At 38.7% G+C, this 72,089-nt stretch overlaps 3 protein-coding genes across 9 annotated transcripts; all 3 read right to left on the reverse strand.

Annotated features, from left to right (window-relative positions):
• Nucleotides 1–860: 860 nt before the first annotated feature.
• Nucleotides 861–29,044, reverse strand: CDK7 (cyclin dependent kinase 7). Of its 6 annotated transcripts, XM_006058937.4 has the most exons (12): nucleotides 28,843–29,040; nucleotides 28,429–28,488; nucleotides 18,742–18,775; nucleotides 17,563–17,630; nucleotides 16,639–16,707; nucleotides 14,847–14,957; nucleotides 13,529–13,647; nucleotides 11,853–11,952; nucleotides 11,315–11,401; nucleotides 3,995–4,144; nucleotides 1,612–1,759; nucleotides 861–1,164 (listed from the first exon to the last, which is right to left on the reverse strand). In XM_006058937.4, the coding sequence occupies exons 1-12, from the start codon at nucleotides 28,906–28,908 to the stop codon at nucleotides 1,136–1,138; spliced, it is 1,041 nt and encodes a 346-aa protein (XP_006058999.1). In that variant the 5' UTR covers nucleotides 28,909–29,040; the 3' UTR covers nucleotides 861–1,135. The 6 variants fall into 6 exon arrangements, with proteins under 6 accessions (XP_006058999.1, XP_025126668.1, XP_006059000.1 ...); XM_025270883.3 differs by lacking the exon at nucleotides 3,995–4,144 and having other exon boundaries at nucleotides 28,843–29,044; XM_006058938.4 differs by lacking the exon at nucleotides 16,639–16,707 and having other exon boundaries at nucleotides 28,843–29,041.
• A 6,053-nt stretch (nucleotides 29,045–35,097) lies between these two features.
• Nucleotides 35,098–43,606, reverse strand: MRPS36 (mitochondrial ribosomal protein S36). Of its 2 annotated transcripts, XM_025270886.3 has the most exons (5): nucleotides 43,476–43,490; nucleotides 42,212–42,327; nucleotides 37,786–37,849; nucleotides 36,656–36,843; nucleotides 35,098–35,944 (listed from the first exon to the last, which is right to left on the reverse strand). In XM_025270886.3, exons 2-5 carry the CDS (start codon nucleotides 42,260–42,262, stop codon nucleotides 35,927–35,929), a joined length of 321 nt encoding a protein of 106 aa, XP_025126671.1. In that variant the 5' UTR covers nucleotides 42,263–42,327; nucleotides 43,476–43,490; the 3' UTR covers nucleotides 35,098–35,926. The 2 variants fall into 2 exon arrangements, with proteins under 2 accessions (XP_025126671.1, XP_006059002.1); XM_006058940.4 differs by lacking the exon at nucleotides 42,212–42,327 and having other exon boundaries at nucleotides 43,476–43,606.
• Nucleotides 43,607–50,730: 7,124 nt separating this feature from the next.
• On the reverse strand, nucleotides 50,731–68,815 carry CENPH (centromere protein H). Its single transcript, XM_006058939.4, has 9 exons — nucleotides 68,563–68,815; nucleotides 66,456–66,511; nucleotides 60,226–60,274; nucleotides 59,754–59,828; nucleotides 57,425–57,481; nucleotides 55,480–55,543; nucleotides 55,111–55,162; nucleotides 52,615–52,778; nucleotides 50,731–51,950 (listed from the first exon to the last, which is right to left on the reverse strand). Exons 1-9 carry the CDS (start codon nucleotides 68,685–68,687, stop codon nucleotides 51,858–51,860), a joined length of 735 nt encoding a protein of 244 aa, XP_006059001.1. The 5' UTR covers nucleotides 68,688–68,815; the 3' UTR covers nucleotides 50,731–51,857.
• Between the last annotated feature and the right edge of the window lie 3,274 nt (nucleotides 68,816–72,089).

Genomic DNA, 72,089 nt, shown 5'->3' on the forward strand with positions numbered 1-72,089 from the left:
CAATTCTAAATATGTACAACTCCTGCATGTGCATATAAACATTTTTTTTTTACAACTGTGAAAAAATTTAAATAACCTAAACGTCCATGTGACAGAATTCTAAAGATGGCCCTCTCAAGTTTCCTGTCCTGATTATTCAAGCATTCAATCTAGGAACTGCTATGAAGGGAATTTTAAGACTTATAATTAAGCCTTTGGTGAGCTGACATTAGTTTATCAGGTGAGTCCTTAAAAAAAAAGGAAGAATTTTCTCTACTGGCAGCAGATTAGGAAGCCATAGATTTGACACTGTTGCTGGTTTGCAGATGGAGAGTGACATGCAACAAGGCAAGTGAACTGCCTTCAACTAGCAAGGATAAGAGGCATGTGCATTAAAACGACACGAACTGTATTAATTAGGAAGGAGATTCTACCTTAGAGCCTCAAATAAGAGCACAAAGTCCAACTGACATCCTGATATTGGCTTATGCAAAAGAAACAAAAAAAATATCACAGTTGATCGATGAGAGGTATCTGACCTACAGGGCTGGGAGCCAATAAATTTGTGTTATTTTAAACTGCTGCATTTATGGTAACTTTTATGTAGCAAAAGAAAAATAACATGGTCTGTAAATAGAGCATGTGTAAGATATGATATCAAAGATGTGATATATGCTATAAATTATATGGTAGCTAAAACAGAAACTAGATTTACAGGTATTAACATAGAAGAAACTTAAAAGTTCTAAGTAAAAATAAAAATGCTCTATGAGAGTTACAGTCTACTTACCACTCATAAAATTTTGAGACCAAAACCAATTTTCTATTTTTAAGTACTACCCCCTTTATTATAAATTTGTAATGCTATATAGGCCAGATCATTAAAATAATTGATAATTATCTTTATTAAGGATTCCTTAATGCATTTTCAATTCTAAATTTCAGAGAAGCAGACTTATTTTATTACTACTGCACTCTCATCAGAAAATCAGAACTGTTTGTTTTAAAATACATTTAATAAAAATAACCAAGTTTTACATATTTTACATGTGCAGAATATTTACAAATATCTTGTAAAGCATTTACTTTATGTTTACTATTGTGCCTTTTTCACTGTTTCCTTCAGTAGTAGAATATTGTCCAGTTTTCTCTGTAACTAAAAAATTAGCTTCTTGGGTAATCCTCCTGGGGGGAAAAATGAGGTTATTTAATTTTATAGTAATTCTATAAAATTACATTTAATTTTAAAGTACTTCTAACCAATCATTCATTCCAACTATATTTACACTTGCTTTGATTTTCCAATAACACTTGCTAAACATTAAGCATAGAGTGTATTGCTAGGAATTTATGAAAAAAATAGGGTACATTTTAGAACATGGATAGTTCTCAGAACTCTGAGGTGTACTCAAAAGTGCTCATGTCCTAAAAAAAAGCATGATTTTAAGTACGCATGATGTTACATATTCTCAAAGGAAGCAAATATAGGTAAAATATAACATTCTACTTTATAAAATTTAAATTGATAATAAGTAAACAGCTCACAGTCTGCATTTCTTGGCTGCCCAGTCACTAGCTGTACATTAGGTATCTGGAGTTTTCGGAAATCATGTAAGAAAATGAGAGTTTTACCTTGTTCCAAGGCCTCTGTTCTCTTCCGTTTTGTTGCCATGGCTGGATTGGACTGCTCCTTTAGAGCCTCCGCTGGACAGTTTGGTCTTGGCAGCTGACATCCAGGTGTTGGCCCTGGCCGATTACTGAAATACTTAGTTTTCAACGCCTTTCCAAAGAAAAGAGACCAGAGATAGTGAGCTTTTATGTGACTATCTGAACTGTGTTGTAAGGAGCATTAAATATACTAAGCAAATACACCCTCTCTCAAACAAACTTAATTTTGAGTATTTGGATATCTACATTATTACAAATATCTAGCAGCCTAAGATTGACTGCTAATTCCATTACTGTATTACTACAAGAATGGAATTTTTCCATGACAGCCTATACAAAATATGAAAAATCCTTAATAAGATATTGTAAAATTCATCTCTCTACACATTATAGGCTCTATAGCTGAAAACAGAGAAACTTGCTTAAAAACAACTTCCAAGTTTATTTGTCACAACATTTGTGTGTGTTCAAATTCCAAATCATATGAATTCTTAAAAATAAAGCTTTCAAAAAGATGCGATGGGTTGGAAATGACAGATTAAAGTCCAACAATCCACTAGAAATTAATTGAATTCTTACTTGGAAGGACTTGTCCAAGTTTATTTCTATTTACAACTAGTCCAACGTTCTATAATATTATATTTTTACCTAGGTCCAAAATTCCAATAAAAATAGTTTATTTGAGGTGACAAAGTTGTCAAGTTCATACTTTATTTGCATCATAGTACTGTTCAACAGCCAAAATAATTTAATAAGGTATTTCCTTCTGGATAATTCTCTTAGGAACAAAAGAAGTTGTATAAACTTTTCAAGCAACTCTCCCCTACTCGCCAACATATTATTTGCAGTAATAATTTAGATAGAGAATTCTTACTTCGGAAGAGTTGAACTTATAAAATATTACTTCCAAATCACAGCAGTTCCATAAGTAAATTAAGCTAATTTTGAGCTACACAGAGATCTAAGAAGGGTATCTCATTAAACTTTTATGTTTTTAAAATGTTTATCTGGCTGTGCCAGGTCTTTGTTGCAAGATGTGGGGTCTTTAGTTGTGGCATGAAAACTCTTAGTTGTGCCATGTGGGATCTAGATCCCTCACCAGGGATTGAACTCGGGCTCCCTGCATTGGGAACACAGGGTCTCAGCCACCAGACCATCAAGGAAGTCCCTCATTCCAACTTCTAAATATCCATAGGCCAAAACCCATTAAAAAATTAATTCTAAAAAAAAAACCCCATTCTATCAAAATACAACCCAAATAAGTTATCACAACTAATATGTTTCTATAAATTTTGAGCTTTACTATTAATAAAAACAACCTTCTTGACGATCTGACCTGGTCTCAAGGTTCTTATGATAGAGATAAGATGTATACATACATAGATAAAAGGTAAAAATGAGTTAACTGTTTGAAATTAGAAGAGTGATTCCAATGGTAAAATATCTGTTATATGTGTATTAATGTGGCATCTACCGCTATGAAGTAAAGGTTGATACATTAAACAAAGGTCTGGTAGTCTATAATAAGCCTATGTGAAAAAAAATCCACTTTTTACCCCTGGTATTTTGTGCATCGATGTTTCGTCAGATATGAAGATGCGCGACAGTTCCGTCTCTTCCTTTATGAAGCCCAATCACTGTAACGTGTTGCATTTTGGCACTGCATCCCTGCCCCAACTGTAAGCGCTCGTGACCACCCATCTATCTATATGTGCTTGTTTTTAAAATAAAGAAAAAAAAGACTTTCAAGTCTAAAGATCTTTTATTTTTATGTTGGATAACATTTCTCTCTTCTATAAGAACAGATATTCTTGGTATTCCACATTTTTCTTGAGTTTGATTCTTATTTCCCTTAAGTAACTGTCAGTTTCAGTGCTTTTCTATTTAGAGTATCTTTCAATCTCTTGTAAATAATACAGTTGTATCAGGCTATACCATTTTCTACTCATTATCTCTTTCTGACTGTGACAGTGACCAGAATGCATTATCTGCACTGCATTTCATGGGCGAAAACACAAAACAAAACACTTTTGGCATTGGTTTTGGCACAAGATTTAAGTTACTTAAGAGTTTAACTGGAAAAAAAAAAAAAAAAAAGAGTTTAACTGAAATATTCCAGTGTCTTAACAAACACAAAACATTTTTTTCTTCCTTCTCTAATTTACTTTCAAGTAGATGACCTAATTAGGAAACAGAATCTTTATACTCTTCTGCACTTGTATGAGCATATAGTGCTTATAGCTCAGGGAAAAAAAATAACATTTGTTATTTCTTAAAACAAAAGCATCTTTTCAGTATTTAAAGAATGTTAGGAAATCTTAAGAAATCGAAAAATATACTAACATACCTGTGTGGCTGTAATTCGAGTACATGGATTAAATAAGAATAAGCCTTGTATAAGATCTAGCAAGTCATCTCCTGCTGCAATGAAGATATGTTGTAATGGGATTCCAGGAAAACTCTTAAATGTCACAAAATCTGGAAGACTACACATGTCCTGTAAAAATATTTTTATAATTCAAACTTAAGTAAAGGATTGAATGGCAGATAGATCTCAAATGAGTAAATAAAACTGTCATACTGATGATATGATGATCTATCCTAGCACTACTGAGTAGACAAGGTTACAGGAAGATAAACACAAGTCAACTTTAGTTCTCCATATTAGCAAAGAACACGTGGACACTGAAATGAAAAACAACGCCCTTTAGAAACTCTCAAAAACAACGATGAAAAGCTTTGGTGAAACTCTAACAAAACGTGCGCAGGACTCGTATACTGAAAGCTATACCACACTGATGAAATAAATCAAAGCTCTAAATCAACGGTGAGCCCTACCATGTTTGTGGATTGGAAGATTCAGCACTGTAAGGATGTCTGACAATTCTCCTCAAGTTGGTAAACAGGTTTAATGCAATTCTTACCAAAATTCTGGCAAGATTATTAGATAGATAGGCTATTCTAAAATTTATATGGAAAGGCTAAGGAACTAAAATAGTATAAACAACTTGGAAAAAGACTTAATATGTAATTTATTAAGACTATGGTACTGGTAGAGGGAGAGGTATCATAAACAACAACCCCCACTCCTGCCATAAAGACACTTTTAGACTCACATCTCATGTAAAAATTAACTCAAAAAGGATCACAGACTTAAACTATAAAATTTTTAAGAAAAAGAAAATCATCAGGAATATCTTTGTGTTAGGCGAAGAGTTCTTTGACTTGCTGTCAAAAGCATTATTCATAAAAAGAAAAACTGATAAGACAGACTTAATCAAAATTAAAAACTTTTATGCTGGGAAGACTCTGAAGAGGATGAAAAGACAAACTACGGAGTAACAGAAAACTTGCAAACCACATATACAATCAGAGGATGAGTACTTTATATAAGTGCTCAATACTCAGCCAAAGTACAAACAATCCAATTAAAAAACAAGGCAAGAGACATTCCATTAAAGCTATATAGATGCCAAATAAGTACATGAAAAGAAATGTAACACCGTAAGTCATCAGGGAAGAGAAACTTAAAGCCACAATGAGCTATCACTACACATCTCTCATGATGGTTAAAATAAAAAAGTGACACCACCAAATGCCAGTGAGGATGCAGAGAAAACAGATTACTTCTACATTGCTGGTGACAATATAAAATAGTACAGGCCCCTCTGGAAAGCAGTTCAGCAGTTTCTGGGCTTCCCTGAGGAGCCGTGGCTGTGTGGGCGCAGGAGGGCCTAGAGGAGCTATCCCACATTGAAGGTCAGGAAGGGCGGTGGTGAGGAGATACCCCTCATCCAAGGTAAGGAGCACTGGCTGCACTTTGCTGGAGCAGCCATGAAGAGATACCCCACGCCCAAGGTAAGAGAAACCCAAGTAAGACGGTAGGTGTGGCAAGAGGGCATCAGAGGGCAAACACACTGAAACCATACTCACAGAAAACTAGTCAATCTAATCACAATAGGACCACAGCCTTGTCTAACTCAATAAAACTAAGCCATGCCCGTGGGGCAACCCAAGACGGGCGGGTCATGGTGGAGAGATTTGACAGAATGTGGTCCACTGGAGAAGGGAATGGCAAACCACTTCAGTATTCTTGCCTTGAGAACCCCATGAACAGTATGAAAAGGCAAAATGATAGGATACTGAAAGACAAACTCCCCAGGTCAGTAGGTGCCCAATATGCTACTGGAGATCAATGGAGAAATAACTCCAGAAAGAATGAAGGGATGGAGCCAAAGCAAAAACAATACCCAGCTGTGGATGTGACTGGTGATAGAAGCAAGGGCTGATGCTGTAAAGAGCAATATTGCATAGGAACCTGGAATGTCAGGTCCATGAATCAAGGCAAATTGGAAGTGGTCAAACAAGAGATGGCAAGAGTGAATGTTGACATTCTAGGAATCAGCGAACTGAAATGGACTGGAATGGGTGAATTTAACTCAGATGACCATTATATCTACTACTGTGGGCAGGAATCCCTCAGAAGAAATGGAGTAGCCATCATGGTCAACAAAAGAGTTCGAAATGCAGTACTTGTATGCAATCTCAAAAACAACAGAATGATCTCTGTTCGTTTCCAAGGCAAACCATTCAATATCACAGTAATCTAAGTCTATGCCCCAACCAGTAATGTTGAAGAAGCTGAAGTTGAACGGTTCTATGAAGACCTACAAGACCTTTTAGAACTAACACCCAAAAAAGATGTCCTTTTCATTACAGGGGACTGGAATGCAAAAGTAGGAAGTCAAGAAACACCTGGAATAACAGGCAAATTTGGCCTTGGAATACAGAATGAAGCAGGGCAAAGACTAATAGAGTTTTGCCAAGAAAATGCACTGGTCATAACAAACACCCTCTTCCAACAACACAAGAGAAGACTCTATACATGGACATCACCAGATGGTCAACACCGAAATCAGCTTGATTATATTCTTTGCAGCCAAAGATGGAGAACCTCTACACAGTCAGCAAAAACAAGACCAGGAGCTGACTGTGGCTCAGACCATGAACTCCTTATTGCCAAATTCAGACTTAAAGTGAAGAAAGTAGGGAAAATCACTAGACCATTCAGGTATGACCTAAATCAAATCCCTAATGATTATACAGTGGAAGTGAGAAATAGATTTAAGGGCCTAGATCTGATAGAGTGCCTGATGAGCTATGAAATGAGGTTCGTGACATTGTACAGGAGACAGGAATGAAGATGATCCCCACAGAAAAGAAATGCAAAAAAGCAAAATGGCTGTCTGAGGAGGCCTTACAAATAGCTGTGAAAAGAAGAGAAGTGAAAAGCAAAGGAGAAAAGGAAAGATATAAACATCTGAATGCAGAGTTCCAAAGAATAGCAAGAAGAGATAAGAAAGCCTTCTTCAGCCATCAATGCAAAGAAATAGAAGAAAACAACAGAATGGGAAAGACCAGAGATCTCTTCAAGAAAATCAGAGATACCAAAGGAACATTTCATGCAAAGATGGGCTCGATAAAGGACAGAAATGGTATGGACCTAACAGAAGCAGAAGATATTAAGAAGAGATGGCAAGAATACACAGAAGAACTGTACAAAAAAGATCTTCACGACCCAGATAATCACGATGGTGTGATCACTGACCTAGAGCCAGACATCCTGGAATGTGAAGTCAAGTGGGCCTTAGAAAGCATCACTACGAACAAAGCTAGTGGAGGTGATGGAATTCCAGTTGTGCTATTCCAAATCCTGAACGATGATGCTGTGAAAGTGCTGCACTCAATATGTCAGCAAATTTGGAAAACTCAGCAGTGGCCACAGGACTGGAAAACGTCAGTTTTCATTCCAATCCCAAAGAAAGGCAATGCCAAAGAATGCTCAAACTACCGCACAGTTGCACTCATCTCACAAGCTAGTAAAGTAATGCTCAAAATTTTCCAAGCCAGGCTTCAGCAATATGTGAACCGTGAACTTCCAGATGTTCAAGCTGGTTTTAGAAAAGGCAGAGGAGCCAGAGATCAAATTGCCAACATCTGCTGGATCATGGAAAAAGCAAGAGAGTTCCAGAAAAACATCTATTTCTGCTTTATTGACTATGCCAAAGCCTTTGACTGTGTGGATCACAATAAACTCTGGAAAATTCTGAAGGAGATGGGAATACCAGACCACCTAATCTGCCTCTTGAGAAATCTGTATGCAGGTCAGGAAGCAACAGTTAGAACTGGACATGGAACAACAGACTGGTTCCAAATGGGAAAAGGAGTACGTCAAGGCTGTATATTGTCACCCTGTTTATTTAACTTCTATGCAGAGTACATCATGAGAAATGCTGGACTGGAAGAAACACAAGCTGGAATCAAGATTGCTGGGAGAAATATCAATAACCTCAGATATGCAGATGACACCACCCTTATAGCAGAAAGTGAAGAGGAACTAAAGAGCCTCTTGATGAAAGTGAAAGTGGAGAGTGAAAAAGTTGGCTTAAAGCTCAACATTCAGAAAACGAAGATCATGGCATCGGTCCCATCATTTCATGGGAAATAGATGGGGAAACAGTGTCAGACTTTATTTTTCTGGGCTCCAAAGTCACTATAGATGGTGACTACAGCCATGAAATTAAAAGACGCTTACTCCTTGGAAGGAAAGTTATGACCAACCTAGATAGCATATTCAAAAGCAGAGACATTACTTTGCCAACAAAGGTTCGTCTAGTCAAGGCTATGGTTTTTCCTGTGGTCATGTATGGATGTGAGAGTTGGACTGTGAAGAAGGCTGAGCGCCGAAGAATTGATGCTTCTGAACTGTGGTGTTGGAGAAGACTCTTGAGAGTCCCTTGCACTGCAAGGAGATCCAACCAGTCCATTCTGAAGGAGATCAGCCCTGGGATTTCTTTGGAAGGAATGATGCCAAATATGAAACTCCAGTACTTTGGCCACCTCATGTGAAGAGTTGACTCATTGGAAAAGACTCTGATGCTGGGAGGGACTGGGGGCAAGAGGAGAAGGGGACGACAGAGGATGAGATGGCTGGATGGCATCACTGACTCGATGGACGTGAGTCTCAGTGAACTCTGGGGGTTGGTGATGGACAGGGAGGCCTGGCGTGCTGTGATTCATGGGGTCGCAAAGAGTTGGACACGACTGAGCGACTGATCTGGGGGCTCAAATGGTAAAGAATCTGCCTTCAATACAGGAGACCTGTGTTTGATCCCTGGGTTGGGAAGATCCCCTAGAGAGGGAAATGGCAGCCCACTCCAGTATTCTTGCCTGGAGAATTCCATGGACAGAGGAGCCTGGCAGGCTACAGTCCACAGGATTGCAAAGAGACAAGACTAAGCGAATTTCACTTTCTTTTTGGCAGTTTCTGGCTAAATATGCAACTATCATGACTTAACAACTGCACTCCTGGTCATCTGTCCCAGAGAAATAAAGATGTATGCTTACCTAAAAGCCTGTACATGATTTTTTTTTTCCCTTTGCCCACGTAGCTTGTGGGATCTAAGTTCCCTAAGGATGGAAACTGGGCCGTTGGCAAGAGGAATAGAGTTCTAACCACCAGACCGCCTTTGAACATGAAAGTGAAAGTTGCTCAGTTGTGTCTGACTCTTTGCAACTCCAAGGACTACACAGTCCATGGAATTCTCCAGGCCAGAATACTGGAGTCGGTAGCCATTCCCTTTTCCAAGGGATCTTCCCAACCCAAGCATCCCGCATTGCAGGCAGATTCTTTACCAGCTAAACCACATGGGACGGGAAGCCCGAGAATACCGGAGCGGATAGCGGATAGTGGATATCTCTTCTCTAGCGGATCTTCCATACCCAGGAATTGAACAGGGGTCTCCAGCATTGCAGGCAGATTCTTTACCAACTGAGCTATGAGGGAGCCATGATGCACTGTTATTACAAATACCAGTGTTATTTGTAATAGCCCCAAGCTGGAAACAATGCAGATGTCCTTCAATGAGTCAACAGTCAGATACACTGTGGCACATTCATACCACTCAGCAATACAGGGAAAGGAATGAATTACTGACAACTTGGATGAATCTCCAGAGAATTATATTGAAAAAGCTTACAAATCATATTCCAAAAGCTTACATTTTATATGATTCCAATTATAACATTCTTGAAATAACAAAGTTATAAAAACGGAAATCAAATTAGTGATTGCCAGGGGTTAAGGAATGGGTGAGAGTGGAAGGAAAGTGGGTGTGATGGTAAAAGGGCTCTTTGTGGTGATGTCCTTTATCAATGTGATGTACTTTGTGGTGATACTAACTGTATCAATGTCAGCATGCTGGGTGTGATATTATCCTAATTTTGCAAGATGTTACCCTTGTGAGAAGCTAAGTAAAGGAAGTAAGGGATATATCTGTATTATTTCCTTCTGCATGTAAATCAAAATAAGAATTTTTAAAAATCCAAGGAAACCATCATAAGCAACTACTATTTAGAAAATCATGTCAAATGAAAAGTACTGGATAAATGCTATGAATATGGCTCTGGAGTCAGACAGACTCAAATTGGAGTCCTAGGAAATGGCAACCCACTTCAGTGTTCTTGCCTGGAGAATCCCAGGGACAGGGGAGCCTGGTGGGCTGCCATCTATGGAGCTGCACAGAGTCCGACACGACTGAAGCGACTTAGCAGCAGCAGCAGCTGACACTAGGTAGCTTCGGGTAAGCTACTTAACCTCACGCCACAGCTGTCTCATCTATAAAGTGTGAATAACAGCACCTACCTTAACAGGATTGTTGGGAGAATTAAATACAATTTATGAAACCCTATCATTGATGGCAGAGAGTAAGTTCAATAAATGAATGCTGTTAGAACATGTTTTACAATTAGAACATATAGCTAACCTTCAGTTAGAAAGTTGAGGAAGTAATAAAAGAAACTCCTTAATTTGTTTCAGATAATTTCATTACAGTTTTAACCAGAAGGTAAAGAGGCTGATTAAAATCTCTTGTTTAGGATTTATTTTTTCCCCAGGACATGAGGCTATAACAGAAAGGAAAATCAAAAGGTCTACAATTATAATGAACAAGTGAGAATTTCACTGAACTGTAATATATAAAATTAGCAACTTAAACTGTAATAAATTTTATCACAGATTTAGTTATTTTTTTGAGATAATTTAATAGGTTAAAAATAAATAATGAGTTCCCTGGTGGCCTGGGATTCCAGGCTTTCCTGGAGGACCAACTTCAACCTCTGGTTGGGGAATAATGAACAACAAAACCAAAAATAAACCTTCACTGTGTTAGTGAAAATGCAATAAATAAATCCATCAAGATGTTGATAAACATGAAACAGCCACAAAATGAAATATATAACTTAAAAAGGAAAATGTGAACAATATTAAGAGCAAGTTGGCTGCAAACATTTACATGGTGTGATCACATTTTTAAAGAATGAAAGAAAAAGCAAGTCATATGTATTTATGTGGGCGTGTGTCCTCACAGCAAGGCTTTACAGCAAAATAATGATTAACGCTGGGGTAGAAACTACTGGGATGGGTGAGGGCTATATGTATATAGGAGTCTGGATGGTATATCACAATTTTAACTTTTACTTTGTATAAATTTTGCAAAGAGTAATTATTACTAGTAAATTAAGACAACTAATACATTTCTTTAAGTAATATTCATGTTATAGCACTATACATTATGCTAAATTTCAAAGATCATGTATGAAAGCTTACAGGCCACTGCTCTTCAGTTGGTGTGCCCAAAGTTTCAAATATTCTTGTTAGTTGATCAAGGTCTGAATCTCCTGGCAAAAAAGGAACCTAAAAGAAAGTAAGAAGCAGATATTTCAAGATGATCTGTGATGGCTGTTACACAAATGATACGATAAATTTAATAAGAAACATTAAACAATAACAAAAATAAAAACTTAGTCTAAGGGTGGGACTTCCCCAGTGATCCCAGAAATACAGACGTTTATCCTAACCCTTTTAGTTACTTTAGAGATAGTACCATATTACAATCCAATAATTTTATGACGGTCGAATTTCAGAACACAGAATGAGCAATAATAAACCTTTAGTGTCCTAAATGGTGTTAATAAACAGGCTGTACTTGGTGGAGGTTTTTTTAATTAGCCTTATTTGTTGGTTTCTTATTTCAAGGATGGTAATTACCTCTGGGAAATTACCTCTGAGAAGATAATGTTTACACAAATTATAAGAACAAATACCTATAACAATACTGAAGAGTGTACATCAACTCAAGACTTACCCTTAGAAGCAACTCTGCTAATATACAGCCCACAGCCCACATGTCCACACCTACACCATACATTCTAGCTCCGAACAGTAGCTCAGGGGCCCGATACCACCTGGAGAACAAAAATAAACATTGTCATTTTAGAGTGGAATTAGTAAAGTACTTCTTAGAGAAAACTCCTCAGAAAAACATTATGCACTGATGAAATGCACTTTCATGAATATATTAACTCAGAAAAATTGGCTATAAAATCAAAAGTTCCTTACTGCTGCAGGAAATTCACCCTCAGTCCATTCATCCTCTCACTTTTAGACGATGAACATGTGCTTTCTCCGAAAACCCTAAACACCATCCTACTTCTTAGCTGATTTCCTAATTCCTACTTCACTAAAATAATGCAAGTAATGAAAAAAAATTTCTACAGACTCACCAACAGTCATCTGCACACTCACAACCCACATTCCCATCCATAACTACATAACTAGCCTTTAGTGTTTTTAAAGTCAGTTCCTCAACTTGGGCACTGGATACAACACCCTTGCCTGTTTCCAAGGATATTGCTCCTGCAATTCTCTTTTTCCTACAACAGTCAGCTTTTTGTTCTTTACTAGATTTATTACTATCAATGTTAAACATACCATTGTTTTCATAGCCTTAAAAAAATAAACTAAAAAACAAAGAAACAAACAATAAAAACTTCTCTGGACCCTGCTTCCCCTAATACCCCTCATTCTCTGGCTATATGTTCTTACTGTCTCCATTTACTCTTCTCTTAAGTCCATCAGTCAGGTTTTCATCCCACACCACTCCACCAAAATTGCTCTTGTCTAGGTTATCAAGATATCCCTATCACTAATCTAAATTGTTAATTCTCAGTCCTCATTTTAATTTGACCTATTAGTAGTGTCTGATTTCAAAGTAGAGAAAGTCAGAAACTGGTAGATGAAAAGCAGTGAAAATGCAACGCTCATATATGTGGGTCCTTGTTTTCCTGAGTTCCCAGAGTTCCTGAAAGATGGGCTTAATTTTTCCAGAAATTACCTGAACAACTACTTATATCCCTTACTTTATACTCAAGGATCAGGTGATTGACACTCAATGAGATCTATTTGGAAGAAGGTGACAAAGTAATTTAAAAGGACAGAAAATCTGAAGATCGTCTCAGATTCTTAAGAGTCAGGGAAATTAACAAATGCCATCTGGACAAGAATTATAAAATCTACTGTCCCTATCTATATAATGTGATTTTTAGTTTTTATTTTCTGTTTATACTTTTTATGTATAAACAGAAAATATTAGCAATGAAAAATCCAAATAAAAGCACTGCTTTGTTTAGGGAATTTTCATTAACACTCAATGATATAAAATATGGAATCAGGACTGACCAATAAAATAAACACAGACCCCCCAAATCAGGTGGTTATGTAAAAGAACAGCCACTCTAGTTCCAACCTACCTAACTAAACTGTGTAAGAAGTATAAATTAGTCCCCCCAAATGACTAGGTAAATCTCTGGGGACTGAATTAATTCAACTCCGTTAGAAAGAAGGGCTGAATATTTTTTCACTGTTTAATAAGATACCAACAATAACTCCTGAACTCAGCCAAAATTCAAAGAAGCCACATGAGGCTCATTTGTGATTAATATCCTACACAATACAAGCTTTAGTTAGTTAAGGAATCCTTACCTGGTTACAACCTGATGTGTATAAGCTCTACTGGGGCTCCCAAATGATTTGGCCAGGCCAAAATCAGCCAGTTTTAGAACTCCATTTTCATCTAGCAACAAGTTGTTTGGTTTTAGGTCCTATATAATGGAGATTTTAAACCAACAAATAAGCGGGGTGAAGGAGAGCATCATAGTAATACATTTAGTTATATTTAAATCTAGCAGAAACAGGTAACACTCCAAATTTAACCACCACCAAAATTTTTTTCATTGATGTAAAATCCTAAAAATAAAAATAAGATTAGCTATATTTCTTAGTGAGGCCTTGGGTCAAGGTACTTCCTTTCAATGAACTTCAATTTACATACTTCACAGGTTTGCTGTGAGGATTAAATTTAATATTTCCTATGAAAAGCCTAGTGTAATGATTGGTTCCTAGTAAGCATTCAAAAAACAGCTGCTGCTATTAATTCAATAACAATATATACAGGGAACTCCCTGGTGGTCCAGCAGTTAGGACTCTGCGTGTCACTGTTGAGGGCCCCGGTTTGATCCCTGCTTGGGGAACTAAGATCCCATAAGCTGTGAGGCCCAAAACAATAAACACCACAATATATGAACTTTAGTAAATAAAAACATTATGTGTTTATAAAGGATGAAGAATATAGTCTTCACAATCAATGCTAAAAAGATATTAGCCTTAACCTAAAAGGAATTCCAAGCTTAAGTATGATGATTACTATTATATATATTTTAGCTACTTTATCTACTAATAAATAGGATGCCTACGAACATCTACCTATCTAAATCATCAGCCTTGTTCTAGTAGCTGAATGTTCCTAACAATGACTCAGCCATTTCAGAAATTTTACTTCATTACTTCCCAGAGTTTCAGAGCTACCAGAAATATTTTTCCAGAAGTATTTTTGCATTGTATAATTTAATCCAGACTCCCACTGTTGTTGTTTTCTATTATAACAGTATAGCACAAAGAACATTGAACTTCAAGCCAAAATATCTAGGTTCTAATACTCTTGTCAGTCACTATAGCTGCTGACCTCAAAAAAAAAAAATGTAACTTTTGGGTCAGCAACTTAACTCTTCAAGTATGAAAAAAATGAAGGAATAGGCCTCTTGCATTTCTAAATTCCACCTAGTAACACAGAGTTCTCACAGCGCCACCTGGTTTAACTGAAGGAGCGCAGAGAGGAAGAAGGATGGATACAGTCCAGTTCTACTTTTATAACTTACATACTCAGGCCTTTTGTGTAATAAACTGGCTACAGAAAGTCTGACTACAACATAAAGACGCAATCATACTTGTTTAAAAACCTTACCCTATGCAGAATCCAATGTTGATGTAAATATTCTAATCCTTGAAGAGTCATCAACATATAGGCTTTGATGTGTGAAGGTGTTAGCACAAGACTGTTATCCTTTATTATAACCTGTAAATTAGGCAGACAGTATACAGGTATGCTTTTATCATTCCAAATAAACTCTACTATATCGAATCATTTATAGACAAAAGATGGATTTATTCATAAAGGAGATTCTTTATGAAAGAAAGGAGATTCTTGCCTAACTCTCCTTAGGAAGCACTGTCAGAACTCCCAGTTATGTGGTTAGGCAAAGTCTCTTGAGAAGGAAAGCAGTACTGTCTCCTACTGCTTTGTTTTTAGGCATCCATGTAGCAATCATCTGCCGTTTTCCCTTGCCCCAGGATATACAGCCCCTCCTGATAACAGCATTCAACATTCCTTTCGGAAACCACGGGTTCCCAGCTTAGTCCACGTGGTTATACGTTGTGCACCACCTGTGGCCTCCAAAGGTAGCAGACACATGATCCAGGCATGCTCCGTCACCACTCTACAGCCTGCTTTCCAGACTAGCTCAGGGATGGAAATGTGAGCCAAGCCAAGCCAAGAATCAAAGGCAACAAAATACTTTCTCTCCTCAGGCATTATTAAGCTCTAAGGATAGAAGCCTACAAGCACCTGAGCCACTATATTGAGAAATTTTACCCCTGAACGAGGCAACAGAGAACAAGGGAAAAATTGTGTTCTGCTAGCATTATTTGTGAACTATGATTCAAGTCAGTTTATTCCCAGACTTTTAGTTATATGAGCTAAAAATGCAATTTTTTTTCAAATAGGTGAAAGACACTTTTAATCTCAGTTTTTAACACATCAGTTGTGTAACCACTACCACAACCAAAAACAGTTTTACAATTCCCCCTAAACTCCCCCATGCCTCTCTCTACTCAATCCTCCCCTCGATTCCTAACCCCAGCAACCAAAGATCTGATTTGTTCCTTTAGTTTTTCCTTTTCCAAAAAAAACCATACATGAATCATACAGCATCAGCAGCTTTGAGCCTGGCTTCTTTCCTTTAGTATAACGTATCTGAGAGTCACCTATACTATTGCATATGTTAATAGTTTGTTTCTTTTTATTCTCAAGTAGTATTCCACTTTATAAGTGTACCAGTTTGTTTATACATTCACTTGATGAAAGACATTTGGGTTGTTTTCAGTTTGGGTAATTATGAAGAAAGCTAAACATCTGTGTGGACATGTTTTTGTTTCTCTTGGATAAATAAATACATAGACGGATTTCTAGATCATATCCTAAGGGTGTATTTAGTGTAAGAAACTGCCAAACTGTTTTTTCCAAAGTGGCTGTATCTTTGCATTCTCATCAGCAGTGTATAAGAATTCCACTTGTTCCACATCTCCAGACTGTCCATTATTGAGATTCAATTAGTATTAATGAAAAGCCTAAAATCTTATTCTTCTCAAATAGAAACTTGGTTTTCAAAAGGACAGTCTGTGATAATATCACAAGGAAGTTCCAAACCCTCCAAAGCCAAACACTTATTTTTCTAAAAAGTAATGTTAATAAGGTATCGGGAACTTGGCAGACAACAAATGCTATTGAAATCCAAATCTTGTATGTAACACTGGGAATATGGGTAAATGATTCAGAAGATCTTTGACTTAAGACCACATCTAGATTTCAACAAAATTTAAGCATTCTTTTGACTACCTTCTTCAAAGGTAGAAAATAAACATTTAGATTCTCTTTTGATAAACAGGAAAATAAATTTCTCCAGAAATCTTAGTCTTACCTCTAGATCAGTTTCCATAAAATCAAAGACAAGACTAATGTTAGATTTATGTCCAAAAGCATCAAGGAGCTACAAAGCAAAATTAAAAAAAAAAAATCCAACATGTGATACTCTTAATAAATACTTGACAGTATTATACCTAAGTTTTTAATCTTTAAAAACTTAAGCATTTGGACTGTAAAGTTTAAATAATTTTATTAAATTTAATATTTATCCATTTTTGGCTAGGAATTAGTACTTTGAAGCACAAGATATTAAGCCTTACTATTAAAAAAAAAAAATCACCAATACTTAACCTCTCCCTCCAAACTTTAGGAATTATAATTAAGTAATGAATTAATGAGAACCTCACTGAAGTCCCTATAATCTAGAAAAACTCCCAACCTTGGTACTTAAGAAAACCCAACAACAGCAGCAGTAGCTATTATTCACTGAATGAGTGTGTTCCCTATGCCAGACATTATCCCAGGTAAGTAGGTGTTAGTTGCTCAGTCATATCGGGCTCTTTGCGACCCCATGGCCTGTAGCCCACCAGGCTCCTCTGTCCATGGGACTCTCCAGGCAAGAATACCGGAGTGAGTAACCATTACTAGATGTGTATTCAGTGAGCCAGTCTCATAACAATCCTATGAGGTAGAGACTATGAGGCAGAGTTCAAGGGAACCTGCTCAAGGTCTTACACATGCTAGAGCTCTCTAGACTTCAAAATTTCTGATAAAGTCAGCCTGTATGCCCATATTTAATTTATTTCATCAGCTGTATAGTTTTTAAAACACTGCCTATAAGAAAAATTAGGATAAAAAATACATTTCAGCCTTTTTGTAAGGCTCACCTAGGACAACTCATCTTCCTGAGCCTTCAATCAACATCCACCACATTCGGAAAGGCAGGGTCCCAAACCCCAGAAACTTAGATCATACTCACACCAATTATATTTGGATGACTTAGCTCCTGTAATAATTTTATCTCTCTTAAGGCTGTTCTATTTATACCTAGAAAAAAGGCAAAGAAAAAAGTGAAAAAGAATTCTGAAATCTCAAACCTTCTTATAAACATATTTTTTGGGAAAGATCAGTCTCTGATGAAATAGCAATGAATATTCCTCAGAAAAAAAAAAACAATTTTTATAACATACCTGTTTCCAATTTATATTGCTTTGTTTTTAAAACAGTTTAGGACAGACTATGATAAATGATGAAAAAAGTATTCACTTCATCTATAGAATATGAGATCTGAAGACTCCTGGAATAATATGTACACAAGTATGTAGCCTATAGGTGAGAAGTTAATAGCTTTTCTTCTCTTGCCTTATGAATATTAGAGGCAGATTCTTTAAGCTAACAGAAAACTAGTGATTAAATGCCATCTTTCCCAATGCAAAGGACAAAACCCAACATTTTAAAATAAGATCTGATGGGATTTCCCTGGTGGTCCGTGTACCCAATGCAGGGGGCCCAGGTTTGACCCCTGGTCAGGAAACAAGATCCCACACATCGCGAGTTAAGAGTTTGCTTCCCACAACTAAGAGATCCTGCATGCCGCAATGAAGATCAAAGATCCAGCATGCTGCAACTAAGACCCAGTGTAGCCAAATAAATAAATACTGGGGAAAAAAAAAAAAAAAGATCTGGTATTAGTATTAGAGAGACGATGGATCCTTTACACAGAAACTATTTCTTGATGACTAAATAGGACTTAGCACTCAAACGGAGCTTTAGCAGAAGGGATACAAAAATCTCCCCTATCCCTATACATTTATTCTATAGCGAGCTTTGTACACTTCCATGAATCCTGAATTTTCAAAGTAACCAGAAGCTCAGAAAAACAGTGGCTTGAAAACAACTAAAGCAGTAATTAAGACATTAAGACAAGTCACTAATAACCTTGCTGTTTTCCATCTGCTTAGGTGATCTGAATATCCTCTAAACACCCGAATGGTGAAAAGTACAAATGTCTTATCTCTATCCTGAGTCTATCGTTAGTCTTCTGGGACCTGCAATAACTCTACCCAGAACCGTTAACTTAATTAATACTTTGTTCTTTTCCTCAGTGAGAAGAACCACCTTTTCTGTTCTGTCAGATTACATGAAATAAGTTACTTACCATCTTTAGCTTCTGATCTATGCCCAAGTTTGATCTGGTAGAGGAAAACACAATAAAAATGTGCTAAACTATTTAGACAAATGCATAATACATAAACACTTCAAATGCTTAAAGCAAAAATACATAACTACTTATATGTAGCTAGTATTAGCAGGCAAGGAGGGAGCAGGAATCATGAATCAGAAAGGCGAAATTAACAATATAATAAAGGATCAAGTACCTATCATTCCTTTCCCCTTAAGTTTTGAATTACACAACTTTGTAAGATTAAATGTGGAATAAATTAAATGCATACAGGCTAATAAAAGAAGCACTTCAAGTTAGACTACTTAGGAGGAAATATGTAACATATAAAATAACATGCTTAATATGCCCAATAATATACTCCCAGGGACCACATTTTCCAAGAAGAAAAATTATAGATTGTGATAGACACAGAACTTAGGGAGATAGTCTAGGTGGGTGGTGGTGGTTTGGTCGCTAAGTCAGTATCTGACTCTTGCCACCCCATGAACTGTAGCCCGCCAAACTCCTGTGTCCATGGAATCTTCCAGGCAAGAATACTGGAGTGGGTTGCCATTTCCTTCTCCAGGGGATCTTCCCAACCTAGGGATTGAACCCAGGTCTCCTGCACTGCAGGCAGATTCTTTACTGACTGAGCCACCAGGAAAGCCCAATAAACAAAACAAGCACTTCAAGTTAAGACTACTTGGGAGGAAATATGTAACATATAAATAACATGCTTAATATGCCCTATAATATGCTCCCAGGGACCACATTTTCCAAGAAGGAAAATTACAGATTGTGATGGATACAGAAAATGGTTAAACTTTTGCTACTATATACAAGCACAGTGAACTGCATTAATAGATTCAGTCTCACACAAACCCAACTACTAGGTTAAAGCACAAGAGCTTACTACTTTATGCAATGACAATGTAGCCAAGAATAAAAAAAAAAAAAACCCCACTCCAGAAAATCAGCTATTTTACCTTTTAAAATACCCCCCACCTATATACTACAAACAACTTTTAACTTAAAGGTAGGCTATTTATTTTATCTTGGGCTTCCCTGGTGGCTCAGCCAGTAAAGAATCTGCTTGTTACACAGGAGACCCAGGTTCAATTCCTGGGTCAGGAAGACCCCCTGGAGAAGGGAATGGCAATCCACTCCAATACTCTTGCCTGGAGAATCCCATGGACAGAGGAGCCTGGTGGGCTACAGTCCATGGGGTCGAAAAGAGTCAGACACAATTGAGCGACTAACACTTCCACAGGCTGTTTATTACAGCACCAAAAAATATAAGGCACGCAGGAATTAAAGCCAGTAAGAGACGTATGAAGCTTTCCAAGAACATTATAAAACACTCTTGAACATGTTTTAATGTTCAAGAAATGTGATCAAAATAAACACAGACAGAATGTTCATGAATAGAAAGATTCAATATCATAAATACATCAATTCTCTTTAATGAAACTAGATGTAAAGTACAACAGCATTTTTCATGGACACTGACAAACGGATTCTAAACTTTATACAGAAAAGTAAGGAGCTAAGAACAGATAACTTAAAACATTACTTTTTACTGTGTTTAGGAAATGTAACAGACTAGTTTCATGAAGCCATCTACATCATCACCTCAGATTCAATAATTACCAATATTTTGCCATATTTACTTCATCCATCCTCTTTTTTGCTGGTTACAATATACATTTTTTTTTATGTTGTGGTTGGACTTCGTATTATTTCATCCCTATATACTTCAACAGGGATCTCTAAAACGTGGACATTTTCTTATATACCCAAATGCCATTCTCCTAATAAAATTAATAATAATGCCATACAGCATGTAATAACTAGTTCATATTCAAATTCTGATTTGGTTCAAATTTCTCAACTGACTCATAAAGTAAGCCGAGATAATTTCGAAGAAGAGTAGTTGGACTTCCCTGGAAGTCCAGTGGTTGAGAATCCGCCTGTCAGTGCAGGGGACAGGGGTTCAATCCCTGGTCTGGAAAGATTTCACAACTAAGCCATGGGGCAACTAAGCCCCTGCAGCACAACAGCTGAGCCCACACACTGAACCTACCGAAGCCCAACACCCTAGAGACCAGGCTCTGCAACGAGAAGCTACTGCAATGAGAAGCCCCCATACCACAACTACAGAAAGCTCTCAAGAATTTACAAGGCAACAGTAAGTACAGACCCTAGAGCAGTGCAGCAGGAATGGAGGGAAAAAGAAAATCAACCAATAAAAGAAGAGTATGCCCAGAAACAAATCCAAGTATAAACTGGAACTTGGCATTACAACTCACCAGGAAAAGGATGTACTAAAAAAATGTTGAGAGCTGGGGGAAAAATACTAGATTTTCGTACTACACAACAAAGAAAATTTAACTCCAAATGGAATGTAGACCTAAATGTGAAAAGCGATACTTTAAAATTTTCAGATGAAAATACAGGAGAATTCTTTATAATCTAGAGGCAGGGAAGCACACAAAAAAACGGAACCAAAAAAGGGGAAAAATAGACAAATTTAACCAGACTAAAATTTTAAATACCTGTACCTCAAAAGATACCATAAATAAACTAAAAGCCCAAAGTCTGAGAGTCGATGATTGAAGAAATTTTCACATACTAAAGTACAAAGAAGTCATTCTGGCTTATTTAACAAACTTTATGCTAACCAGATATGGAATGAAGCAGGGCAAAGACTAATAGAGTTTTGCCAAGAAAATGCACTGGTCATAACAAACACCCTCTTCCAACAACACAAGAGAAGACTCTATACATGGACATCACCAGATGGTCAACACCGAAATCAGATTGATTATATTCTTTGCAGCCAAAGATGGAGAAGCTCTACACAGTCAGCAAGAACAAGACCAGGAGCTGACTGTGGCTCAGACCATGAACTCCTTATTGCCAAATTCAGACTGAAATTGAAGAAAGTAGGGAAAACCACTAGACCATTCAGGTATGACCTAAATCAAATCCCTTATGATTACACAGTGGAAGTGAGAAATAGATTTAAGGGCCTAGATCTGATAGAGTGCCTGATGAGCTATGGAATGAGGTTCGTGACACTGTACAGGAGACAGGGATCAAGACCATCCCCATGGAAAAGAAATGCAAAAAAGCAAAATGGCTGTCTGGGGAGGCCTTACAAATAGCTGTGAAAAGAAGAGAAGTGAAAAGCAAAGGAGAAAAGGAAAGATATAAACATCTGAATGCCGAGTTCCAAAGAATAGCAAGAAGAGATAAGAAAGCCTTCTTCAGCGATCAGTGCAAAGAAATAGAGGAAAACAACAGAATGGGAAAGACTAGAGATCTCTTCCAAGAAAATCAGAGCTACCAAAGGAACATTTCATACAAAGATGGGCTCGATAAAGGACAGAAATGGTATGGACCTAACAGAAGCAGAAGATATTAAGAAGAGATGGCAAGAATACACAGAAGAACTGTACAAAAAAGATCTTCATGACCCAGATAATCACGATGGTGTGATCACTGACCTAGAGCCAGACATCCTGGAATGTGAAGTCAAGTGGGCCTTAGAAAGCATCACTACGAACAAAGCTAGTGGAGGTGATGGAATTCCAGTTGAGCTATTCCAAATCCTGAAAGATGATGCTATGAAAGTGCTGCACTCAATATGCCAGCAAATTTGGAAAACTCAGCAGTGGCCACAGGACTGGAAAACGTCAGTTTTCATTCCAATCCCAAAGAAAGGCAATGCCAAAGAATGCTCAAACTACCACACAATTGCACTCATCTCACACGCTAGTAAAGTAATGCTCAAAATTTTCAAGCCAGGCTTCAGCAATATGTGAACCGTGAACTTCCTGATGTGCAAGCTGGTTTTAGAAAAGGCAGAGGAACCAGAGATCAAATTGCCAACATCTGCTGGATCATGGAAAAAGCAAGCGAGTTCCAGAAAAACATCTATTTCTGCTTTATTGACTATGCCAAAGCCTTTGACTGTGTGGATCACAATAAACTGTGGAAAATTCTGAAGGAGATGGGAATACCAGACCACCTAATCTGCCTCTTGAGAAATCTGTATGCAGGTCAGGAAGCAACAGTTAGAACTGGACATGGAACAACAGACTGGTTCCAAATAGGAAAAGGAGTACATCAAGGCTGTTTATTGTCACCCTGCTTACTTAACTTATATGCAGAGTACATCATGAGAAACGCTGGACTGGAAGAAACACAAGCTGGAATCAAGATTGCCGGGAGAAATATCAATAACCTCAGATATGCAGATGACACCACCCTTATGGCAGAAAGTGAAGAGGAACTAAAAAGCCTCTTGATGAAGGTGAAAGTGGAGAGTGAAAAAGTTGGCTTAAAGCTCAACATTCAGAAAACGAAGATCATGGCATCTGGTCCCATCACTTCATGGGAAATAGATGGGGAAACAGTGGAAACAGTGTCAGACTTTATTTTTCTGGGCTCCAAAATCACTGCAGATGGTGACTGCAGCCATGAAATTCAAAGATGCTTACTCCTTGGAAGGAAAGTTATGACCAACCTAGATAGCATATTCAAAAGCACAGACATTGCCAACAAAGGTTCGTCTAGTCAAGGCTATGGTTTTTCCTGTGGTCATGTATGGATGTGAGAGTTGGACTGTGAAGAAGGCTGAGCGCCGAAGAATTGATGCTTTTGAACTGTGGTGCTGAAGAAGACTCTTGAGAGTCCGTTGGACTGCAAGGAGATTCAACCAGTCCATTCTAAAGGAGATCAGCCTTGGGTGTTCTTTGGAAGGACTGATGCTAAAGATGAAACTCCAGTACTTTGGCCACCTCATGCGAAGAGTTGACTCATTGGAAAAGACTATGATGCTGGGAGGGATTGGGGGCAAGAGGAGAAGGGGACAACAGAGGATGAGATGGCTGGATGGCATCACTGACTCGATGGACGTGAGTCTCAGTGAACTCCGGGAGTTGGTGATGGACAGGGAGGCCTGGCGTGCTGCGATTCATGGGGTTGCAAAGAGTCGGACACAACTGAGCGACTGATCTGATCTGATCTGATGCTAACCAGAACAGCCTGCTTCATGGTCTATGAAACACATACTGTCTATCTGCTTTAAATATTGGAATAAAAGGGTCCACTACAAAAAGTGAAAATCGCACAGTTGTGTCTGACTCTTTGCAACCCCATGGAGCCTGAGAGGCTCCTCTGTCCATGGGATTCTCCAGGCAAGAATACTGGAGTAGACTGCTATTCCCTTCTCCAGGGGATCTTCCCAACCCAGGGATTGAACCCAGGTCTCCCACATCGCCAGATTCTTAACCATCTGAGCCAGTGTAAAGAATGCCTATTTTGAAGATAAGGATAAATACCTCCCTTTCAGGGACTTCAAAGGTAGTACTCCTTTGATAAGATCCCCTTCCCAGGAGCCAAGGTCATACTGACTCACTATATACAGTGATCTGTCTTCTGATCTTTTTTTTTTTTTTTTTTTAAACTTTGAAGGAATGTACCCCAGTCATGTTTGATGTTTTCTGTGCTGACAAGATATAAACTACACTGAAAACCATACTTCTTCAGAACTCAGAGCTATCTGAGAGACTGCCTTCTGGGCTATAATCCCAAGATTGGCTCGAATAACACTCTTCTATTCTTATTATAGATGTATATTGACAATGGTATCTGTAGTGCATATTTCTGACTAAGGTTCAGTATCCAAAATATATAAGAAATTCCACCAAGTCAACAGGAAAGGAAAAAAATGTAGGCAACCTAACAGAAAAAGTATAAAACGCCAATAAATCTAGGAAAAGATGATCAAGCTCACTGGTAATCAGAGAAATATTAATTGGAAAAACATCCATATACCACTTCTGATCCATTTGCTTGACAACAGTTGTAAAGTCTGATGATACAAACATGGTGAAAATGCGGTGGGAGGTTAAACTGAGCCAACCATTTTGGAAAGCAGTTTGATAGTATCTGGATGTGGATGTGTATTCTCTTGCTGTTGTTCAGGCGCTCAGTCATGTCCCACTCTTTGCAACCCCATGGACTGCAGCACTCCAGGCTTCCCTGTCCTTCACCATCTCCCAGAGTTTGCTTAAACTAATGACCACTGAGTTCGTGATGCCATCCAACCATCTTGTTCTGTTATCCCCTTCCCCTCCTGCCTTCGGTCTTTCTCAACATCAGGGTATTCTCTATGCAGCAACAACTGGCAATTAGTTTCAACTGTAGATACATTTTCTAGGAAAATGTACAAATGTATGTCTGTAGAAAGACTGTATCAGAGTAAAACATTAGAAAAAAAAAAAGCAGCTTAAATGTTTATCAACAAGAGTTTGGATAGACCAATTTTAGTGTAGTCATAGAATAGAATCTAATCATCAAAGAGCATGAATAAACAGATCTACATGTATCCATCTGGAAGATTTCAGAAACGATACTGATTCAGAAAAACAAGCTGCAGAAGAGTGTGTGTGTGTGTGTCTGTGTGTGTGTCTGTGTGTAGCAAGAGAGAAAGAGCTTAGAAGTATACAATAATGTGTATTGTTGAGACATATAAAACAAATACTGCAAAGTGAAAACTGCTCCAAAAAGCTACCACAGAGGACTGGTTAAACCGGGAAACGTAAATTCAGTACAACTGTTTAAAAAGCATAAGGTAGATTAATAATATTTTAAAGGTCCAAAATACAACAGGTGAAATAATACATAGCTTATTACTCCTTTTCTGTTAAATTCAAGAAAAGAAAGAAAGAAAGTGAAGTCGCTCAGTCATGTCAGACTCTGCGACCCCATAGACTGTAGCCTACCACGCTCCTCCATCCATTGGATTTTCCAGGCAAGAGTACTGGAGTGGGTTGCCATTCCCTTCTCCAGAGGATCTTCCCGATCCAGGGATCGAACCCAGGTCTCTCGCATTGTAGGCAGACACTTTACTGTCTGAGACACCAGGGAAGCCAGTAAATGAGTGTGAGTAGAAATTGAGTATTGGGAGGGGAAGATGCACAAGCACCAAATCTCTAGGGTTTATAGTTTAAGTCTAGACAATGTCTGAACCAAGGAAGAAGGCCATGCAGGGAATCATAAGTATACTATCTAAAAAAATGGATGTAAATACCAGAGAACACAATTTTGGAGTTGAAAGGCATTGTTCCAATGAGTGAAAACCAGAGGCATGCTTGGCCTAGTAACTGACTAAAAAAAAAAAAAAAAATGCTTTGAGAATTAATGGGGTTTGGTAAAAGGAGAAATATTCCTGTTTTTTTTTGAGGTACAGTTGACATACAATATTATGTAAGTTTCAGGTGTACAACACAGTGATTTAAAGCTTATATATTCCATTTATATAAAGGTTACATTCCATAAAACTACAAAGATGTACTATTTGAAATAAAAATTAAATGTAAATGAATATTCCATAATGAGTCACTTTCAAGGGGTAGCAGTCTATCACTGAGAAATATAGTGCTAAGTTGCTTCAGTCATGTCCGACTCTTTGTGACCTTATGGACCAGAGCCCACCAGGCTCCTCTGTCCACAGAATTCTCCAGACAATACTCAAGTGGGTTGCCATGCCCTTCTCCAGGGAATCTTCCCGATTCAGGGATCGAACCCACATCTCTTATGTCTTCTGCATTGGCAGGCAAGTTCTTTACCACTAGCATCACCTGGGAAGCCCATCACTGAGAAATAGGATGAATTCTAAATCCTAATTTATGATAAAAGCAAGCAAGTAAGTAAACCAACCAGGATTTTCAGAAAAACCACAGAACTCAATATGCCAACAGTTTGAAGAGACCGAATCAGTTAGTCAAACCAATACATTTTTAAGAGTGTCTGCAAATGTACTAGCCACAGTCCTAAATATAATTTGAGTGGTAGTAAATAGAAAATAAACTCAAAGATAAAAGATTTTGATAAATGCTATGAAGATAACAAAGAAATATGGAAAAGAACACTAGGGAAGAAGGCAGGTACACCTGTTTTAGCTAGAATGACCAGCAGAAGTCTGTATGTACAGGAGATACCTGACTGAGATCTAAATGATAAGGAACCAGCCAAGCCAAGTTTTTGAGGAAAAATACACCAACTGGAAGCCAGAGCAAATGCAATGAATCTGGGACTGGGATGCATTTAATATACTCAAGGGATAGAAAGGTCAGTGTGGCTAGAATAAAGTGAACCAGGGGCAGAATCAGAAAAATAACTTAAAAAGGATTAGGAAAGTTAAGGGTTTTACAAGGGAGTAGCTATAAATAGCACTGACTTATAGAACACAAACTGAAAAAGGAGATTAGACACATCAGAAAAAGTAAAAAAGATAACAATGACAGCAATAATTGTAGAAAAGAAGAATGGGGAGCAGGTGTTAAGAATATGAGAGGGACATGCTTCAAAGGAATTAGGGGTTTTGAAGGAAAAACAGGTTCAGAGCAGCAACAGGAACAACAGGAAGGTGGCTACCTAAGCCACCAACAGGCCTTGTGTGCTCAGTCACTCAGCCATGTCTGACTCTTTGCAACGCCGTGGACCCACCAGGTTCCTCTATCTATGAGGTGTGAGGAAGCCAGCCTCTCCTGAGAGGGTTATTGATCTCAGAAGTATGGGGAAAGGCAATCAGCCTGGAAGCAGTACCCCTGGATCTAAAGCCTGGCTCGCTCAACTACTACCTGTACCACCTCATCTCCCGTAGCTTCAGGCACCTCAAGTATAAAACCAAGCTACCTTACCTACGTCACCTGGCTCTTATGAGGGTTAAATGAAAAAACAAGGGTGAGAGTGTTGGCATATAGAAAGCCAAATATGACCTAAGTTTCTTGAATGAAATGCAAGTAAAAAAGGTACTTAAACCATTTTAAAAAAAAGCACCCCATCAATGTCATTAATGCTGGCAAAAGCCTTTAATGGTAAATATGTATTCAGAAAAATACAGATATAGAGTGGACGCTGGTGAGGAAGAAATAGGGGCCTGGAAAGATGAGTAGTTCTGAGGGCCCAACAGACGAGCGTATTTGTCACCTTTGTCAATGTTTGCGTTTATAAAACAAACAAGACACAGACCTTCTTCATCTCAATTTCAATGGATAGAACAAAACGCTAGTTCAACCCGAGTTCCACCCTGGAACACAAGACACTAAGATATTCTATTTTCTTTGAAAATGACATAAGTAACTGATTAGCAGAGCACAGTCAAGAGTAGTAACAAGGCGAGTCACCGGCTCTAACACAGACACAGACACACACACACACCAGTAACAAGGCGAGTCACCAGCTCTAACACAGACACAGACACACACCAGTAACAAGGCGAGTCACCGGCTCTAACACAGACACAGACGCACACACACACACCAGTAACAAGGCGAGTCACCAGCTCTAACACAGACACAGCACACACACAGACACACACACATGCACCAGTAACAAGGCGAGTTACCGGCTCTAACACACACACAGACACACACACAGACACACAAGTAACAAGGCGAGTCACCGGCTCTAACACACACACACATGCACCAGTAACAAGGCGAGTCACCGGCTCTAACACACAAACACAGAGACACACACACACACAGACACACACACAGAGACACACACACACACCAGTAACAAGGCGAGTCACCGGCTCTAACACACACACACACACAGACACACACACCTTCAAGACACAAGGAAAAACAAACTGCAACTCACTTTCTTAATGGCGACAATTTGGTTGGTGTTCTTGTCTCTGGCTTTGTAAACCGTGGCAAACTAGACAGAAAAACAGGAGTCATGTTAAGTTTGTGAGAACTTCTTGGTTTGTGTTGGTCTTCTCACTTTTTTTAGATTTGGGGAAGCAAGGAATCCAGGGCTCTCAGAGCAAATTCGCGGCGCCTGGCAACGTGGTGAGGTCGTCCACGTCCCGTTCCAGTCCACTGAGCGGAGAGGGCCGCTCAGGGACTCAGGTCCAGGGGGGACAAAGGGGCGGCAGGGGCGTCTGGGCAGCCTCCTCCGAGGAGAACGAGGGGCGCCCATCCGCTGGCTTCCACGAGAAAACCTTCGACAGTGTGAGGCGACCCTGCGCTCCCTGCTCAGGGCCCTCCGAGCCCCGCCCGAGAGCCTCACCTGTCCCTCCCCGAGGAAGTCCAGTTTTTCATAACGCTTCGCTCGCGACTTCACGTCCACTGCCATCCGTCGCGAGGAGCCCGTCTTCAGCTGAAAGGGGTGAGCTGCCAAGACAGCAGAAATTTAAAGCTACCTTGAAGCCTCCAACAGCCACTTCCGCCCACTGAGCGCCGACGCTTCACTCGCTCCGCCCCCACTTCCGGGGTGGGCGGGGATGCTCTGAAGTAGGTCCGGCCAGAGCCCTCCCTACGGAAGCTGCGCGAGGCGAGGCGGGATTCCCGGGCTTCCCTGAACCCCGCCCGTCTGCTCACGTGACCGCAGATAGTACCGGAGGCGTGGTCCTCTTGCAGGTAGCTAGTGTGTCGCCCTGTTACCGTATTAACAGGTATTTTCTTCACTACTGAGGACCGATCAGCGCTCTGAGTTCAGGATTTAATAGGTGTGTATGGGTGTGGAAGGCTTGGCCTTGTCTCTGATCTCTGGTCTTTGCTCAAGGCTATCCTGTCACCATAGTTACCATGGACGCCTAAGCCGACAATTTCAAGTTACTTGAGCAGAGTTGGATGGTATCACCGACTGGATGGATATGAGTTTGAGCAGGCTCCGGGAGTTGGTGATGGACAGGGAAGCCTGGCGTGCTGGAGTCCATGTGGTCACAGAGTCAGACAAGACTGAGTGACTGAACTGAACTGAAGCGAGTGCTAGGTCGCTTCTTAAGGTCTGGTCAAGAGGCATTCTTAGTCCTTTATGAAGAAGCACATTCAGGCAAACAAATTCCTAGTAAGCTGAACAATTTCGTGCTGTGGAACAGACTTCTGACGATCAGTTTTTCACCCTGTAAGGTGGAAGGAACTAACAGATTTCATCGTAGGCGGTTGCGAGGATTAAATGATACTTGCACAAAGTTTTAGGCATAGTGCTCAATGGTTAACTATAATCAGTACCCGACTTTATTCGCTTTTCATACAAATCAACAAACACATTAATTCATATATTTAACGAATATATATTGAGTGCTTACTGTATGTTGGGCTCTGTTGCAGACTCTGAGAAATCAGCAAGCTAAAAAGATCCCTGCCTTCCAATGGGAGGAGCTAACAAAACAATTAATATACGCTATAATACGTAGTGACCAGTGCTACTGAGATAGTAAAGCAGGGAAAGGGAATAGATAGTAGGGTTTGTGATTTTAAATAGGGTGTTACCAGAAAGATACTACTGAAAAGCCACTGCAAAGTTTTGAGCAGATAAATGATATCTGACTTAATGTTTTAAAAGCCTCCCTTTGTTGTCAGAGATTACACTATAAACTTAGAGGGGCAAGGAGAAGCAAGAAGGCCAGTTAAAGAATTTTTGCAGTGATCCAGATGGTTGTATTGAAAGTACCAGTTTAGCTTCTAGACAATAGATTTGCTGACACTTAATATGGGTTATGGAAAAGAAAAGGATAATTCTAAGGTTTTGAGCTGGAGCATTTAATGTTTTAAGAATTTAACATTCTTAGAGAGATGGAAATAGACCACCTTACCTGCCTCCTGAGAAATCGGTGTCTAGGTCACAAAGCAACAGTTAGAAATGGACATGGAAAAACAGACTGGTTCCAAACTGGGAAAGGAGTACGTCAAGGCTGTATATTGTCATGCTGCTTATTTAACTTATATGCAGAGTACATCATGCAAAATGCTGGACTGGATGAAGTATAAGCTGGAATCAAGATTGCCAGGAGAAATATCAATAACCTCAGATATGCAGATGACACCACCCTTATGGCTGGAAGTGAAGAAGAACTAAAGAGCCTCTTGATGAAAGAGGCAAGTGAAAAAGCTGGGTTAAAACTCAGCATTCAAAAAAACAAAGATGATGGCATCCGGTCCCATCACCTCATGGTGAATAGATGGTGAAACAATGGAAACAGTGACAGACTTTATTTTCTTGGGCTCCAAAATCGCTGAAGATGGTGACTGCAGCCATGAAATTAAAAGATGCTTGCTCCTTGGAAGAAAAGCTATGACCTACCTAGACAGCATATTAAAAAGCAGAGACATTACTTTACCAACAAAGTTGGTAAATACAGTCAAAGCTATGGTTCTTCCAGTAGTCATGGATGGATGTGAGAGTTGGACCATAAAGAAAGCTGAGCACTGAAGAACTGATGCTTTTGAACTGTGGTGTTGGGGAAGACTCTTGAGAGTCCCTTGGACAGCACAGAGATCAAAACAGTCAATCTTAAAGGAAATCAGTCCTGGATATTCATTGGAAGGACTGATGCTGAAGCTGAAACTCCAAAACTTTGGCCACCTGACGTGAAGAACTGACTCATTGGAAAAGACGCTGATGCAGGGAAAGACTGAAGGCAGGAGAAGGGGATGACAGAGCATGAAATGATTGGATGGCATCATTGATTCAATGGACATGAGTTTGAGCTGGCTTCGGAGTTGGTGATGGACAGGGAAGCCTGGTGTGCTGCAGTCCATGGGGTTGCAAAGAGTCGGACATGACTGAGCAACTGAACTGATTTAATGTTTCTGAGAATTGAGAATCCTGATTTTCAGAGTTATATTGAAGAAGGCAGCAGAATACAAAAGCTGATAACTTACTCAAGGTAATATAGTGTAAAAGTTGAGTCCTTGCTCTGGATCTAGACTACCTGCATATGAATATTGGACCCACAAATATTCATTTACTAGATTTATGATTTAGGCACATCATTTAACCTTTCTGTTGCTAGTTTCCTCCTGTGTAATAGGACCTGCTCACTGGGCTGCTACAAGGCTTAAATGACTGCATACTTCAAAAACCCTTAGGATACTGTCCAATAGTGCTCAGTTTATGTTAGCAATAACTGTTATTGGTCACCTTCCAACTCTTTGTCACCACTTGGGTCTTTATTGAGCGCTGATATATTCATTAAGCAAAATTCTCCTACATCACAGAAAACACACCATCTCTATCACTCTCTCTCTTAATTGTGGCAAGTCATAGCTAGTGATATATGGTGTGTGACTTAGGTCACAGTTCCTTCTAAAAGACATCACTGTAACAGTAATCTATTCTCACTTGTAGAAACAAGCTAAATAGTGAACTAAATTTGAGGCTTGAGGTTCCCAAGTGTGCCATGGCATATGAATTGATAAGCCCACTAAACCATACTTTAGACAAGTGAATTTCTATTTTGGAACTTTTTAAATAGGGTAACAAAGGCAATGTTTAAGTGATATTCTGGGTCCATTAGGTCATTGTATAAATATAAAATACCATTAAGTATGTGTATAGCATTTTACAGTTAACAAGGCACTTTTACACACCAGTGGAAATCAGCTTCCAAGATGGTCCTAATGATTCTTGCCTTCTGGTATGAATGCACTTGGGTAGTTTCTTCAATGAAATGGACTATTTTCTGTAACTAACAGAGTATAGCAGAAATGAATTTGTATAGTGGGTGTAGATCAGAGGGATTGCTGTTTCTGCTTGTTAACTTAGATCACCTCCTCTGGGGATGTCGGCCAGCATGTTGTGAATTCATTTGGGCAGCCTTGTGGAGAGGCCTAGGTAGAGAATTGAGGCCTCCTACCAACAGCCAGCATCCACCTGCCAGCAAAGTGAGTTAGCTATCTTGTTGGAGCTAGATGGTCCAGCCCCAGGTGGCATTGACTGCAGCCTTATGAGAGACACTGAGCAGAATTGCCCAGGCAAGCTGTTCCAGAATTCCTGACCCAGAGAAACCATGAGCTGTGAAGTGATTATTGTTTTTAGCCACTAAGTTTTGGGGTGCTTTGTTACAAAGTAATGGACAATACATGAACCAAGTACTTCCAGATGTAGAAGCTCGGTTTCAAAGAGGCAGAAGAACCAGAGATCAAATTGCCAATATTTGTTGAATCACAGAGAAAGCAACGGAGTTCTAGAAAAACATCTACTTCTGCTCTATTGAGTACACTGAAACCTTTGACTGTGTGGATCACAACAAACAGTGGAAAATTCTTAAAAAGAGAAGGGAGTACCAGACCACCTTACCTGTCATCCTGAGAAAGTCTATATATGGGTCAAGAAGCAACAGTTAGACCCAGACATGGAACAACTGATTGGTTCCAAACTGGGAAAGGTGTATGACAAGGCTGTATATTGTCACCCTGCTTATTTAACTTATATGCAGAGTACATCATACGAAACACTGGGCTGGATGACTCACAAGCTGGAATCAAGATTTCTGGGAGAAATATCAACAACTTCAGATATGCAGATGATACCACTCTAACGGCAGAAAGTGAAGAGGAACTAAAGAGCCTCTTGATGAAGGTGGGAGTGAAAAAGCTGGCTTAAAACTCAACATTCAAAAAACAAAGATCATGGCATCTGATCCCATCACTTCATGGGAAATAGATGGGGAAACAGTGGAAAGTGTCAAGACTTTAGTTTTTTGGGCTCCAAAATCACTGCAGATGGTGATTGCAGCCATGAAATTAAAAGACGCTTACTCCTTGGAAGGAAAGTTATGACCAACCTAGATGGCATATTCAAAAGCAGAGACATTACTTTGGCAACAAAGGTTCGTCTAGTCAAGGCTATGGTTTTTCCAGTAGTCATGTGTGGATGTGAGAGTTGGACTGTGAAGAAAGCTGAGCACCAAAGAATTGATGCTTTTGAACTGTGGTGTTGGAGAAGACTCTTGAGAGTCCCTTGGACTGCAAGGAGATCCAACCAGTCTATTCTAAAGGAGATCAGCCCTGGGTGTTCTTTGGAAGGAATGATGCTAAAGCTTAAACTCCAGTACTTTGGCCACCTCATGCGAAGAGTTGACTCATTGGAAGACTCTGATGCTGGGAGGGATTGGGGGCAGGAGGAGAAGGGGACAACAGAAGATGAGATGGCTGGATGGCATCACTGACTCGATGGATGTGAGTCTGAGTGAACTCCGGGAGTTGGTGATGGACAGGGAGGCCTGGCGTGCTGCAATTCATGGGGTCGCAAAGAGTCAGACATGACTGAGCAACTGAACTAAGAAGACCTGAGTGTTCCTTGGACAGCAAGGAGCTCAAACAAGTCAATCCAAAAGAAAATCAACCCTGAATATCCATCGGAAGGACTGCTGCTGAAGCTGAAGCTCCAATACTTTGGCCACCTCATGTGAAGAACCAACTGATTGGAAAAGACTGTGATGCTGGGAAAGATTGAAGGCAAAAGGAGAAAGGGGTAGCAGAAGGTGTTAGCATCACCAACTCAATGGACATGAACAAATTCTGGGAGATGGTGGAGGACAGAGGAGCCTGACATGAATTTCATGAGGTCACAGAGTCGGATATAACTAAGGGACTGAACAGCAACAGCAACAGTCAATACACTAATTTGATCCTGCCTATCAAACTGTGTAGTACTGGAGAAAAAACTGCAAGTTGGACAAACTAAGCAATTCACTAATGGTTACAGATACTTAAGTGTTTAACTCCTACATGAGTATACAAGCTATTAAAGCTAAACCCAAATTCTTTCTATGCCACTATCCTCCTTGGGAGTTCATCCTATGACAGCAATTCCCACTAATATCCTTTTGTCATGCCTCTAGTCATAAATTATATAAAAGTGATATATTTTTTCATTGGAACTTTCATGGCCGCAGCTGTAGTAAAGGTGGCCCTCAGTTCCAGTGCTGGGGTTTCTAACTGCCAGCCCACAGTATTACTTAAGCCACTCTTCATCTCCTGAACCTACTGTTTCTAAAATAAGAAAAAACTTGCCATGAGCTTCTTTTTACTGAAATAAGAAAGCTAAGGAGAAAAAATAGTACTGGTTTTTAAGAAATTATTCCAAATACATTTTTTAAATAATAAAAAAGAAATCCTGAGTCATGTATTTCTCATGCATTACCAGCGTAGCTTATTGCTAGCACCAAATTCCTATCTCACATTTGAGTTGGGCAACATTTATAATAGGCCACAATACAGAATTTACACAAAGAGCAGATCAACTCTGAAACAGTAGAAAAAACAAAATAAGTATAAAGATTAATCCATATGTAACTGGGCAAACACAAAAATGTACTCAACAATTCTACTCTATTACTCATGAATTACCCTTACTATTAGGGATGACTTCTTTAAAGTATATTCTACAAATCATTAAAGGTATGGAAGAGAATTTATTTCACTTTGTGAGGCTTTATTTTCACAATTATACATACCCTTGGCACAGGAAGACCCTATCAAAATTCTATTAATTGACTTAAGGTAAATAGGTTGATTTTATGAGACTTTCAGACAATTAAGTTTGAGAAAGTTTATGATTATCAGGATTTGTATACATGATCACAATCAAAAGAAAGAGATAAACCAAAGAACAAGACTTTCTTAACCCCCCTGAAAACATAATAAATTACAATTTCTGGTCAAATGTTATTCCTATGCTATATTTATTTTTATCTCATTTTCCATTTTATACTCTGGCATTTCTTTTCTGAATACAGGTTACATATAATATTATGTGTTAACTCCCTAGTCTTAATATCACAAAGTCACCTGTTCTACCATGGGCATATTTTTATCATTTAAAGTAGGATATGCTTGTTAATAAGCCAGTTATACTCCAGTAACTTTGTGAATGCAAAAACACTGAGAAGTAAGAACAAATAATGGAGTTATTATTTCACGGATCCTCTTTCAAGTTCAGGAAAATTACTTCTAGAAAGCTGCAATTCTGCCAAATATATTCTATGTTTAAACGGAAACTGAAAGAAAAGTGAAATTACTGGAAGCCTTTGACGGTTCACTAGACACTGAGTGCTTTCAATAGTTCAACACTGTTATGCTTGATAATCAAGAGTAAATTAACAGGCTAACATTTTAAAATGTATACTTTAATTAAGGTATAAAGTATATAAACAATCAGGTAAACTTATAGAGAAGCTGACCAAGATACATAAATTAGGAGATATGTGTCCATCTAAATTTTCTATACTTCATCTTTTTTTTTCTTTTTACAGAATATTTATTAAAGTTGTTTAATATACAATTTTTCATTTGTCATTCTGGAAGTCCTTTTTTAGAAAGACTCTTCTTTATCTGATGACAAATAGGAGCCACATTATCAGTGATTATTCTGGACCTCCACGCTGAAAAGGAAGAAATAAAGCAATAAATTAGGTGTTTCATTTACAAAGAAAATTTTCATGGCAACTATACAAATCTGAGACGTTTTAAATCAATGATCTTTAGGTCTTAAAACCAATTTCAGATTTTTCATAGCTTTTGGGCTCTCATATCAATACTATAAAGAATTTCAGATCTGAAAGGGACTTCAAGGTTGACCTAGGTCAATGGTCCTCAAATTTCTTGGTCCTTTACGCTATAAAAAAATTAATGAGGACCCTGGTCAGGAACTAGATCCCACATGCCACAACTTAAGAGTCTGCATTGCTGGAACTAAAGAGCTCACATGCCTCAATGATCAAAGATTCAGAATGCCTACAAGTAAAACAATAACAACAAAAACCAAACAGATGCAGCCAAATAAAGAATTTAAAATAAACTAAATATTTTTTAAAAATTAATGAGGACTGTAAAGAGCTTTTTTTCATGGGGTATATATATTTTGCTATTTACCATACTATATACTTCTACACATATATTCTTTCAAGCACATTTACCAAGGGCTCAAACATCATTTACTTCTCATAGGCCTGGCCTACCTGACCATCCCTGTCTTAGGTATGGACACACCTTGACAAGACAATTGGAAGAACATGTAAATCAGTATCTGAAACTCCAAAGCTAATAATGTTAAGGTGTCTTCCACAGTATTGGGATACAGAGCAACAACATACTTGGATAAATTCAATTTCTTCTTGAGACACAAGTTTCCTTCTGTATTTCTGAGGTAAAGTTTTTATCATCTCTGCAGTGTCTGGTGGACCCTGATGCATCAGCCAGTCTGGCGATTTACTTCCCTTAGAATGCTGTGAAATTGAAGAAGTATGAGATGGTAGTCCTGCTGATCGTAGAACTTCTGATACTGAAATTAAAAAAAAAACCCAACTTAGAGGGATTGTTCAGGGTTTTAAAATACTATTTTGAGTTATTATTGAATCATCAAGTTATTCTTAAAATGATAAGTATTACAATTGCAAGAGGTATAACTTGGTTGGGTAGCTATGTAGTTTCATAAGTTTGTTTTAAAGCAAATGAGGTAGTTTTAAGTGAGTGAACTACTAAATTGAGTAAGTTCATAAAATAATGAAATTTTTAGGTAGTGGAGTTCAATCCATGTGGATAACTGACATTACTTAAGTTTTGCCCTATGGTAGAGATTACAGGTAGTATCATACAATGGAGAATAAAAAAGTTGGAAAATGGAGATGAGATTTGTTTTCTCCAGACTTGTCTGTCACCTATAAATTCTTCAAGAGTTACAGTAAGTTAAAAATATCCATATAAAATTTGTTAAAATTCTCCCTGAATTAAAGGTTGGGTATCTTATAATAAAGACAGTGACAGAAGAGTAAAAGAAAAACAGAACTTGTTCAGAATCTTCAGTTACTTTTAATGGGTAATGACTACTAAGTTCTAAGGCAATCCAAGAAATATTTACTGATTGAATGAACACATATATCAGTGAATGAGAAAGAGGTTAGCTGGGAGAAAGATATATAATGGTGATTATTCATCATAAAGTCTGCAGATATAAACATGGGAGATTCTTCTGAAGGACAGAAGAAAAGGTAGAACAAAAATTCCCATATATAAAATCAATATAACCAAAAATTCAGAAATACCTACTGTTAAGTTACTACTTTTTAAAAGTAAGTAACAGAAGTTAGTTAACACAACCTAACATACCACTGTGACCTAAGCTACAATTGTCAACCTGATTTTAAAATGAAAAAGTCTATAATAAAATATTCATGTATGGATCTGATTGTACATATTTTTTTAGCCTAAATAAACTGCAGCTTACCATTTGGTTTAGGATTGTCTCTTCTGTCAGGGAACCTTATTAATGGAGTATGTGGCTTGACTACCTAAAAGAAAAATATAATGCATGAGAAAGAAATGAAGTACTAAGATAACCTCATTAACTACATAAGAAATAATCTACTGAATCCCACAAGCAGACACCTTTGTTAAAATAACTTAGTACTTGACAGCAACTTTAAATTTTCTATTAAAAAATTACTTTTAAATTTTATTCTTGTATTTCCCTGGTGGCACAATGGATTGAGAATCCACCTGCTGATGCAGGGGACGCAGTTCACTCTGGTCCAGGCAATTTCCACATGACGCAGAACAACTAAGCCTAAGCGCCAGAACTACAAAGCCTGTGCTCTAGAGCCCATCAGCTGCAACTACTGAGCCCACGTGCCTAGAGCCTGCCACAAAGGAATAAATAAGTTTATTCTTCCCCAACAAGGATAGCTAGTCTATGATCTATTGTTTACATTATTTGATATGCATAATAAATTTGTACTTTATACATCACAAAACATTGTACTGTACTGCCAACTGACCTCAGAACAACCCTATAAGGTGACATGGATTTTACGTTGCGTGACTTCTAAATCACCCTGCTGACTGGTAAGAACTGGAAGTTTCCTTGACTTGTACTGACTATTGTTTCTGTACTATGTTTTAATACTTAGTAGTTTAGAATAGGATAAAAAGCATACTGAAAATCAGGTAATCGAAAAACTTTCTAACAAAAGTAACACATGTTCTGTGTACAAAAAACTGGTAAAAACACAGAAAAGCAGAAAGAAAAAACATCATCTATAAGCTCAAAACACACATAAAATAGCTTTAAACATCTGATAACTCTTGACTATTCTTTTTCCTACACCCATAGAAATACATGTATTTAGATAACTTTTTAATAAGCTATTTGAAGAGTATTAATTTTTTATCACTAAAAATTCCAGATAATGCTATAGAGGAACTTTAGCAGAACTTTCAGTATGAAATCATCTGAATATATATAAAATGCTAAGACTAATAAACAGAACCCTAAAAATAACTTCTCACTCTGTCTAGTAACTTTCTTTTCAGAGCCAGGCTTCTTGAAAGAGTGTTCTATCCATCTTCCAGGCTGATGTTTTTCAGGATAAACTTCAAACTGGCATTTGGCACCTACAGGTTCATCATGATCTGGCCTCTCCCTACCTCTCCAGTCTCATTCCCCACCATGGTACCATTCACTCCAGGTACTCTGAAGTACTTTTTATTTCCCTAACTCATCAGACCATTTCCACCCTCATTCAACTGAAAGCTCATGTGCTCTGGCAGGAAATCTCTCCCTGGTTCCACCCTAAGTCCATGTCTCTGCTTTTACCTGACTATCTTGTAAAACAGCTCAACTGTCACTCTTAAGAAGATTCCCCATCGCTAAATCCGATTTAAAAAAGACTCCTATGTTTCCACAGCAACCTGAACATCTTAAGAATACTGTGCAGAGGACACCTAAATGAGCCAATGACTACAGGACAGCCAAGTTCCTGGAAGGGCAGAGATAGAAAATGAAGAACTTCTGCAGCAGCACCCAGTACCCAGTACATGCTCAGCAACCATCAGACGAATGAGCGAACAGACCATTTGTCAGTCAGGGTTAACTCTACAGGCATGTGAATATGTATACACACACTTAAATGTATGTACATATACCAGAGAGAAAGAGTCCATTCCAACATAGTTTTTGTACACTTAAAAGCATAGTAATATGCCTTTACAGATCAGTTGGCTCTCCTTTTATTTGTACCTTTCTAAGTCTCTTAGTTTCAGCTGTGCCTCATATAACACTGACTATGCATTTGCTGGCCAACCTGAGAACACTTTTAAAAGGGGAGTGAGACCACTTACATTTATAACTTATAAATTTGGTATATTTTCTGTCATATCATTATTTAACATTCTTTGTCCTATGATCTTTTTCTTTGCTTTCATTTGTGGGGTTGGTTGGTAGGCTGGTTGGTGGCTTTTTGGTATTTAGAAAGGGCTGTACTTTTGTATAATGTTTATATTATGTTGTTACCTTTAGATAATATTCTTAATTGCCTGTTTCTGAGATACTATCTATTGGTTCATTATCACTAGAAAGAATGAAGGTAATTGATGGTAATCTCGTCTCTGCCACCCCTCCCCATCTTTTACCACCAGTTAATAACTAGAGGCAATTACAAGTTTATTCTACTTTCTGTATACTCTTCCTCTTATTCCTCCATTTAAAAAGTCTTACTAGATATATACTATCAGAGCAAATACTACCAACAAGTCTTTCTCCCTTCTCTGCATTATCTAGCCTTAATTCTACAGTTAAATACACTCAGTGATTATATCCAGTTCCTGTGTTAAAACAGCTACAAGTACAACTAAGTATTCCTTAGTTGTCTGATGCTCATTCCCTGGGGGAGCTAGTAGGAAGGGCTTTGGGGAACAGTATTCCCTGAGTTATTAAAGGTTTAGAAGAGTTTGTGGCCTTTATACTTGAAGGTCAGTGCAGCTAGATAAAGCTTAGGTTTACATTTTCTTTCCTTAACTACCTTAAATGTGGTATCCACATGTTTTCCTTTAAGAAGTATTCTTGTTGAAAACTTTGATAACTTAGTAGGTGCTTGGTCTTATTGCTTGGATCACCAAATAATTCTTTTCTTTATAAGTCAATGATTTTACTAGAATATACCCGTTGGTCAACAAACTAGGTCAAATCTCTCAACTACAAGGTATAACTTTAAGTCTCTTTTTGTATCAGGAAAGTTCTATTAAATTATAGGTATTGAGACTTGGTCAACTCTGTTTTCACTTTTTCAGAGACTTACTATACAAAAGTTGCTTCATCTTGTCTTTATCTACTTCTATGGCATTCTCTGAATCCCTTTAATCTTTTTTCATGATCTTTGATTTTTGGGGGAAACTTATTTTATGAAGGAATCCACTTCTATGATTCATGAAGCCCAGGCTAAGTTAAAAGTGACGTGTTCTGGAGGAAACGACACTCCACTCTGGACCTTCTGGTTAGAACTACTGTCTTCTCTACCTCAACTGAAAACCCAGCCTCATGCTGCCTCAATCCCTGCCCTACGATTCTTGGAAGATGACAAAGTCGACTATGTTAGAGGCTTTTTCAGAGGAGAAGACAACTCTTGCCTTCTCAGAAGACCAAGCCTCTACTTACTTTGCTTTATGAGGCAGATAGCAACTCCAAACCACTGACAGGTTGGGACCTGCGCAGGCCTCAATCATTATCTGTGTGTTTTTAATCCTTTTTCTCCTTTCCTCTACTATTTACTTTAGGAAAACTTCTAAGTTGCCCATTGACCTTTGTGTTCTTTCCAGTTTAGTGTCTATTCCTGAAAGGTTCTTTTCTTTTATTCTTAATTCTTTACTGAGTTCAGAGCTGTACCATCCCTAAAATCTTAACCTAAAATCCAAACTCAACTACAGCCTTTTAACTCTCTTCTTTGTTATTTCCCACTATCAGTTTCAGCCAGCCCTTCATTTCCTTGATCTCTCCCTTTTCTCCCAGTCAAGTGGTTCCACCTTGACTTTACTTCCTTTTTCATCTAGCCTAGACCCACATTCCACTGAGCAACCTCCTAGCACTCTCAACTGCCTTGCTGTAAATCTCAAACCCTGAATTAACCCAACTACCTACCTTCTTCCCCTGTCTTATACAGTTAAATGATTTCCTACATGATTATCTCCTCTCTACTACTGCATCATCCTAAACGTATCAAATATACATTGCTTGGCATTCAGCAAGCATTTATAACTTACTCTTCTAAAATTATTTTTAAATATCCTGCATCCAGCCAAATTCCTCTACTTAATGGTGACACCATGCTTTGTGAATTCCTATCAGTTTGTGCCAGTCTGCTGAAATACTACTCTCTCTTCAGATACTGATCAAGTTCTAAGCTCTGTGGAAGAACCATGTTATCCTGTTGGCACTGTGGTCCCAGCACTGAGTACAGGCCTGGCACAGAGGTACCCAACACATTTTGCTAACGTTAACATGTTGTCAGCACATACTACTTTGTATTATGAATGTGAATATAAGTCTTCGCAGCTCTGTTAGAAGTGGACAGGCCATTCCTTATTCTGTATCTCACAGCATCTTTTTTGTTGCCTGTATTAATAGTTCTTTATTATTGCTTGTGCTGTTCCACTTTAACAAGTCTACCACACTTTATGTTGCTAATGGATATTTGGATATTTTCTAGTTTAGGTGTTATTATGAATAAAGCAACTATGGACATTTTTATCTTGTTTTTTAAATAGGTATATGCACTCATTTCTCTGGGGTATAAACCTATGAGTAAGACTGCTGGGACATAGGGTAGGTATGTCTAACTAGTAGTAAAGGCCCACAAAACAGTTTTCCAAAGTGGCTATACCTTTTTATATTCCCACCAGCAATGTATGAGATGGATGCTTCGTGTTCTCATCACCACTTGGCAGTGTCAGTCTTTTTAATAATTTTGGTGGTTTCCTGGTTTTAATTTGCATTTCCCTGGAAAGTAATCATGTTGAACATCTTTTCACTGGCTTAGTGCTCATTCAAATATCTTGCTTTTTGCAATATTAAGTTTTTTTACCCATTTAAAAAACTGGGCTATATATTATTGATATATATAATATCTATTAAGGATTCCAGTCCTTTGTCGGGTGTTCTCCTGTCCTCACAAAATCTTTAATTAAGGCTTAATAACTATGCACTGAATGAATAAGTGAGGATCATTCATTGCAATGGGAGCAAAGACTGGGATCTAAGATTATATTCCAGAGCGAAATAACTGTAAGAAAAAGTCTTTCAAGAGATGTACTTGTGAAAAGGGAAATGCACTTCTCATATCAAAGTTAAAAGTTAATTGTACAATAATGCTATTTGAGCTGGAAAAAAACTCAAGTAAAACAAGCACAAAAGTGGAGGTTGTAGCCCTTTATAGACCAAGTTTAATTTTCCTACTTAAGCTAAAGACCACAGTTGAGAAGCAAAAACAAAAGCTATCAGAAGTCAGTAACTGATGATTGGATTGATAAAGTCCCTCTAGCACCAATCTAAACTCAGGGAAAAAACATTACAGAAAAACTTAAATATATATTTTTTCCATTCTCCTTCATCAGGCCTATAACCAGACGCTGGTTGGTGGAGGAGAGTATCCGGCGAGAACGCAGCTCGCGGGGCCAGTTCTCTGTCCATTCCCAAGACCTTGAAGGGACACTGGGTCAGAGCGAAGGTTCGCTTCCTTTCACTCCACTACCGCCTTCCTTCCGATTGGCTGATTTGCGACAACCTAAACAATACTGGTCGCTGATTGGCCAGGATATTGCCAGGGCAGCCAAGCCTGCAGCCTGCTAAGAGGCTAAGGAGGTCTGGATGGAGGGCAGTCCAGGGACTTTGCAACAGCTAAGTGCCTACCTGCGGAGATGCACTCCCTCGGCCTGGCTCGAATCGTCACCTCCGTCCCAGGCTTCACTGCCCGTCCCAACAAGCGCAAGGTCCAATTCTCACATACACCCGGGGAAGCAGCTGCTGGCCCTAGGCAGGGCCGCGGTCACCGCGCAGCCTCCACCACCGCCTTTCCTCCCCAGCGCGAGTGTTACAGTGAGCACCTTCCCTATAGCCCACGGCGCAGAAAGGCGACCGAGTCTCCTTACCTGAACGACCCTGCTGGCAGACGCCATCTTGCTGCCCATCATGACCCCCGAGAAGGGGCAGCTTCCGGGGCGCTGGCGAGCCGCGGTTTTAACAGGCGTCCCGCGCGGCTGGGGCGGGCCCTGCCTGTGACGTCACGGAGGAGGAGCGGGCGCCCGGGCAAGACCCTCCTCTACTGTGGAGCTAGCCCCAACCATGTGCCTGACACCGACCCGCCTCTCCCCGCTGGGGAGCTGACCCACGTGTTTTCCGTTGTTTTCGTTTTGCAGGTAAAGATTTGTGATGTTGGATTTATTTTGTTCATCAGCCTATGAGTGACCTAGGACCATTTCTTCTCCGGATAGTCAGTTTTTAATTTCGGCGTAGTCCAAAATGTAATATGAAACCAAATAATATAAGTTCTGATGTTCTAAAATGAACAATCTTGTTAAAATTTGGGAGTAAGAAGCAAACTCAGAAAGAGTGGTGGACAATTCCTACTCTATAGGTTCTGTGGGTCTCATATTCCGTTGCTTTGTAGAAATTTGTTAATTTTTTTTTTTTTTACTGAAGTATAGTTGTTTTACAATGTGTTCACTCCCGTTGCTTATTAACATTGCTTGATTTGGTTTTCTGATTCCTTTCTCTACCATTACTCCTGATATTAAACTGCTGCCTGCTTCGAGTTTGAGAAAACTCCGAAGTTCTAGGTTTTTTTTTTTTGAAACATGAGCCATCCATCATTCCCCCAAGTTGTATTAATGTTAAATTCTATGGTAAATATTAGTGTTTACAATGTTAAAAATTTAATACACAGTACAATATGTTGCAGCCATTTTGTAGGTAATGTAACACCTTACATTATTGTAAATATTTAGAGCAACAAATTTGTTTTGATGATCTAAGTCAATGTTTTCTAAATCTAGGAGAGTTATTTAACCTAAATATGGGCCCCTCTGATTCAGAATTTCTGGAGGAGACCAGGACTCTTTTTTTTTTTTTTTTTTAATGCTTTCAAAGCTTGTTTTAGCAGCACATAGCATATTCTATGGAGAAGGCAATGGCAGTACTCCAGTACTCTTGCCTGGAAAATCCCATGGGCGGAGGAGCCTGGTGGGCTGCAGTCCATGGAGTCCGGAGGAGTCGGACACGACTGACCGATTTCACTTTCACTTTTCACTTTCCTGCATTGGAGAAGGAAATGGCAACCCACTCCAGTGTTCTTGCCTGGAGAATCCCAGGGACGGGGGAGCCTGATGGGCTGCCATCTATGGGGTCACACGACTGAAGCGACTTAGCAGCAGCAGCAGCATATTCTAAAACCAGATTGATAAAGTGGTTAGGTGGGCAAACCACATGAACTGGCAAATTTAAAAAAAAGAAAAACAAATTTCTCTTAAAAATATTAAAAGACATTCAACCTCCCTTATTCTAAGAAAAATTTAAACTACACTGAAACACTATTTTTAATCCATCAAATTGGCCAACAGCCATAGTTTGGACAATATGATCTGGGGAGGCTGTGGGGAAAGAGGCACTGATGTATATCATTTAAATTTTAGTTTAAGGCAGGACAAGAAAAATTAAAATTCTCTCTGTGGGTTAATATGCAGTGTGCGTCTCCATTACACATTAACCGCAGCTCCTCAAAGATGGAAGCACCTGCTCAACCATAAAGATCCTTTTCTTTCTTTCTTCTGAGGCTGGCAGTGTAACTTCTTCAAACAATAGGGTTCTTTTCCAGTTCTGTAAGGGGTCACAGTGACTTGCCGCTCAGTTTGTACCCGCTTACCTGGACTAAGCATGCTTTGTGGACTTCATGTGAAGTATCAGTTTGTCATTTAGATATACAGTCCTTTGTCTCAAAAAGGCACATGACTGTGCCTTTGACGTCTAACAGGCAGAACAGTCCTCAGAGCTTTCTGAGAATCTGCTTCCTGATTATAATCTTCAGTTTGGTTTATATAAAATTCCTTCCCCCCTACCCCCACAGCCTTTAACTATTCAGTAGTTCATTGAATTTTCATCAACAATGGGAGTAAAAGATGGTACTCAAAAAAACCACAAAACTACATACTGAATGACTCCAATTATATGACATTCTGGAAAAGGCAAAACTATGAAGACAATAAAAATAAGGGTGGTGGTCAGGGGTTGGGGGGAGGGAGGGGCAAGCAGGCAGAGCACAGGGAATTTTTAGGATAGCGGAACTATTCTGTATGATAGTATCAATATAATGGTGGGTACATGTCATTATGTTTATCAAAATTCATAGAATATGCAACCTTTGGATGATAGCGACATGTTAATGTTAAGGTTCAGTTGTAACAAACATACCGCTGTGGTGGAGGACGACGACGATGGGGGAGGTTGTGCATGTGTCCGAGCAGTAGGTATATGGGAACTCTCTGAACTTTCTGCTCCATTTTGCTGTGAACCTAAAACTGCTTTAAAAAAATAAAGTATCTTAAAAAATTTTTTAAAGTCACTATGGCTGTAACCAGAAAAACTAATGTGTTCTTGAAGTTCAAAAATGGTGACTAACCTGGAGTCTACTATACAGAGTGGAGTAAGTCAGGAAGAGAAAGTCAAATACTGTATATTAATGCATATATATGAAATTTAGAAAGACAATACCGATGACCCTACATGCAGGGCAGCAAAGGAGACATAGATGTAAAGAACAGACTTTTAGATTCAATGGGAGAAGGAGAGGGTGGGATGATTTGAGAATAGCACTGAAACATGCATATAACCAGGCATAAAATAGAGGACCAGTGCAAGTTCAGTGCGTGAAGCAGGGCACCCAAAGCCCCTGGGTTTTGACAACCCAGAGGGATCAGGTGGGGAGGGAGGTGGGAGGGAGGTTCAGGATCGGGGCACACATGTATACCTGTGGCCGATGCATGTTAATGTATGGCAAAAACCATCACAATACTGTAATTATCCTCCAGTTAAATTAGTTGAAAAAAAAAAAACTCCTATTTAAAAATTTTTTAAAAAATGGTGACAAGTTGATGACATTGCATTGTACAGTTGAAATTTACTAAGAGAATAGAACTTAAGTGTTCTCACCAAGAAAAGGAAAAGTAAATATTTGAGGTGCTGGATGTGTTAACTAGATTGTGGGAATCCTTTCACAGTGTACACATACATCAAGTCATCACATTGTAAACTTTAAATATTTTGCATTTTATTTGTCAGTGACAAACGGCAACCCACTCCAGTATTCTTGCCTGGAGAACCACTTGATCAGAGGAGCCTGGCAAGCCACAGTCCATGAGGTCGCAAAGAGTCTGCCACCCATATCTTCAGTAAAGCTGGCAGGGAAGAAAGCTCAAAAGCAACAGCAGCTTAGATTCTAGTACACAGACACTTCATTTACGTTTAGAGAAACAGCAACTTTCTAAGTGAAAATCTACAATGCTAGATTCTCATTCTGAAGTCATTTGAGAGACACAGTTAGCCTTTTTGGCTACTTTTCTAATATTTTTCATTTTCCTTTATGATTATATTTAAGAAAGAAATGAAGAAAACGGACAAAGAATTCCCATGGTTTAGAGATTTTACTAAAACATAAACTTTCCAAGTCCTCTAATTCCAAGAAGTTTCCCCAGAATACCTGATGATGAGATTAGAAAATGTCAAATGCAGGATAAATTACTGGTCATATTGGTATGAATTTTGTTTGGGGAGGACTACCAGGAAAATGCTCTGACTTTTCTCTACTTGGGGATTTTTTAAATAAGTGTTGGCATTCATACTCCACAGAATTCTCATCCAGGCCCCTTCTTGATTAGTGCTTTCTAGGATGGAAATGACGAAAGGAGCTGAACCTGAGACAGCAGACTGCCTCAGTTCCCAAATTCTGTTTTATTTTCCTGCTCAATTTTAATCACCCTCCTGTCACACCATTTGATTACTCATTCCATTCCTTTCTCTTTTTTTTGACATGTATACACTGCTGTATTTATTTTTGGCTGCATTGGGTCTTCCTTGCTGCGTGCGGTCTTCCTCTCTCTAGTTGTGGCGAGTGGAGGGCTGCTCTCTAGCTCTGGTGCACGGGCTTCTCAGTGTGGTGGTTTCTCTTGTTGCGGGGCACAGGCTGTAGGTGCATAGGTTTCAGTAGTTGCGACTGGTGGGCTCTGGGCACTTAGGCTTTGGTAGTTGTAGCACAGAAACTCATTAGTTGTGGCTCATGGGCTCTAGAGCATGCAGACTTCAGTAGTTGTGGTGCATGGGCTCAGTTGCTCTGTGGCATGTGGAATCTTCTCCAGTCAGGGATGGAACCAGTGTCCCCTGCGTTGGCAGGTGGATTCTTACACACTATGCCACCAGGGAGGTCCAGGTCCCGTGATTTTTGTCTTGTATTAATGAAACAATGAATGTTGTCTACCCTCCAGGTCCTCAAGGATCAAGTCATTGATTGCTAACCTCTAGGACACTGTGTAAGAAGTCAGGACAAAGAACAGGAGCACTCAGTACTTTGGGAGAACAGGCAAACAAAAATGGCCCTTAGATATACTTTAGGAAATGTTTTATGAATCTGGATTCTTGCATCCTCCGATACTTAGAAAAGCACTAAAATATCATTAACTGATGTATCTATTTCCCTTAACTACTGCTAAGATATATGCTGGATTGCACATACTTTGTAGCCAAAATCTCATATATACTGGCCTCTTCCTCCCTACCTCTTCAGAGCACTTCCTCAGAGCTATCTGAGAGGCTATTAGTGCTCAGTAAGACACTGACTAAAACTCAACTCTCAGCTGTTACACTGTACATCTTTCTTTAGTCAATAGTCTATACCCTGAATGCTATTTTTTGGCTGTTTTCATGGACCTGTGGAGCACAGCACCCAGTTCTACCTCATCTATTGTGTCTTCTTAATATCATTATCTTACCTAGCCTTTGACTCCTTTCTTGTCCCATGTACCTTGTTCCTGACATTGGCTGTACATCTGTGAGGCAGAACTCAGTATGCATGACAGCTTCCTGATGTGATCCAATACAAAGTGCCCAGAGCAACTTGCGGATTTTTTTGATTAAAAAAAAACCTGAAATTACATTTAATAAAGCACTTAGATCTAACTTCTGGTTTGCCAGAAAACAGAGGTGAAACAAGCTATGTAAACTACTAGGAAGCAATTGGACAAGTCAGAAGAGACCTTTCTACAGGGCAATCGCTTCCTCTGACAATGACTAAGAACTTGTAGGGGGTGGGCGGGGGGAAGGAGGATATAATCTGTTGCAGCTACTCAGTTCAGTTCAACTACAGATCTTCCTTATGAGGGGGTTATATCCCAATAAACCCATCCTAAGTTGAAAATATCCTAAGTCAAAATGCATTTAATATACCTAATCTTAAATGTGCTCAGAACATTTACATTAGCCTACAGTTAGGCAAAATCACCTAACACAACCTATTTTATAATAAAGTACTGCGTATGTCATGTAACTTACTGACTTACTGTACTGAAAGTGAAAAACAGAATGGTTGTAAGTATATTGGTGTTTGCCTCTGTGACTGTGGCTGACAGATGTGGCTTGCTGCTGCTGCCCCCATTACTATAGATCATGAGAGTGTTAGCCCAGGAAAAGATCAAAATTTGAAGTATGGTCTCTACCGAATGCATATAGCTTTTACACCATCATAGAGTTGAAAAATCCTAAGTTGAACCATCATAAGCAGGGGACCAACGTATGCTATTGTAGAAGAAAGGCAGCCATAGATAATATGTAAACATGTGGGTGTGGCTTTGTTCCAATAAAACTTGATTTACAAACTCAGGCAGCTGGTAAATCAGTTTGATATGAGGAAATAGCCAACCAAAACAACCATCACTCCCACATTTTTGAGAAAAAGTGTATTAGCAAAGACACCACTAGCCTGGATTTTAAGACTGTGTTTGAGATGTAAAATATTTCGGTCCCCAATTGAGAAAGCTGTTCAGATGGGCATAATCTCTGATGCCCTCTTCAGATATGGTCCCAGTTAGTAATGGACAGGGAGAACCTCCCAAAGGGCAGAGTGAAGGACCACAGATAAAGAACTGCTTCCTGACAGCAGAACAAGAGCCAAACCCAAAGGTGTTCCCTGTCCCCTTAGGAGGGCACTTCCTTTCCTTTGCCAAGCAGTATTTCAGAATTGCCCCAGTCACCATTATTTGCTGACTGTGTGAAGCAACATCATTTGTCTTTTCAGGTCATAGGGTCTCCAGATCAGGAAGAATCCATCTGAACGTAACTGGAGACTCTTTGAAACTGGTATGCCTGGGTGACATTGTTAGCTTACCATCTTTGGGGAAAGGTGCATCTTTTACATGCAGAAGGGAAATTAATATTTAAGACCAAGGTAGCAGGCTGTGGTAGACTATATTCTTTTCAGCAAATATCCATTTGCTTTCCCCTACTCTGAAACTCAGCACTTCCTGCTGTGAGAGAGGTATATACTTTCCTGCCCCAGTGTTGAGCTTGGTCAATGGAACCTGGGTGGATATAAAGTACACTTGCTCTCAGTAGAAATCAAATGTGCTTGCATAATTTGACTTGGCCTCATAAGCCATGAGCATGTGTTTCAGATAGTGGCTGCTCCCTCAGCCTGGGTCCTAGGATAATGAGCCAAACCATGGAGCCAACAGAGAATGTATTTCTTATAAGTCACTGAGATTTGAGGTTGTTATTCAGCATTATTTCCAAGAAAGATAACTAATACAATTTCTTTCTCAGAGCTGGGATTTAAGAGGGAGCACACAATAGGACAGTAAACTCTTAGGTAAATGCAGGATGTTTTTCTGAGGATGGTGATAATCCTTTGAGTTGGGATTCACTAATAAAGTGTGCATCTATGCTAACATTTAATGCCATTTCTTTGGATCAGGAAAATATTTTCCAGAAAGTTTTTCTATGAGAAAAATATAACTTGCTTTATAATTCACATGGACAATTTCCAAGAATACACTGTGGAAAAAAGAGTAACTACATATAAAAAGCTACACATAAATTACGATTTATCAAAACAAATGAAGCGAAACTATAAATATTCCAAAGAAAAGCTTTCAGAATTCAAGTTTAGGCAAATATCATTTTTGTTACTGATCTAAAGAACAGATTTCTAATACTGTTGTCTATTGCAGTGCAACTTTTCAAATTTAAAGTCTTTCTTAAAATAATGTTGAAAAGACTACAGTGTCTATAAAACTTATCAACAGCTCCAAATTAATAAAGAGCTCAAATCAGAGTTTTCAAAAAATGAGACTGGATACTATAAAAGGCTTCAAGTTCTATTTTTTTAATAAGATAGAATAACATTTACTTTTTAAATAAAAGCAATACATAATAAACCTAAAAATACAAAATAAAGTCACAATTTTTCTATAATCAGAGTATGTTTTTCTTTTTCTTCTTTTTTCATGACTGAGGTGCTTTATTTGGGTATCTGTTTAAAAATGTGGATGGAGGGGTGAGAGAACTGAGAAAATGGTGGTCAAAGGGTACAAACTTGCAGTTAGAAGATGAATAACTTTTGGAGATCTAACGTACAACAGTGTGATTCTAGTTAACGATACTACATTACACACTTCAAAGTTACTAAGAGGATAATCTTAAATATTCTCACCATGATAAAGAAATGATACTTATGTGACATGATGAAGATGTTAGCTAATGGTGGTCAGATCAACAATGTTGTACATCTTAAACTTACACAGTGTTAGGTATCAATTATATCTCAATTTTTAAATTTTTTTACAAAAACTGATTATTTGGCTGCACCTGGTCTTAGTTGCCACATGCGGGATCTTCAGCTGTGGCATGCACTCTCTTCACTGCAGCCATGTGGGATGTAGTTCCCTGACCAGGAACTGAACCTCGGCCCCCTGCACTGGGAGCATGGAGTCTCAGCCACTGGACCACCAGGGAAGTCCCCTCAATTTTTTTAAAAAGGCAAAAAAAAAAAAAAAAAAAAAAAATCTGTAGTGAGTTGAACTAAAATGAGATTTATCTGAATAAAATACAATTGACAGTTGAAAAAAAAAAACAAAGATGTGTGTGGATATGCTTTTCTAACTTTCTAATATTTTGTTGATAAACAAATACACAGAAGTATTACAAATGAGAGCTGGGATTTCCAGGAATGCCGTAGAAAAAATGTCCATATTCAGTAGAAGCCTGGACTAGATGTCTTTTGGAACCCTTCCAAGGCTGAGATTTTCAGATTTAGACTATGCCAGTCACTTTATTATATTTAAAACAATAGATTCAATGTAACACTTAAGTCAAGCTAAAAAAAAAAAAATAGCAGTATTAGAATTGTTCCAAAAACACTGAAAAGCATTTCACTTGAAATTTCTATTTAAATGACATTAAAAACAGAAACAAAAAATGTCAAACTAGAATTCCTGTTAGATCATTGTGAGATTCTTCTCAAGCTGCAGAACAGTTTCCTTGAGGGCAGGATCCTCTGCCCAGTTGACTTTACTCCCCAAAATGAGGTTCTGTAATAAAAAATAAAAAAAAATTGTTTTAAAATTAAAGTTCTCAGCAGTTTTAAAAATTTATCAAGATTTTTTAAAAATCGTCTTTCATTTATCAAATATTTACAGAACTAGGTGTGAACATTTACTCTGTGATGATGGGAAAAAATAGTAAATGCATTCTTGTATCTTTATTTCTATTTTCAATAAGGCTTCAACCTTGATCACCATAATGCTAGGGAAATATTTACAATGTTTATAACAATTTTTCTGCTTTGCCAGTTTTTGCAGATAGTTTTTACCTCTTAAGGAAGGATATTTGCAGTGCTTCCTAAAGGAAAAAGACTACAGCTATGGTTCAGAGTTCATTTTGCATTTCTACAGTGAAAAACAATTAAATTGTAAGTAATATGCATTATTTTGACAAGAGGTAAAAGAGCTTAATTCTCAGCCCTTGCAAAGTTCCAAGACTTTGACAAAGGTGAAGATTATTTTTGTGGTAGGCAATGGAGGAATGATTAGGGTTAAAATTAATGAAAATTCTGGTCATTATTCTTTGAAAAACTGCAGCTCAATGATACTGAGTTAATTCAGTTATATATAAAAATATGAAGCCTGAAAATAATAGATTTAATCGCTTTTTTAAAAGTTCTTTACCCCTCTTCCTACTTTATATAAACATTACCTGGAACACATGTTGAATAACTGTAGTAATCTGTATCTCTGTCTCCAGGTTTTGTTGTATGGCCTTTATTTTGTCCGAATTTTCCATACTATCCAAATCATCTTTCTGTTTGTTTTTTTCAGTCTGTATTTCTAAAAGCTTTCTTTCTGAAGCTTGTTTTAATTCTGTTGGGTTAAAAATAAAGCAATATACTATATACGACAACTCCTATAAACAAGAATCTTGAAAGCTTATGAAGCAGAACAGTTCCTGATTATTTCAGTCAAGGGAAAAATTTTAATATGCATTTTAGGTTGCAGTTCCATTCTGACATGAAAATGATTTCTCTGGTGCAAAACACCAATATTTTGATTTCATACTTAGCAATGCCCTCTGTGAGATGTTCAAATGTGCATGCATGACAATGATACTGTCTACAAATGTCTGCCATGGCATCATGTCAGAGGACTTCCTCTGGGTTGCCAAAAAAATAGGTGATATATGTAAGGAAATACTACCCCCCCTTAATTTACAAAAAGTACGTATTAATAAATTTTCAGGGAAAGATAAGACCCTCTTCTCCAGGGATAAATATCATCAACCATTTTTTTTGTTGTTCCTGAAATATTCTGAGAATTACACTAGAGATCTTCCTTTCATCTTAGTTGAAAATATCCTAAGTCAAAAATGTACCTAATCCACCAAACATCACAGCTTAGTCTAGCCTGCCTTAAACATCCTTGGAACACTTACATTAGCCTGCAATTGGGCAAAACCACTTAACACAAAGCCTGCTTTATAACAATATATTAAATATCTCATGTAATTTATTGAATACTAAAAGTGAAAAATAGTTGTAAATGTATTGGTGGTTTACTCTCATGATCACTTGGCTGCTGCTGCCTGGCATCACATGAGAGATTATAATGAGCCCAGGAAAAAATCAAAATTCAAAATCTGAATTCAGTTTCTACTGAATGCATATCATCATAAAGTAAAAAAATTGTAAGTTGAAACATCATAAGTTGGGGACAGACAGTATTTAAAAATATAAATGGGTGTATCTCAGGAGCTCAGTTCCTTGACACTGATGTATCAAAAGTAGGCTGGAATGTAATGGAAAAAAAGCCAAAGGGTGATTAGACAGGTGACAGGACTACTTCTGACCCTAAGATTACTTACAAAAGGCAAATCTAGGGGCTTCCCCGGTGGCTCAGTGGTAAAGAATCCACCTGCCAATGCAGGAGACAAGAGTTCGACCCCTGATCCAGGAAGATCCCGCGTGCCGTGGAAGAAAGTAAGTCCATGCGCCACAACTATTGAATCTGTGCTCTAGAGCCCAGGCACTGCAACCGCTGAGCCCCTGTGCCCAAACTACTGAAGCCCCTGTGCCCTAGAGGCTCTGCTCCACAAAAGAAGCCACTGCAATGAGAAGCCCGGCACGGCAGCTAAGAGTAGCCCTCACTCGCCACAGCTAGAGAAAAGTCCATGAGAAAAGTCCATGCAGCAGTGAAGACCCAGCACAGCCAAAAATAATAAAAATAAATCAATAATTTTTTAGAAGGGAAATATGCATAGTATTTTAAAATAATAAATCATACCTATAACTGTTAAATGAAAAGAGTAATACAGAATAAAATTATGCCAATTTTATAAATAAAAAGCATTGAAGATTGATTATCTCGATAAAATAAAAAATTTTTCTTATGTATATGTTTGTTTTCAAATTCTTTATAGAGAATATGTAGAACTAGCCTTAGTTCTCTCTGAAATAGATTTCAATAAAACATATCAATAATTTCAATGCAAAAAGCCATCTCATGTTAAGTTAAACTATAGAACCATATGTATCAAGTGATCATTTAAAAATTATGTACCAAAAAAATAAAATTATGTACGGACTTCCCCAGGAATCTGCTTGCCATGCAGGGGACATGGGTTCGATCCCAGGTCTGGGAGGATTCCACATGTTGTGGGATAACTAAGCCCTAGCGCCACAAGTACTGAGCCTGTGTGCTGCTGCTACTGAAGCGTTCGCACCTAGAGCCTGTGCTCCACAACAACAGAAGCCACCACAATAAGAAGTGAAGCACTGCAACAAAGAATATAGCCTCTGCTCACCAGTTAGTGAAAACTCCTCACAAAGCAGCAAAGACCCAATGCAGCCAAAAAATTAAATAAATAAATAATTAAAAGAAATTATAAATGTTAATGTGGGTGTGGAAAAAGGCCTGAAATGATGTATATCTAATTGTGGTCACACAAGGAGGTATGGCTTTCACATTATACTTTTCTGTATGACTTGATATTTTATCCCCACTGAGAAAGTATTAATTTTTGTGATTTAAAGTTCTAAAACAATGGATCAAGCAAATTGCACTCTATATACTACTCTTTAAATTGCCACGTCCAAAGTTTTAAGAAAATTTGAAAATTAAAATTTTCAGTGATTGGGAGATCTTCGTATTAAGTGAAAATGTGTTCTCGAAAAAAAGAGCCAAAAAGTGTTCTACATACGCAATCTCTTCTTTCTAACATCAAGCAATTTTTCCTCCAAATCCCAAGTTTCCTGTTATTAGAAATAAAAAGATTAAGGCACATAACCTAAGAATATACCTATAATATTTAAATCATTGAATTTTATCTATTCATATTTTCTAGAGCTTCAGTTTTCAATTCCTCTATTTTTACACAACAAAAGGGAAAGAAAGAGTAGCTTAAATAAGTAGATAATTAGAAATAATGGAACTATGAAAAGAGAGAAAAGGATACTGAATTCCAAACATACCAGTCTTTGGGCAATCCTATTTAGTCACATACAGTTACCAGCAAGAATGTGTTACTGAAATCATGAGAATGCATAAGCAGCTTTATGTTCAAAATTACCTGCTGTGATTTCATTATTAATTTATTCAGATTTAGTATTTGTTTCATGTTATCCATGAGCACACTGAAAAGGAATAAAAAATATGATTTATTAAGTTTAAAAATTTTCATTAATTAAGAAATCAGTATATATATACTTTCATTATATCCAATGTACACTTCAATATAGTTATTGTTTAACAAAATAAGTCTAGAAAAGTTTGGTGTAAACTAAATTTCTGATGCATTTCCCTAGAAAAATTTTTGCTCATAGACAACAAAGAATATAAAATTTAAGCATGTAGGAACATTTCTTTTTTTTTTTTCTTGGCCATACCCAAGAGCGACTTGACTTTCACTTTTTACTTTCATGCACTGGAGAAGGAAATGGCAACCCACTCCAGTGTTCTTGCCTGGAGAATCCCAGGGACGGGGGAGCCTTGTGGGCTGCCGTCTATGGGCTCGCACAGAGTCGGACACGACTGAAGTGACTTAGCAGCAGCAGTTCCACTAGGGAAGTCCCTGGATGTTAGTTTTTAGACCAGTTTTAGGTTCAGGGCAAAACCAAGTGGAAGGGAAACCCATACACCCTCTGGCCCCACACTTGCACAGCCTCCCCCACCAGAGTAGCCCATCTGTTATAAATGATGAACCTACACTGACACATCATTATCATCCCAAGTCCAGAGTTTACACTAGGGTTCACTCTTGGTGTTATACATTCTATGCATTTTGACAAATGTATAATGACATGTATCTAACTATATCAGACAGAACAGTTTCACTGAATCAACTGCTTTTATTCCCCATTTCTTCAACAAGTATTTCTGAAAGACTACTTCATGTCAAGATTGTGCCAGGCACCAAGATTATAAAATAGAATAAAACACAGTACCTGTTTTCAAAGAGGAAAGAATCTTATGGGGGAAAAAAATAAATCCACAACCATCGTTATGACTTCATTAGAATCAGTAACGGATTGTGTAAGAGTTGTGGAAAGGGTAGAACAAGGAAACCCTGAGTCTTAAAGGATGTAAAAGTACAGATGATCCTTGAACAATGCAGGTAGAGTGGGTGGTTAGTTACCAACTGTCCACACAGTGCACAGCACTGCTACCTCTGCCTCAGAAACACAGGAATTAAATGGCTCACCCGAGGACAGAAAGCTTAAACAGTCTGGATCAAACCCCAGTTCATTGATTCCACATACTGTGACCTCTAAATAAATACAAACTTTCCCCCATACTTAAAGATCTGTAAAATGAAAATACAGGTACTATATTTATTGAAAACAAACAAACAAACAAACACAAAACACCTGCATAGAAGTGGACTCAAGCAGTTCAAACCCGTGCTGTTCAAGGGTCAAGTGTAATTACGAAGAATACCTAACAAGCAGTTTGGTACAGCCGGAGTAAAAGGGCAGAATTAAGACTGGGCAAGAAGAGTGGTTCTCATATTTCCTAGTGCCACCATCCTTTGGGAGGCTTGTTATATGTGGGTTGCCAGCTTCCTGTCTTAGGATCGGATTACAGATGACCTTGAGTGCCAGAGTCTTTATTTTATATTCCTTGGCAAATTATATAAGTTGCTCATTTCTGCCCATGAAAAATGAGTATATTTCCTGTCTCATTGGGTTATTGTTGGCTTAAATGAGATAGCATTGTTCTTGTCTTATAGTAAGTATCAAACAAAAGTTAACTTTCAAAAGCTTCCTTCAAAATTCTAGATCATCTGGGTAAAACCTCCATTGATTCTCAGGGTCCCATCCATTTGGAACAGGATGTCAGTAGGACTATAAAGTTTGTAATGATGAGACGAGCCTACTTTTCTTATTTCCCAGATAAAGGTGGTCAACAGTGACAGACAATTAAAAAAAAAAAATTCATGGAACTAATCATTATATGATCTCCCTTACTGCCATCCTTACCAAATCCAAAAAACATAAAACAAAAAAAAAACGTACCTAGTCTTGATGTCAACCTTCTCCAGGTGTTTTTTAAGTGCAGTTGAAAGTTGCATCCTATACAGGAAAAAAATCCATTATAAAACATGGGTAACATTTATGGTACAGTGAAAAGAATATTTAAAAATACAACAAAGATTTATTTCTGTTTAAATGTAACATAAAACAAAAGTAGGTTTTTAAACAGTATTATATGGGAAATAATTTGATAAGTCAGTCATAGAAACACGTAGTAACACCAAGAGGGAGGGGGCTGTTACATGTGGCTGTGCATGGGCAGGCAGAGGGGCTGAGCTGACCTGACACCCTGCCTGAACTTGCTCTCCAAACCATCCACCTAGGTGCAGGGCTGGGAGGAAGCAATAAGGCACTACAAAATGTAATGTACAATATGATAAAATACAATTAACATTGCTATAAGTTACATATGAAAGTTAGAATAAATCTAAAAATTCTCACCACAAGAAAAACTCTTTTTTTCTATTTTCTAAATTTTGTATCTATATGAGATGGTTGATGTTCACTAAACCTACTGTGATGGTCATTTCAGGATGCATGTAAGTCAAAACACGCTCTACACCTTAAACTTATACAGTTATTGTTTAGCCGCTAAGTTGTGTCCGACTCTTGTGACCCCATGGACTGTAGCCTGCCAGGCTCCTCTGTCTATGAGATTTTCCAGGCAAGAATACTGGAGTGGGTTACTATTTCCTTTCTCCAGGGGCTCTTCCTGACCCAGAGATCGAATCCATGTCTTCTGCATTGGCTGGCGGATTCTTTGCCACTGAGCTGCCAGGGAAGCCCAAACTTACACACTGCTGTATGTCAATTATATCTCAATAAAACTGGAAGAAGAAAAAAAGGCATACAGATCAGCAGGCTCAAATTAGGTAGAGTTAGGGAATACAATGGAGAAGGCAATGGCACCCCACTCCAGTACTCTTGCCTAGAAAATCCCATGGACGGAGGAGCTTGATAAGCTGCAGTCCATGGGGTCGCTAAGAGTTGGACACGACTGAGCTACTTCACTTTCACTTTTCACTTTCATGCATTGGAGAAGGAAATGGCAACCCACTCCAGTGTTCTTGCCTGGAGAATCCCAGGGACGGGGGAGCCTGGTGGGCTGCTGTCTATGGGGCTGCACAGAGTCGGACACGACTGAAGCGACTTAGCAGCAGCAGCAGCAGCAGCAGGGAATACAAAGCCATACTCGACTATAAACTTTAAAATATGTCTATGTATAAGCAAGCACTATAATTTGTTTTTAAATTCAATAGCTAGTAAATAAGTAATAATAAAAAGGCAATAAGCTCAGTAATATTAGTCATTTCATTAAAGAGGATATCTTAATAGCTCTGATCTTAGTCAAAAAATATCATCTATATAATGAGCCAGCACATTAAATGAGGGAAAAAATTTCACTGCTAAAAGTAATTAAAAGGACTTTAACTATTTTCAATTAAATGTAAGTAAATGTATCTGGGAAGGTCAGAAATACAAGGGGAAAAAAATATAGAGTCATTCACTGAATTGAGATTATTAATTCAGATCACAAGTCTATAATAGAGACTACGTTTGTCTTACTGACAGCTGTATACCAGCGTCCAGCACAAAGCTCTGACACAGTAAGCACTCAAATATTTGGTGAATGAATTTAAAATATAGATGCAAAGTCTAAAATTAAAAATACATTTAAACTCAATGACAATTCCTTTACTCCATTAAGAGTTACTGGAATAAATATGAGACTTCCCTGGTGGCCCAGTAGCTAAGACTCCAAGCTCCTAATGCAGGGGCCTGGGTTCAATTCCTGGCTGGGGAACTAAATCCCGCATGCTGCAACTAAAGATTCTTCGTCCCATGACTAAGACCTAGCACAACCAAAAATAAATCATATAATCCTTTCAAACACCAAATGTGATTTAACCTCATACTTCTATTGTCTTGATTGACATTTTCTTATTAACACTGTTTTACGTAACTTCTTCAAATGAAAACATTAATGATGTAACTTTTCTCTCAGGGCTCAAAATTTGTGGGACCATCAACTAATCATCATTTTGATTAATTCAGACTAGTGGTAAAGAACCCACCTGCCAAAGCAGGAGACATAAGAGACTCCAGTTCAATCCCTGGGTCGAGAAGATCCCCTGAAGGAGGCATGGCAATCTGCTCCGGTATTCTTGCCTGGAGAATCCCACGGATAGAGGAGCCTAGTGGGCTACAGTCCATAGGGTTGCAAAGAGCTGGACATGACTGAACTGACTTAGCACACAGACACCTCACCCTGAGCCATACCCATTGTGCATACTTAAAATGTAATAATTACCTGTCTAATGCAAGCTTTTTCATTTCAAAAGCAGTTTTTGCCTCTTCAACTTCATTTTCTAGTTCTTCAATTTTACTGCCAAAGAAGCATGAACCAAAGAATGTCAGCAATGTCAGACAAAGTAACTACTAGAATAAAGGTATAAAGTAAATCTTTGAAGAAAGTAAAATGCCTATTATCTAAATAACGGTATTCTACAGGATCCCACACTGACACATTTCCAGATTTGGTAACCTGACTCCCACTGAGTTACTTTGATAAATATTTTGTTAAAGTGGGGCCGATGCTGAGAGTGCTAATGTGGTAGCTCACTCGTGCATGTAAGTCGACATCCCACATCAGTAACTTCTCAACATGTGCACGACAAATTACGTGGAAAAACAAAGAAAGGAAAAAGAAAGACAATATTATAAGATGGATAATATTATTAAATCTGTAAAAACCACAACTAAAAATTTAAAATAAGACATACGCTTCAATTTGCTTTTCCTGCATGATTTGTTCTGGAGTCTTTTCTTCATCTACAAATAAATAAATTTTTGAAGTTAGTAATATTTCATAAAAGCATTGTCCAAAAAAATATAATGTGAGCCACAAATGCAAACCAAATATGTAATTTAAAATTTCTAGTTTCCACATTACAAAAGAAACAAGTGAAATTAATTTTAATATAGCTTATTTAACCCAGTAGATCCAAAATATTGTCACTTTAACATGTAAACAATTTAGAATTACTGTTGAAATAGTTCACAATCTTTTCTTCTGTTCGTATTTTACATTTAGTCCTTCTCAATGAGGAATGACCATATTTCAAGTGTTCAGTGGTCACATGGAGCTAGTGACTAACATATTAGACAGCACATATTAGAATGATACAAAAAGAGAGTAAAAAAATCAAGATCAATGTAAAAATATAGAAACTATGTCTATATATAAAAAATTTTAAATATATGTAAAATTACATCCAAAAACACAAAATAATTAAGGATAAATTTAACAAAATACATGTATGTATGACCTCTACACTAAACACTATCAAACAGTAAAATGGAAAGAGATACTACCTACACGTACTGGGAGAATCATGGCTAACATAACAACTGCTAATATAACGAATTCACCCATATGATCTACGTGCTGTGTTGTGCTTAGTGGCTCAGTCGAGTCTGACTCTTTGTGACCCCCTGGACCGTAGCCCACCAGGCTCCTCCATGGGGATTCTCCAGGCAAAAATACTAGTGTGTGTTGCCATGCCCTCCTCCAGGGGATCTTCCTGACCCAGGGATCGAACCAGGGTCTCCTGCAGTGCAGGTGGATTCTTTACCAGCTGAGCTACCATAGTCCCACTCAAAATCCCAGAAATTGACAAGCTGATTTTAAAATGCATATAGAAAAATAAAGGACCAAGAACAGTAAAAACAATTTTGACAAAGAATGAACTTGAAGGACTTATAGTGGCTGATAATCTAGACTTACTATAAAGCTACAGTAATCCAAACAGTGTGGGACCATTGTAAAGGTAAACAAATTACTCAAAGCAACAGAAGAAAAAGTCCAGAAATAGACCTACACATATACAATGGATTACACATGAAAAAAAATGAATCTTGACCCTTACTTAGCTCACACTATATACAAAAAACTTAACCCAAAATGAATCACAGTACTGAATGTTAAACTTAAAACTTTAAGATTTCTAGAACATACATAGGAGGAAATCTCTGCAGCTTTAAAGTAGTCAGTTTCTTAGAACTCAAAAACCACAAATCACAAAAGAAAAACAGTAAAAAAACAACACTTCATAAAAATTAATGCCTTCTGCTCCTGAAAAGACACTGTTAAGAAAATAAAAAAGCAAAAAACTAGGAGAAAATTTCTACCATATATATATATATACACACACACACACACACACACACACACATATACACACACACATATATTTATTCATCTGAAACAGGACTGTATTTATTTTTTGAAGTGAATGTTTTAGAGAATATATAATATTTTCACCTTTAATTGAAACTGAAACTCAGTAAGGCTAACAATCTAACCAAAAATGGGCAAAGATTTGAAAGGACACTTCAAAAAAGTAAACTACCAATAAGACATGAAAAGATGATCAACAACATTAGTTATTAGGAAAATATAAATTAAAACCACATAAATATATCACTACATACTTACTAGAATGGCTAAAATTTAAAAAGACTGATAGTACGAAGTTTTGGAAAAGATATTGAGTAACTGGAAATCTCATACACTGCTGGGGAGGAATCGGTCATAATGGTATAATTATTTTAGCAGTTTGGTAGTTTCTTAAAAAGTTAAAATACACTTACCATATCACCTTGAAATTTCACTTTTAGGTATTTAACCAAGAGAAATGAAAGCAAATGTCCACAAAAAGATATACAAATGACAACTGTCCATAGCAGCTTTATTTATGACGGGCAAACACTGGAAACAATTCAAATGTTCATCAACAGGTAAATGGATTAACAAATCATGGTGCAGTCATCATAAAATGTACTTCACAATACAAAGGAATGTATTACTGAAACAAAAGAGCATGGATGAATCACACAAATGCTACACTGTGCAAAAAGTAGCCAGACCCTTTGGAAGTGACTACTGACAGGTTTGGGGCCTGATCTGCTTCTTGAGAAATTTGTATGCAGGTCAGGAAGCAACAGTTAGAACTGGACATGGAACAACAGACTGGTTCCAAATAGGAAAAGGAGTACATCAAGGCTGTATATTGTCACCCTGCTTATTTAACTTATATGCAGAGTACATCATGAGAAACGCTGGGCTGGAAGAAACACAAGCTGGAATCAAGATTGCCGGGAGAAATATCAATAACCTCAGATATGCAGATGACACCACCCTTGGGGCAGAAAGTGAAGAGGAACTCAAAAGCCTCTTGATGAAAGTGAAAGTGGAGAGTGAAAAAGTTGGCTTAAAGCTCAACATTCAGAAAATGAAGATCATGGCATCCGGCCCCATCACTTCATGGGAAATAGATGGGGAAACAGTGGAAACAGTGTCAGACTTTATTTTTCTGGGCTCCAAAATCACTGCAGATGGTGACTGCAGCCATGAAATTCAAAGATGCTTACTCCTTGGAAGGAAAGTTATGACCAACCTAGATAGCATATTCAAAAGCAGAGACATTACTTTGCCAACAAAGGTTCGTCTAGTCAAGGCTATGGTTTTTCCTGTGGTCATGTATGGATGTGAGAGTTGGACTGTGAAGAAGGCTGAGCGCCGAAGAATTGATGCTTTTGAACTGTGGTGTTGGAGAAGACTCTTGAGAGTCCCTTGGACTGCAAGGAGATCCAACCAGTCCATTCTGAAGATCAGCCCTGGGATTTCTTTGGAAGGAATGATGCTAAAGCTGAAACTCCAGTACTTTGGCCACCTCATGCGAAGAGTTGACTCTGGAAAAGACTCTGATGCTGGGAGGGATTGAGGGCAAGAGGAGAAGGGGACAACAGAGGATGAGATGGCTGGATGGCATCACTGACTCAATGGAAGTGAGTCTGAGTGAACTCCGGAAGTTGGTGATGGATAGGGAGGCCTGGCGTGCTGCAATTCATGGGGTCGCAAAGAGTCGGACATGACTGAGCGACTGATCTGATCTATACAGTAATGCAAATGTTCTGCAATTAGATAGTGGTAATGGTTACAGAACATTGTAAATAATACTAAAAGTTACTGAATTGTACATTTTAAAATGGTGAATTTTGTTGCATGAATTAAGTCACAAAAGATGTTGGGAAAAAAAACAAAACCACCATATAAATACATTTACATCAAATTCTAGAACAGTGCTGTCCAAAAGCACTGTTCTGTGATAAATGAAATGCTTAATATCTGCACTGTCCAATATGGTACCCACCAGCCACATTGTGGCTGAAGCATTTGATATGTGAGTAGTACAACTAGAGTAAAACTAAAGTGAAATTAGTTAGTTGTACTAGTCACATATCAAATAAGTTCATCTTCTAAGTCTGTGAGTCTCTTTCTGTTTACATCTTTGATTTTAATGGTGATCTTGATTAAAGAGATGTATGCTAAGTCGCTTCAGTCGTGTCTGACTCTGTGCAACCCCATAGACGGCAGCCCACCAGGCTCCCCCGTCCCTGGGATTCTCCAGGCAAAAACACTGGAGTGGGTTGCCATTTCCTTCTCCAATGCATGAAAGTGAAAAGTCAAAGTGAAGTCGCTCAGTCGTGTCCGACCCTCAGCGACCCCATGGACTGCAGCCTACCAGGCTCCTCCATCCATGGGATTTTCCAGGCAGGAGTACTGGAGTGGGGTGCCATTGCCTTCTCCAAAAGAGATGTATACATTTGTCAAAACTCATCAAACTGGGCTTCCCTGGTGATCCAGTGGTTAAGAATCCACCTTGTAAGCTAAGGGATACCAGTCTGAACCCTGGTTCGAGAGGATCCCACATGTGGAGCAACTAAACCTGTGTGACCATTATTGAGCCTATGCTCTAAAGCCCAGGAGCCACAACTAACTGAGCCCATGCGCTGCAACTCCTGAAGCCCGTGCACCTAGAATCCATGCTTTGAAACAAGAAAAGCTGCCGCAATGAGCAGCTTGCACACCACAACTAGAGACGAGCCCCGACTTGCCACAACTTGAGAAAGCCAGCATGCTGCAATGAAGACTCACCACAGCCAAAAAATAAACAAATCTTTAAAACAACATCACGACAAAAAACTCATCCAATTATACCCTCAAAATAGATGCACTTATTGTATAAAAAAAAAAAAAAAAGCCTTCAAGCAATAAAGTCTCAGTATTTTTTAGTGGTAAACAGTAATCAATTTTAGATACATATCTTCTCTTCAAAACTAAAACCTAACTTCTTATGTGTGTGTTAGGGGCTCAGTCATGTCCCATTCTTTTTGACCCCACGGACTAAGCCCTCTGTCCATGGAATGCTCCAGTCAAGAACACTGAAGTGGGTTGCCATTCCTTTCTCCATGGGATCTTCCCAACCTAGGGTTCAAACCTAGGTCTCCTGCATTGCAGGCAGATTCTTTACCATCTGAGCCACCAGGAAGCCATAACAATCTGTCCTCTCCTTTAGCTGTAGAAATTCTAGAGTGCAGACTATTAAATCTACTCAACTTTTCAGACGTCACAACTCCTTTAAAATTACCTATACAGGGCAAACAAGAACTGCAAGAGGAGGCAGATTCTTATCACTTGGATTTTAGCTCTAAGGTCATCTTCTTGAAGAATCCATCTCTGATTACTGTATCTAAAGTAGACCTTCCCTCTTATCATACCATTATTTCCTTCATCACATTTATCTTACCTCATAATTATCTCACGTCTCTTTGCTTACCTGGTTTGCTACATAGAATTTACGCTACATGAGGATAAAGTCAGCCTTCTTCAGCACCATATCTCCATTCCTAGCATCCATTCATTCAACTATGATTGCATGATTACCTCTAGAGATAACTCCTCAATGGTTCAAATTTTGAATAGCTTTTCCCCTACACTTCATCGTCTAAGATCAGTTATACTTTTTTATATATTATGTGGGCTGTCATGCCAGTAAAAGGATTAGACAAGTCCTACTTCTCTAAGATAAATATAATTTGTTTAATACAAGGAACACAGGCTTTGGAAAGGACACCATTAATTCCTCCATGGGAAGGACAGTGACCTACTGATCATCTTTGAGGTAAGCATTTTTTAATTGAATTATAGTTGATTTACAATGTTGTGTTAGTTTCAGGTATACAGCAAAGTGATTGTTATACATATATACTTATATATATATAAATATAAGTACTTTATAGATAATATATATTCTTATATAGGCATTATTGATACTACAAAAGGGACATGACTTTAAGCCAGTAAGGTCTGATTCACTTCCTAACTCCTATGGTTACTAGCTATGGTAAGCAGAAGAGAGGCTGGGGGCCCATCTTTTTTTAAGGTTTTGTTTTCTTTCGTTCTGTTTTTTGCCTAAGATGACTTTAGAAACCCTAAAATGGGGATGAAAAACATACCAGAAATGCCTTCTGATCTGTGGCCTTAAAGTGAGCTTGTACAGAGCACAAAAATTATCGAGGTTCAAACGTGGACTCAGGGAAGTAACTAAAACATCTATGAGGTGCCTAGGCTTTTCCACAATTCTTGATTCAACACAGTGTACTATTTGGTTTTATTCTATAAGCTTATTTCATAGAGAAAGAAAAAGTAACCAAAATCTATCTTTGTGACCCAAGGGCTTATAATAAATCAGGTGGCGTTCGGTGCTTATTACTTAAGACGACTAAACCCATCATTTAACTACTCTCTTGGCCCTGAGATTTTTGGATTAATAATTGTAAAAGATAAATTAAAATTTTTTATATAGAATTGAAAATTGTCAATCACACTTTTATGCCTATCTCCCTTCTGCTCTCATGTCATTAACCCAGTGTTTCTCAAAGTATAGATCTCAGATCACTTGTTCAACAAGCATCTAATCTCCTAATTTAATGTTCAAGTTGTTGATGGTAGCTAAGCCTACAGGAATTTCCAATCAATAGAACTTAATTTTCCTGAATTCCTAACACCCCCGCTTCCCTAGATAAATAATTGTAAAATTGATCTTTTCCCTGGAGTACTGTTCATCATCAAACTCATAAAACCTTATTTGAAAATGGAAATCCTTACTTGCATCAACCATTGACTTATATTCCAAGAGTTGTTGTTTGGTCTGTGCTCTTAGCCTGAAAACAGATAAGAAGAGAGTTATATAATTATTGAGGTTTTATTCATTACTATGATAAATCAACTCATCTTTTTTGGAATCTGATGCAACAAAATGAGTATAAATAAACAGCACTAAAATCTTCCAGGGACTTCCCTGGTGGTCCAGCGGTTAAGACTCAGTGCTCCCAATGCAAGGGGCAGGTTCAATCCCTGGTTGGGAAACTAGATCCCACATGCTGCAATGAAAACTCCCTCCCACACACGGCAACTAAGACTTGGCATAGCTAAATAAGTAAATATATATTTAAACAACAGATCTTCCAGGTTGGCCTCATTTAAAATAGGCATACAAGATGTTATGCCTCAGAAAAATACACAAAATGAAATACAGTAGGAAAACAGCATCTGTAAGGAAAAGTTAAAAATTTGATTTTTAAATTTATTTTTAATGGGCCACACTGAAATAAAGCTTAAAGAGAAGACTACACAAAGAAATAGATCAAAGTGGTAAACTCCCAAACACAGTAATGAGTTACAAACAGATTGAAACATTCTTAAGAGATACAGAAAAATATCAAAGATACTAATCCTTGGATAAATAAGTAATTTATATAGTTTCTTAGTCATCCTATGACTCTACTTACTTAAAAAGGAGTTGCAAAATGCCTCCAAGAAGCTGACCTGCCCCAAATGGAATAGTCTGAGCTCTGGTTGTCAGTGAAGCCAAAACCAAAGAAATTAAGAGCAATCACTTGATGAAATCTGAGGGTAAGAAGAACTACCCAAGTCTTGTACCAATCAGAGCTGGATGTTGGAAAGCCATGTAAAAGCATGACTATCTGGAGACTTCCAACCATACCCACAGAGTCTTTAATAGAAGATATTCAGTCCCTTGTAGGTGAAAAATTTGCCTAGCAACTTTCATGAGTGAGGAGCAAGGGGAAAACTGTGGGAGTGGGGAAGGAAGGGTAAGACCTGGGCTATAAGATTCCACGTTTGGAGGAACCTGTTGTGCATTTGTAGGGGGGTAATTTTGAAGGTGAGGTTCTGAGGTTTAATTTTTTTCTGTAAAGGACTAGAAAGTAAATATTTTAGGCTTTGTGAGTCCTATAGTAGATCCTATAGGCTTCCTACTGTGGGCTTCCCTGGTTGCTCAGACTATAAAGAATCTGCCTGTCAAAGCAGGAGACCCAGGTTTGATCCCTGGGTCGGGAAGACTTCTGGAAAAGGGAATGGCTACTCATTCCAGTATTCTTGCCTGGAGAATTCCATGGACAGAGGAGCCTGGCATTCTACAGTCCACAAGGTTACAAAGAGTCAGACACAATTTAATGACTTTTACTCACTCTCACTCATGGTATCTGCTGTAACTACTCAACTCTTTCCTTGCAAGTTGTGTTCCAATAAAACGTTACATAAGGAGACTGAAATTTAATTTCATATAATTTTCACCTGTTATTAACATCTTGTAACTTTCCCCCCAACCATTTAAACCCATGAAAACTAATCTCAGCTTGAGGGGTCACACAGAAACAAAGAGTAGGATGGATAAGGCCCAGGACCATATTTGCCCACTGGCGTAGAAGACTGATGTCCTTTCTCATTAAGTCTTTTCCTTAGCAACGTACAGACATTGCTTCCTGGTAGAAAATACAAAACACGCAGCTTCTGGATTGAAAAGGGTCATAGCTATAACAGAGAAGGGCAGAGAAACCTCCCTCCAGTATAAATCTGGGCTTGGCTGCAACTCACAAAGGGCTTGAAAATCAGGACCGCAGGGCATGAGTGGGTAAGACAGGCGATGTTAATTATAGCTCCGTAGGCCCTTTGCTAAACGCTGACCCCATAATATCTCTTTTAATTCCCACAGCAACTTAGCTAAGAAGCTGTCATTTTCCCTCTCTTTTCCAAGACGAAGAAAGGGGCTTAAAGAGCTTAAGTGAATGCTCTAGTCGCCAGCCATTAAGCGATCGACACTGAATTCGAACCCTAGACATTTTCGGCAAAGAGGGGAGCTCTTGGCCAAGACGCCCTCTTGGCTCCTGCCCAGTCGGTCAGAGGGAACAACCTGAGCAGCAGGGTCATGCGGTCCTCCGGACGCGCCGCCTGGGCGCCGGCGACCTGTGGCGGCCCGCCTTCCCCTCCGGAGTCCGCAGGCTTGGTGACGGCTTCCTCCTCGGACTGCGTCTCCATTCCGGGCGCGAAGAGTTACTACTCGGGACTGGCGGACTCTACTACAGAAGGGACCGTTTTTCCCGCCACAAAATTGATACCCGGAACCAGCCGGAGGGTCTTCGCGCGCGGTCACACCCCTTCCGCCTCATGGCCCCGCCCTTTCCTCCCCCGTCTCTGGTTGCCATGGTTGCGGCTGTACCTTCTTTTATTCCAGCTCTAGTAATTTAAGTTGTTCAGTCGCCCAGTCGTGTCTGACTCTTTGCGACCCCGTGGACTGCAGCACGCCAGGCCTCCCTGTCCTCCACTGTCTCCCAGAGTTTGCCCAAGTTCAAGTTCATTGCCTGGGTGATGCCATCCAGCCTTCTCATCCTCTGACGCCCTCTTCTTCTGCCCTCAGCCTTTCCCAGCATCAGGGAGTTTTCCAGTGAGTCTTCTGTTCGCATCAGATGGACTTGGGCTTTCCTTATGGCTCAGCCGGTAAAGAATCCGCCTGCAATGCGGGATTCCCTGGATCTCTGGGTTGGGAAGATACCCTGGAGAAGGGAAAGGCTACCCACTCCAGTATTCTGGCCTGGAGAATTCCATGGAATGTTTAGTCCGTGGGGTCACAAAGTGTCGGACACGACTGAGCGACTTTCACTTTCCACTTTCAGCTTCAGCATCAGTATTTCCAGTGAATATTCAGGGTTGATCTCTCTTCAAGTTGACTGGTTTGATCTCCTTCCTGTCCAAGAGATTTCATGAGTCTTCTCCAGCACCACAGTTTGAAGGCGTCAATTACAGACCACTAGTACAAGTTAAGCGTCAGCTCTGTCCAGGTGGGCTAAGCGCTATGCTGCAGCCATTTGGGGGCACTCTCAGGCTTGTGGCACTGCGACCTGGAGGGGAGAACCCCGACATCAACGGTCTTTCAGCCTTTGAGCTGGGATAGCGATTCTTGATCCATTTTAGAATTCTCCTTCCATCTGCTGCCCTGTAAGATGGGTGTGGAGGGCAGGCTGGCAGAGAAAAGCATTTGAGAGTTTTGTTCAGGGCTCGGTAAGTCCAGGCCCCTCGTTTGGCAGAGAAACCAGAGGCCCAAGTTAGAGATACCCACTGCCCTCTAGGAGGCAGTGCAGACTTTCAGTGTTCTGAAATTCAGCTTAAGATTCGAACTTTTTATTTCACTTTTTTGCGGGGAGAGGCGGTTGATCCCACATGCTGCAACAGGTTTGCGTGTCCCCGAGTGTCAGTTTTTTGATTCGACAGATTACAATCGACCTTTCTCAGCTGAATTTAATGCTCCAGTGCTTAGCTGAGCAGTGACCAGGTAATGGAGAAAACGCAGGGCATAAATGCCTGATTGGTTTGTAGTTTTTCATTATGATCAGTCCCATAAGTGACATTTGTGGCACAAGCAGCTTGGGCCTCTTTGAACAGGAGAGTCTCTAGTTTCTCCAGAGTTAAACTTATTCACACAATGCTGCTGTGTACCCTCTTTTTCCTATTATCAAAGTAATTTGGCTCCTGGTAAAAGATTCAAAAGGCTACCATGTAAAATGTTAAGTTCACCACTGCTGCTGCTGCTGCTAAGTCGCTTCAGTCGTGTCCGACTCTGTGCGACCCCATAGACGGCAGCCCACCAGGCTCCCCCGACCCTGGGATTCTCCAGGCAAGAACACTGGAGTGGGTTGCCATTTCCTTCTCCAATGCATGAAAGTGAAAAGTCAAAGTGAAGTCGCTCAGTCGTGCCCGACTCTAGCCACCCTGTGGATTGCAGCCTAGCAAGCTCCTCCGTCCATGGGATTTTCTAGGCAAAAGTACTGGAGTGGGGTGCCATTGCCTTCACTACTCCCAAATTCCTGGAAGAACATTTTGCTTCATTTTTCCTTTTACAAGAAAGTTACTGTTTTCTTTTTTCACTTAAGTACTTTGTCGGGGATGTCTTACAATGTTTCAGAACTAATTTATCCAGCATGTCTTCTGTTATCTCACATCAACCTCTTCCTTTTAAGCAGCTGCCCATCAGGAGTCCACAGGCCAAATTTGGGCCAAAGGTTTTCAATGCTTTTCCTCATGAGCATACATGAGGATCATGGAAAGGACTGGTTAAAACAGGTAACTAGGTGCCTCTCCACGTTACTGATTCTGATTTGCATTTCATGTCCCCAGGTGATATTGCTGTTGCTGGTTGAGGATGACACTTTAAGAACGACTGCAGTGGTGGATTATAACAATAAATTAAAAAAAAAAATTGAAACGGGGAATTCCCTGGTGGTCCAGTGGTTAACACTCTGCTCCCAATGCAAGGGGCCTGGGGTTGATCCCTGGTTAGGGAACTAAGAGCCCACATGCTGCAACTAAGACCAGGTACAGCCAAATAGTTAACTTTTTTAGTGTGACAAAAAGATTGCAGCTCTGGAGGATCCTAATTCTTAGGACATTAGACACATGATGGAAGTATTTTAAGGGAATATCATCCTCAATCACTAAAACTGTGTCTGTTAGGAAATAAAACCCTTTCTTTTGTCCATGGCCTATCTACATAAGTCAATCATATACTTAATCCGCATAGAGGTTTCAAAAGGCTTTTTACAGACCATCTCTGGGTGGCTCAGCGGTAAAGATCTGCCTGCAATGCAGGAGACACAGGAAACATGGGTTCAGATCCCCGGTTCAGGAAGATCCCCTGGAGAAGGGCAATGCAACCCACTGCAGTATTCTTGCATGGAGAATCCCATGGACAGAGGAGCCTGGCGGGGTACAGTCTGTGGGGTCACAAAGAGCTGGACACGACTACATGGACTTCTCCAATGAAATAAGAAAACAACATATAAGTGTCTGACAAAAAAACAATAAACTTAAGAAAATAAGCAGTAAAATAATCTCCAGATCAAAAAGGATTACAAAAGAAATTCTAACAACCATATTGATGAAAAAGAGAACTTTAGAAATGAGTTATCTCAGAGGAAAATGTATATACAAAGGCTTTTATTACTAAAAATACATTAAGTATTTAACTAGAAAATAACAGCAGACGGTGAGAATTAACATTTGGTAGCTAAAACTACCAAACAGAGGTGGTAGAAATGATAACACCAAAAACTGATTCTTTCAAAACACCAATAATACCCTCTAGGCAAGCATGATTAGAAAACACAAGTATTCAACATCAGAACTAAGAAGATATAACTATAATACAGAAGAGGTTAACTAATATCCTATACCTCTACAGCTGTAATTAAGAAAATCTAGAATGGATGATTTTCTTTTAAAGTGGTGGTGATAGAGGAGGGGAATTTATAAAAAAAACACCAAACAACCATAGAAAGCTACCACCATAAGCACAGAGGTGACTTTACATATTGATTTAGCTAGTTTTCAACAAATGAATAAAGATTTCAAATTATAACACTTGAATATGAAAACCTCTTTAATCCA

Source organism: Bubalus bubalis, chromosome 19 (genome assembly GCF_019923935.1).
Source record: "Bubalus bubalis isolate 160015118507 breed Murrah chromosome 19, NDDB_SH_1, whole genome shotgun sequence".
In the NCBI taxonomy this organism is placed as follows: Eukaryota; Metazoa; Chordata; class Mammalia; order Artiodactyla; family Bovidae; genus Bubalus; species Bubalus bubalis.

Excerpts from the sequence above, each read along its gene's own strand:
- CDK7 (XM_006058937.4), bottom strand. The coding sequence starts at position 28,908 with ATGGCAGTGGACGTGAAGTCGCGAGCGAAGCGTTATGAAAAACTGGAC. Across the intron at positions 18,776-28,428 it reads AAATTGTCGCCATTAAGAAA|ATCAAACTTGGGCATAGATC; the intron begins GTGAGTTGCAGT and ends TTCCTCTACCAG. Across the intron at positions 11,953-13,528 it reads ACACATCAGGTTGTAACCAG|GTGGTATCGGGCCCCTGAGC; the intron begins GTAAGGATTCCT and ends TTTGTTCTCCAG.
- CENPH (XM_006058939.4), bottom strand. The coding sequence starts at position 68,687 with ATGGAGACGCAGTCCGAGGAGGAAGCCGTCACCAAGCCTGCGGACTCC. Across the intron at positions 66,512-68,562 it reads CGCATGACCCTGCTGCTCAG|GCTAAGAGCACAGACCAAAC; the intron begins GTTGTTCCCTCT and ends ATCTGTTTTCAG. Across the intron at positions 51,951-52,614 it reads TTATTCAACATGTGTTCCAG|AACCTCATTTTGGGGAGTAA; the intron begins GTAATGTTTATA and ends TTTTTATTACAG.
- MRPS36 (XM_025270886.3), bottom strand. The coding sequence starts at position 42,262 with ATGAGAACACGAAGCATCCATCTCATACATTGCTGGTGGGAATATAAA. Across the intron at positions 37,850-42,211 it reads GCTGGTGGGAATATAAAAAG|GTAGTCAAGCCACATACTCC; the intron begins GTATAGCCACTT and ends TTTTTCTTTTAG. Across the intron at positions 36,844-37,785 it reads AGACAATCCTAAACCAAATG|TATCAGAAGTTCTACGATCA; the intron begins GTAAGCTGCAGT and ends TTTTAATTTCAG.